General features: G+C 39.1%; 4 protein-coding genes across 10 annotated transcripts; 2 read left to right on the top strand and 2 right to left on the bottom strand.

Moving 5' to 3' along the window:
• Nucleotides 1-550: 550 nt before the first annotated feature.
• Nucleotides 551-4,363, top strand: klhl40b (kelch-like family member 40b). Its single transcript, XM_040127265.1, has 6 exons — nucleotides 551-1,675; nucleotides 2,328-2,488; nucleotides 2,622-2,729; nucleotides 2,906-3,091; nucleotides 3,629-3,778; nucleotides 4,252-4,363. The coding sequence occupies exons 1-6, from the start codon at nucleotides 551-553 to the stop codon at nucleotides 4,361-4,363; spliced, it is 1,842 nt and encodes a 613-aa protein (XP_039983199.1).
• Nucleotides 4,364-4,920: 557 nt separating this feature from the next.
• On the bottom strand, nucleotides 4,921-33,436 carry zbtb47b (zinc finger and BTB domain containing 47b). The gene is made up of 6 exons (XM_040127225.1): nucleotides 33,253-33,436; nucleotides 16,724-18,097; nucleotides 15,075-15,222; nucleotides 14,363-14,478; nucleotides 13,133-13,277; nucleotides 4,921-12,426 (listed from the first exon to the last, which is right to left on the bottom strand). Exons 1-6 carry the CDS (start codon nucleotides 33,253-33,255, stop codon nucleotides 11,981-11,983), a joined length of 2,232 nt encoding a protein of 743 aa, XP_039983159.1. The 5' UTR covers nucleotides 33,256-33,436; the 3' UTR covers nucleotides 4,921-11,980.
• Nucleotides 33,437-36,133: 2,697 nt separating this feature from the next.
• nktr (natural killer cell triggering receptor) lies at nucleotides 36,134-52,493 on the bottom strand. 6 transcript variants are annotated; one of them, XM_040126365.1, is made up of 17 exons: nucleotides 52,382-52,493; nucleotides 49,978-50,056; nucleotides 49,352-49,426; nucleotides 47,915-48,022; nucleotides 47,215-47,259; nucleotides 45,500-45,587; nucleotides 44,634-44,663; nucleotides 43,985-44,130; nucleotides 43,169-43,391; nucleotides 42,863-43,030; nucleotides 42,653-42,740; nucleotides 41,892-42,040; nucleotides 39,066-41,810; nucleotides 38,757-38,840; nucleotides 38,363-38,422; nucleotides 37,162-37,263; nucleotides 36,134-36,895 (listed from the first exon to the last, which is right to left on the bottom strand). In XM_040126365.1, exons 2-17 carry the CDS (start codon nucleotides 50,033-50,035, stop codon nucleotides 36,826-36,828), a joined length of 4,239 nt encoding a protein of 1,412 aa, XP_039982299.1. In that variant the 5' UTR covers nucleotides 50,036-50,056; nucleotides 52,382-52,493; the 3' UTR covers nucleotides 36,134-36,825. The 6 variants fall into 6 exon arrangements, with proteins under 6 accessions (XP_039982299.1, XP_039982301.1, XP_039982302.1 ...); XM_040126367.1 differs by having other exon boundaries at nucleotides 39,066-41,789; XM_040126368.1 differs by having other exon boundaries at nucleotides 39,066-41,786.
• On the top strand, nucleotides 52,063-58,187 carry sec22c (SEC22 homolog C, vesicle trafficking protein). 2 transcript variants are annotated; one of them, XM_040126373.1, is made up of 7 exons: nucleotides 52,063-52,355; nucleotides 53,770-53,981; nucleotides 54,171-54,334; nucleotides 54,479-54,658; nucleotides 54,848-54,966; nucleotides 55,327-55,392; nucleotides 55,498-58,187. In XM_040126373.1, exons 2-7 carry the CDS (start codon nucleotides 53,800-53,802, stop codon nucleotides 55,696-55,698), a joined length of 912 nt encoding a protein of 303 aa, XP_039982307.1. In that variant the 5' UTR covers nucleotides 52,063-52,355; nucleotides 53,770-53,799; the 3' UTR covers nucleotides 55,699-58,187. The 2 variants fall into 2 exon arrangements, with proteins under 2 accessions (XP_039982307.1, XP_039982306.1); XM_040126372.1 differs by lacking the exon at nucleotides 52,063-52,355 and adding an exon at nucleotides 52,694-52,805.
• Nucleotides 58,188-60,948: the final 2,761 nt, after the last annotated feature.

Below are 60,948 nucleotides of genomic sequence, written 5' to 3'. Positions count from 1 at the left end.
TATCCTACAAAAAAAGAATAATACCTGTATCAGTCCTTAAGGCGTTTGTGTAAATGTCATGTAAATGAAGTAATATAACAGAATGACAAGGTGACTCTATGGCTATGATGAGCCACAGAGACCCAATGGGACAGCTTCTAACACAGAGCCCCCCATGCCTCAGGTCGGACAAATTCCCCATTAAGCAATGCGTCAGCTGTCTAAGTTTGGGAGGATGTTCCTGGGGAGTGGGAAGGGGTAGGACTGGAGGTTGGAAAGGGGGATTGAAGCATGGATATTGCATTTCATGTTCTAGAATGAAGCCCATAGCTCAAACCAGGCACCCAGTCTATAAATAACCTACCAGCTGGAGCTCGATTGAAGGGTCAGGACAGCTGAGGAAGTGGGCCGCCCCTGGGTTCAGCTGGTGTGGGCTAATAGCGGACTGACTGCCGCTCTGAATCCTCTTTCTAGGCTAGAAACTAGAACTACTCTGCTAAAAAGAAGATCCACTTTTTTTTTTCAAATTTGTAGCCCCTGAGAGGCTCTTCAAACTCACCTGCCACTAAAAATGGCTCTTCCTATAAACCCCATGGACGAGCCCAGAATGTACCAGCAGACGCTACTCCAGGATGGCCTGTTCGACTTGCTGGAGAATGACAAGCTGGTTGACTGTGTGCTGAAGATCAAAGACAAGGAGTTCCCCTGCCACCGGCTGGTCCTGTGTGCCTGCAGCTCTTACTTCCGCACCATCTTTTTGTCTGACCTAGAGGAGAGTAAAAAGAGGGAGATTGAACTGGAGGATGTCGAGCCTGGTGTCATGGGGCTGATCCTCAAGTACCTGTACACTTCCAAAATCAATGTGACAGAGCAGAACGTCCAAGACATCTTCGCTGTGGCTAATATGTACCAGATCCCCTCAATTTTCACTGTATGTGTCTCTTTCCTCCAAAAGCGCCTGAGCCTCAGCAACTGTCTGGCTATCTTCAGGCTCGGCCTGATGCTAGACTGTCCCAGATTGGCTGTCTCTGCCCGAAATTACGCCTGCGAGCGCTTCCAGCTCATCTCCAGAGATGAGGACTTCCTCCAGCTGCTCCCCAGTGAGCTGGCAGCAATTTTAGCAAACGACAACCTGAACGTAGAGACAGAAGAGGCAGTGTTTGAGGCTTTGATGAAGTGGGTATCCCGGGACACAGTGAGCAGAGAGAAAGAGCTGCCAGGTTTGCTGGATTGCGTTCGTTTGCGTCTGGTCAACGAGGATTACCTGATAGAAAAAGTGGAGAAACACAAACTGATCTCTTTAAATCCTGAGTTACAGCAGAAACTCCAGCTGGTAAGGGATGCACGTGCTGGGAAAATGCCAGAGGTTAAAAAAATCAAGAAGGAGAATGGTGGAGAAGCAAAAGATGGAGAGGGGGAGGATAAAGAGGAGGAAGAAGGAGGTCTTCTTCCAGGCATCCTAAATGATAACCTGAGATTTGGCATGTTTGTCAGGGACTTGATACTGATGGTGAATGACACAGGTGCAGTGGCCTACGATCCGTCAGGGAATGACTGCTTTGCGGCATCACTCTCCACGCAGATTCCCAAGAACCACGCCAGCCTGGTCACCCGGGAGAACCAGGTCTTTGTGGCAGGAGGACTATTCTTTGATGAACAGAACAAGGAAGATCCGCTGTGCTCCTACTTCCTGCAGGTAGGAGAGGCTCTAACTAAAGGTTTGATAGAAGAGAAGTTGATGAGATTTGCAATAACAGAAACTGGTCTCATGTCAGCCTGTTCTTTTGATATTCTAATAATAATTTAGGTCCAGCAGCAGCTCTGCCCAGGATTAAGAAAGTAATAAGCTTTTAAGTTTTACTTTCATTGCTAAAAATTGCAGTATGATGCAGCAAAAATACCGTTGAATTTGTGCTTAAAATTGCATTAAAAACCTCTTAAAGCCCACGGTCCATTTGGTGAGTCAGTTAGCACAAACTTGTGCTATGCAGCCAGAATTAGTTCAAACCCAGAAAACTTTATTTTAAATTCGAGTGAGACTCAAAGATATCAAGATTGTGGGCTGAATTTTGGGGAAAAATCATCAAATTTCCATTTGATGAAATTGTGTAGCCATAGAAATGGTGGAGTTTTTTTTTCCCAACCTTAGATCTATTTTAGGGAACATAAAAGGGGAAAACTGTCAAAGGGATTTAATCTGAGTATATGTTGTGTTTGCACATACAGAACATCTAAATGCATCTGTTCATGTCTATCTGCATGCATTATGGTATATTTGCTGTATTACAGTATACTTCAGGTGGTGTAAATGTAATCCATACACAAATTTTTGACTCCTGTGACCTCAGTATGACCCGGTCAGTGCTGATTGGCTGGGGATGCCTCCTCTCCCGTCTCCCCGCTTCCTGTTTGGGCTGGCCGAGGCAGAGAACTCCATCTTTGTGTTGGGAGGGAGGGAGCTGAAGGAGCAGGAGCACACGCTGGACTCAGTTTTGGTCTATGACAGACAGTGAGTACAAGTTTGAGTTCATGTATCAGATCCTGGAATGGATTGTGAATTTAGTGAAATTATTTAATGCACTGCTGTTCTCAGAGCTTAATCCTGATTAATGTAGAAATTTCCTATGGTTTCGCATTTACAGATCTTTTAAATGGGGTGAATCCGAGCCAATTCCTTACCCAGTCTATGGACATGCAACTTTATCCCACAATGATGTTGTCTATGTGATTGGAGGAAAGGGGGACAACAAGTGAGCTTAAAGTTTGATCAAATATTAATATCCATCTGTGGCAATTGTAGCGATTCTGACCTTATTTATTTTCAGCAACACATTTTTCACTTTTTTTCACTTAATAAAAGTCTTATAAATGAGACAACTATGGCGAGCCTCAGATGCACTATTTTCTCTGTCTCTTTTATGAAAAGGAACTGTCTAAAGAAGATGTGTTCATATGACGCCAAGAGATTTGAATGGAAGGAGCTTGCGCCCATGAAGATTGCTCGCTCCTTGTTTGGAGCCACCGTCCATATGGACAAAATATATGTGGCAGCAGGAGTCACCGACAATGGCCTGACAGACTCTGTGGAGGTGTATGACATCGCTACCAACAAGTGAGTTCATCATTAAGGGAATATGGCTGGTGAAGGTGAATGTCGCATATAGTAGCTGGTGCAAGGCTTATACCCCTAAAGTCACCAGCGGTACACTCTTAAAAGTGCGACATCCTCTGACCCTTTTTTTTCATCATATTTTAAGATTTATCTTTTATTTTAAAACTTCTCTAAATTTGAATTGTATTTGCAATTTGCAAAAATGGTAAGTTACATTAAAGATATAAAATAAATTAGCAAACCAAATAGTATAATTTATTTTTTCAAATTCTTTCAGTTAATTTAAGTTGCACTTTATTTATTATTTTGAAGATTTGCACTTTACTAAGTTAATCCTAAATGTGATATTTTATTGGGGGGGGGGGGACGTTAAACTGACTACCTTGCTTAAAGGCTCAAGATTTACTTATACAGTCCAAAAATGGTTTTGGCTGGCCTTGAGGTGCCCAAAATCTGAATATTATTATGAGCTACTTGACTCATCTTTAAGTGTATTGTACTAAACAGTACCTCAATATGTGTGTTTACATTTTTCAGGTGGTCAGACTTTGTAGTGTTTCCCCAGGAGCGTAGCTCCCTGAATCTGGTGTCTTTGGCCAGCTCGCTGTATGCTGTAGGAGGTTTTGCCATGATGCCTTTGGAGGACGGCGATGAGATTGTTCCCAAAGAGATGAATGATATCTGGAGGTGGGTCACAGTAGTAGACGCAGTTCTTTTAATCCAGACATTCATTTATTCACTATATTGCGACGAACATCACATAAAGGCAATTTAGCAGGGGATTTTCTTTTGAATTATATTTCTACTTTGTCCAGCCAAAATCAAAGCTAAAAAGAAAATCAGCAGCTAAACTGTCTTTGTGTGCTTGTCACATAGAACTGCATGTTAAATAGAAATCAAACTGGAGTGCCATTTTCAGCTGGTATTCTAAGGTAGCACATCCTCTGCAGTGTTCATTTTGCCAAGACCACTGTATATTGTTACACATGATAGTAAGGAAATCCCAGGGCATGTTTGAAATGAAAGTAAACACTAAATATTGATGTACTTCGAAGCCATACCCTAAATCAAATATACAGTATATATTGACTTTTAGTCAACATCAGTGGATGTCCCAATTTTGCATTTAATGACAAATTGATGTCTGTCAACCTCCTCAGGTATAATGAGTCAGAGAGGAAGTGGAATGGGATCCTCAGAGAGATCCAGTATGCTTCAGGGTCCACTATTTTGGGGGTCCGCCTCAACACCCTGCGTCTCCCCAAGATGTAAAACCGCGTCCGGTTTCTATTTGTCAACAGAACTCAATGCTCGAGTCCACAGTAGTTTTACAGCAGCCCAAGGAAAGGTACAGCCATGCTCAAGGTCACAATGGCATCTAACATGAGCACATTTGTCAAGAATCAGCTTGTGTGTTTGGGATTCTGTTTGTTTCATTTTACGTAATGCTGCAGCAGTTCTAAGTGTACAACTACTTGTGATTCTGACCTAATATCATGGACAGTCTTTAGTTTTAATTAATAAGATTTTTATGTGTGTTTCAGCCATTGATTCAGTTTCTAAAATTGTAAACAATATGTAGTCTGCTGACATTTTTTACACTGAATGGAATAAAATTTAATTATTTAACACCAACCAAAAGCTGTCTTGATAACCATGGAAAATGTGCTGACAAGAAGTTGTGCATTTCCCAACAGATGGCAGCATACTCATAATGTAAGTGCCTTCAGAGAGCCTAACTGAAACATGATACACTTCAAAAACAATTTCAGTTTCTTTGTTTGCAGAAACAAAAAACACAGCACACATCTCCATTGGCAATAATATATCTATACTGTTTAATATTGAAATGATTTCATTACGCTCTGCTGTGTTACAGACGGTAGACACTAGTCAATAATACAATAAAAGACAGAAAATACAGTCTAATGTTATTAGCACCTCTAGACACTAATGTCCTTGTACTGTTTTTAGTATTTTAATAAGCTGAACTTGACAACTACTGCCTACACATGGTCTTTGTACACCCGAGCTAACTGAGACATAGTGTTTACGTTATAAAGTAGAGAATCGGCAAATTACAGTACACATTATGATTTCTTTAACAGAGCTGCAAAATTAGTAAGTATGGGAAATGTAGAGGGTATGTGGATGATACATCTTTGAATTGACTATGGCATTTGTGCCTATGATTATCATCACTTATACCTTTCCCCAAAAAGGGGAATTTATTAGAACAGGTAACCAAACTTTCACATGCAAAATAACCAACAACACTTGTTTTCCAATTTCATGTTCGTGTTCTTTTGTCAGCCCAGCAACTGACAAAATATAGTAAAATATTTTCAGATGAGTAATAATACAAACGAACACATAAATTACTTATTCAGCCAGTAAAATATTTAAATCGAGTATAATAAGAAATATAAAGCTTTGTACTTTCACTTTAACTTCCCCAATCAGTTGATAAAATAAATTTAAACATAATTATTTTACTCTTGTAGTTGTAACACTAGCATGTAGTTTTTTTAAGCTCCTTAGTTTCCTTTTTTTTAAATTAATTTTTTTTTTTTTAAAGAAACATGTCCCACTTTCCTCACCACATTTCCAATTTTTCTAATGCATATATGGTGAGATGGGCATGTTCATTTATGTCCAAAGCAGTGACATTCAGGGTTTGTGTTTTTGTTTTAACATTAGGGGAGCAAATGAGAGGACTGTGCGGCTAGCTAGCTTAACTGAAAACACTAGTGGCTAAACACAATGAACACCAGCCTTGTCACCTAGCTACCAAGCTGAAGCTAAGTTTCCTCATAAAACTATACCAGCTGTGGCACGTTAATCATCCGTATATCCTACTGCATACTGCAGTAATATCACTGTATAAACACATCTAGCAGTAGCTAAAGCATTTTAGTATTTAAGGTTAGCTAGCTAAAGCTAATTAGAAAGTCACACTGCTTTTATCTTCATAACATTTCACCTTCAAGTAATTGTCTAATTTTCATCAACAACAATGAAAGTAAGTGTCAGACTTCATCATTGTGATATCCTTTACATTTTTTGTGTGTGTGTTTAATGTCTTTTTAAAACAAACTAAACCAAAAACTTGTAAGTAGCTCTTAGCTTTTTAACCAACTGATTTAAGTTAAAGGAAAATTATAAACCTTTATATTTCTTTTTAGTGGGGCTGCAACTAACAATTGCTCTCATAGCTGATTCATTTGCTTATTATTTTCTTGATTAATAGATAACGTTGTCCATAAAGTTTCAGAAAAGAGTTTAGAAAAATGTCCATCACAAATTCCCAGCACCCAAAGTGATGTCTTTAAATGTCTTGTGTTGTCTAGCCAACAGTCCAAAACCCAAAGATACAGTTTACTTTCACAGAAGACTAAAGAAGACTGGCATTCTTTCTTTAAGAAAAAAAAAAGGGACTCAAAGCCATTAATTACTTATCAAAATAGTTGCAGATTATTGTTCTGTTAATCGACTAATTGGCTAATCTTTGCAGCTCTACTTTTCACACTCCATTTTAATCATTTAACTAACAATATCATTTATCAATGCATTTAGTTATACTTTTGACTTTACTGATAACCTTTTGTCAGTTTTTGGGCTTCATAAGTTTACCCTAAATATGGGAAAATTTGAAAAAAAAAATTCTTCCTCCATTTTTTCGAAAAAGGAAACTTTTTCCCCTCTTCAAAAGATTAACACATCAAATCCTTACATACATACAATGCTTTCTCTCTACCATCTTCTTGAAACCTTAGTAACTGCTATGAAATTCAGATATTTTCATATTACCATATTCTTGGAAGCTGAAGGCCACAGAATCAAATCCTTTTGGATACACGCTTCTGCTCTGGCAGCTAAACCCAAAATTCCATGTCCCAGAGGAGACTCAACTTGGCAATCCCATGAGCACTCTGCTTTGAAACAACTACCTTTCTCATTGTTTCATTATGTGACAAACATTTGCCTTGGGTGCAATGCAGAATGCACAGTCAGTATGTTGCTGTCTAGCCACCCACTTATTCAATGACAAACCCTCATTTCAGGACAAGAGCAGGTCAACCTTTGCCTAATCTAATACAAGCCTTTGGCTGCTAGCTTTAGTAAAGGAGAATCTGGCTAATTTAAAGACATAAGCCTACATGCCTAGAATAAAGGACTCCTAAACACTGTGCAAAATTTCCCTTCTTGCTTACTAGAATCTCAGCTTTACTGCCATTTAACTTTAAAACACGGAATTGAAAAATACACTTAAAAGAAAAAATGATTTGTTGTGTTCTTTTTCAGGATTTCGGTGCTGTATGGGTCCACAAATGTGTCTCTATAAAGCGACGCTTTGATGATGTCACAGATTACTTTTGTCCTTTTTGGATTTAGGGAAGACTTCAATAAATCCAAGACAAAGGATTTAAATGCAAATTTTGCTTTATAGGGTGGATTTAGACTTTCCAGTCTCTAAAATTTCTCTGGACACTGTATACAGTACTATATATGTAATATAGTGTGTGAAGTGAGATAAAACAAATAGTTTTGTTTTTTTTAACCTGTTTACCAATTTAATATGTAAACCTTGGCCTGTAAAAAAAACAAAAAAAAAAAAAACAGATCATCTGCTCAATGTATCATTCACCTCTGAAGTGATGAAGTGATGCTGTTTGTTTGATTTTATCATAACAGCAACTGATTAATACTTCACTGGTTGGAAAGCCCCTAACTTGAATAGGTTCTAGTATAACATTATTTTGATCTGACTCCAAGCAGATACATACAATAGGAATTATATTTGCAGGATCTGAACAAATAGTTTTGTTGTCCCTTTGGAGGGGGTTTGAGGGGCCCGAACACCTGCCAAGAACAAAATCTGGCAGAAACTGCATTCTTGTAATTTCCTATAATCTTCTGCCATGAAAATATTAAGAAAACAAAACAAAAAAAAACAAAAAAAACACACACACCTACCATCAGCAGATTTTGATTCAAATAACTGCTACTGTATCAGCCTTCAAACCCTACTTGCTGAACTGGAGTATAAAGTGCTAACAATAATTATTGTGTCTTTCATCAATCAATTTGGCAACTGACGCCTACCTTTGCACTTTCTCATAGCTTGAAATATAACAGTCACATATTAAGCTTCTTCAATAGGAGCAAACTGGTAACACCTAAAATTTCTCCTGATTATGGTAGCGATCAGGGAACGACCATAGCTGTAATGAATGCACCCTCAGGGAGGAGTCACAAATACTTGTTAAAGAGCAGCACAGTGCAAAGCAGGTACACTGAAACACAGAAACACCACCTAACTGCAGGGTGAAATATAACTGACTGCTCACAGCTGACTTGTCCTCAGTGTGCAGGATGCCATACCACAGCAAATGATCCACTCAGTTATTCTAGGAAGCAAAGCACCGGTCCAGGTCCAGGTCTGCAACTTCTGCAACTTACTAACCACAGCTTCTGATCAATGTCAAACAAATAACACAGAGAACGTGTTAGTAGTTGTTAGTAATTTATGAGCATCCAAATCCCCCTGGTACATTTAAATTCAAAATGTATGCCTTTGGATTTAGATTGTTCCACCATTACAAATCTCTGCTTTCTATTTTTCATCTTTTATCTGCATACATGTCCCCATTATGGGCTAGTGTGGCAATCAAAGTGCATAATTCAGTAGTATTAACTACTATCCTTCCTCCTTTAATGTCAGTTACTATCACTATCCATAACACAAAAACATTCAAATCCCTCCAAGTATAAGGTAAACACACAAGCTATAACCACAGTATTTCAGTATTTTCTCTTGGGCTAGTGCTTTTCAAAACAGTGAAGTAGGAAAATACTTGAAAAGTGGATTTTTAGACTTTTCTTATGATCCCAAAAATACTATGGGCTTCTCTGATGATAACTATGAATGATAATGGACTCTGACGAAGGCTTTTCTCTTTCTTTAGTGTAGGATTGCTAACAGAGTGCAGTTTATTGAGTTGCCACAAGAGAGCAACAGTCCTTATGTTTGTGTGACATTGACAGGTTGCCTTTATCCCTGTCTGTGTCAACAATCTGTTGTCCCCATCTACCAATGACAAGATCAAGATCTTAGATGGGTATAAAATGTGACAGTTCCCTCCTCAAACTCCTCCAAATATCTAAATTGTAGCTAATTTCTGACCCTGGAGCTCACCTTCCAGTAAGGCTAAAAATTGGATTTATCACAGCCAACAATTCAACAGCTCTAGACTTTTCCTTTAAAGGGCAGTCACAAACTGGACCCTGTACAAAAGCAGCAAATCAAAACACAAAACGTGTTTGACACATGAAGAAAATAATTAAAACGTACCATTGTCAAATAACATCTGATGTGGCCCTAACCATTTCACCATGGCAGTTTAAGAAATACATTTAACTGGGGTGAGCTAAGACATAAGACTACACTAAGGTGCTTAAATCTGTCTTTTAAATAAAACAATTAACAGCTTATTACATTTACAAAAGCTTAATCCACAAATTCCAACTTCCGCTAGAACCAGCCAAGACACATGTGGGGACACATTCAACTGACTCTCCGAATGTAAACATGAGGAATTAATCACAAGGAAGAAACACATCTTAACAATATTTACAGGTTAATGCTACACTACAAGGAGGCTAGCTATAGATAAAGTGAGTGGGAGTGCATCAATAGTGCACAGAGACTCTTCTTGGATAAGAAACTGATGAAATGTCCGATTTCTTGTTGAGAGTTGTATGAGCGGATTGATACCTCTCTCATGCCTGTCTTTTTAATATTCAGATACAGCTAGCAACTGGTTAGCTTAGTTTAGCTTAAAGACTGGAAACAGGACAAAACAGCTAGCTTGGCTCAGCTCTAATGTAACGAAATCAGCCAAATCAGCCTCTTAAGGTCACTAAGTAACATTAACATAAATTTTGTGTGTTTTTGTCACAGCACCACAATCAAAAGTCAAAAAGGGTAATTTTCAAACTTTGGTTTTTGTATAGATTAAACAAACAAGATATAAACAGTTAATTTTGGAGCTTTAGAGCTCAAAAAAACTGACTCTAGCTCCATTTCACGGTAGAACCACAAATTATTGTCTTACACTATTTGTAAGGATTTAACACACAAGATGCAACATGTTAATTAGAAAGCTTTAGAAGTGCTAGTAGGTGGATGTTTGTCACCTTTGGAAAGAGCCAGGCCTGCTGCTGCCACTCTTTATGATAGGCTAAGCTAATATGTAGCTACATATTTGATGGACAGGTATGAGGATGGCCTTGACCTTCTAATCTCTCAGCAACAAATCAAATAAGCACATTTCAGAAAATGGTGAACTACTCCCATTAGACATTTTTAATGACAAGGATTTGATTACAATTTCTTTAGTTCTGCTCCAGTAGATTTATGACAAACACTTGTCAAAAGTGCACAAAGAGCCAAATTTTTTTGAGGGGTATTACACCACATTATATTGCATGTCCCTAACTTTGTTTAGCTTCTACAGGTCACTGTTAACTAGTTTGTACAGTAACAGTAATGTAACAGTTAGGAGCCCTTTTAGTGATAAGCTCTGTAGTGGCAAAAGTAATCACTGTCAGTGTTCTTTAAGAGATTTAGGCATTGGAATATAATGTTCATCATTTCACACTATATATATTGATGAAATGTACACACTTAATGAGCTACATTAACGGGTTTTTGTGAATATTATTATCCCTACACTGTTGACATTTTTCAAACACAGATTGGGTTTAGTTGGGAAATGAGCTGTAAGTTAACATTAAAATTATAATTAAACCTACAAATATACTGTAGGTCCGAGTACATTAGGTTTTACTAACAAGTCACAGAAAAGTGCCATATTGTCTCAAAGCCAGTTCTACAGGAGAGGAGCTTGCTCGCTTAATGTAAGCAAAAGATTAGGGTCAACAAATTTCTCCATCTCCTGATTTGGGGAAGCTCAAGCGTTAATTAGCTGAATGCACACGTAGATCTGAGTATTTTCACCTCCCACCTCTGCTACACATCTCACACACACATACAAACACACACGCGCACGCACACACATATACACACTGTCACAAACAACACACACTGCATTGCATGGTTGAATCTCCACATGCCACAACTTCTCTTATGGCCTTACAAATTGACGTTAACGTGCCACAAATTACACACTATCACAATTATAAAAATGAAGACCATTAGGAGTACATTTTAAATATTACTAGAGTTAAATGGTAAATAAGGTGCAGGATCGATTATAAATGCTGTATAACATTACCTAACTATAGCAGGTGAGCTAACAGGATTTGGTTAATGGCAATGCCGTATACATGTATATGCTCAAAGACAAATCAACATTTGGTTATTGCTGGGTCAGAACCAGAACCACTCGCTACATCTTGGCAGAGAATGGAAAATAAAACATTTTTTCTCATCATAGTGTGGTTTTCACTCGACAGATGAATTCCGTGAAGTGAAGATTTAGGAAACTCTTCCTCCCACTTTGTAAAAGATGCTACAATCAATGCATTGTGCAAGGCTCTGGAGAGATGTGTGTGGTGTCGGAAAATCCCAAATGGAACCAGGACAATGTTGTGAAATTCACGAGGAGAAGAGTGATGAAGACACGTCCTACTGGACACTGAGGTTATCTATTGTATTCAACAGAGTAAAAAATAACTCTTTCTAATTGTATTAGGTGTACGAGTGATTTTATGAGGCCTCCATGTAGCCTTGTATCAGTTTTTCTGCTCTGTGTAAATGTCACTGAGGTGCATCACCCTTTTGCTGCACAAGTCTTCTTAAAAGCTCAAAGAAAAATAGTAAAACTAAAAGTAACAAAGTGCTTTCAATGCTACAGAGATTTGTTAGTTGTTGGAGTTCATCCTACCGGCAGAGAACAGGGGAGGCGGTGGGGGTAAATGAGGGGTGGGAGGCAGCCCCCCCATGGGGTGCAGCAGGGGGAGAGCCAGATGTGTGCCATGGAGGGGGTGGGGGCTAGAGGCAACAGCGGTTGTGGTCACAGACGTGGCGGGAAGCGTCGTCCCCAGCTGGACCTGACCGGAGGAGTCCACAGCAGGCAAGGCCAGGGGCTGGTCGAGGCCGAGGGGGTCGTTGCCATCTGTAACCATGGGGTTGCTGACACGGAAGCATTTCTCCCTGTGGGCCTTGAGCATGTTGGAGAAGCGAAAGCGTTGGCCACACACCTCGCAGGGGTACGGCTTTTCTCCAGTGTGGGTACGGCGGTGGCGCTTCATGTTGGGCCGGCTCGTGAAGCTTTTCCCACAGATCTCACAGATGTACGGCTTCTCTCCTGCAGAAAGAGGGACACAAAGAACTATATATCTGTGAAGATTCTCAGTTATCCAGGTCATGGTATTTCAAAGTGCTATACGAAGGCAACTGGACTTGCTTGAGGTTCTTGAAGATGTTTCACCTCTTATCCAACGGGTGGGAGTGTTTTAGTGTCTTTCGGCTCATTGTTTTGGTTTTAGGGTCTGCAGTTTTACTGTTCTGATTTTATTTCACCACCCTTTGTCATTTCCAGCTGCAGCGGGCAGCTGTTTTCAGCAAAAAAAGAACTAAAAACCACAGTACACTACCTGTCCAGCACCTAACGGCAGACAGATGAAGTTACCGACTAGCTGGTGAAAAGTGGAGCTTTTAGCACGTAAAGAGCCAGAAGTTTCCCTCAGGAGTTGCTACAGACCAAAAAAAGAGCTAAAAGGAAAGTGAATGTTGGACTTACATTCATTGGGTGGCCAAAAACATAACATCAAATACTAATACTAATACTAACACTCATACTAATGTTGCTCTATATCTGCTGGATGTGTAAATTAGCAACTGTTGCTAAAAAGCTCACCATGTCAGCTTTATAAGGGGAAGATATTTCAGTGTTGTGTTTATAACTTGTTTCCACTGACTTAACAATCAGTTCAAGACATATGTTGCTGTTTTGCGATTCAGCATCAATACACCCTTAAAAATCAACAAAGATACTACAAGAAGTGACTCACCAGTGTGTGTCTTCATGTGTTCATCAAAATACTGTTTCATGTTGAAATCCTTTCCGCACCACTGGCACATGAACTGCTTGTGTCCAATGTGGATGCTCATGTGGGAACGCAGCTGGTATTTATACTGGAAGCGCTCACTGCAGTTCTGAAATGGCAACATTTTTAGAACTGGTTGTCAAAATAGTACTTGATGGATGGTATTACAGTTGCAGTGCTAAATTAAAAAAAAAAAAATCAATGCACAAATGTTGGAAAAAAGAGATGACATTCAGAGCTGTGAGAATCTATTTATGTAATACACATTGTGACAGATTTCAGTAATAAAATTAAATGTATTACAAGGTCACAGCTGCTTATTTTTTGGCTTTGCCGCGAAATTTAAACCGTATTATCAGTATTAAACACGTTGAGTTATATAACTATAAAATGTGAGAATTATTCCAATTTCAGCATTCAAACTGTTCAGAAAACGTTATGTTGCGGAGTTTCAAAACTTCAAATGGCTCAAAACACAAAGTAAAAATTCCAAAGTCTTTGCTTCAAAGAAATACTTTGACATTTTTGGAAAATACACTTACCAGTATTCACTTTCTTGCTGAGAGTTAGATGAGAAGATTGATACCACTCTCGTGTCTGTACAGTAAATATGAACTTATAGCTAGGTGCTGGTTAGCACTTTTTCCACTGTTGGACAGAGCCAGGGTAGCTGTTTCCCTGTTTCCAGCCTTTATGCAAAGCTAGGCTGACCATACAATGTCAAACTATTCTTTTAAGCACTTAGGTCATTCTATCAAATATTCCCAATTCACATGAATCCAGCAAAAGCTACAGCCACATTCAGAAGGTAGGGGGACTAATCATTTAAAGGCTGGTGTGGAGTGTGAACAATGCCAGAAACAAAACACTAATAGACCAATCAATATTCAGAGTTAAACTGCCTAATGAAGTCCCCTGCATATAAAGAGAGCTAATATGATTTGTTAATGGTAATATTTTTTTCTTTGATTTGTTTGTTATTTCATCACATTTGGATCCCTTCCAGATCCCTTAACCTTAACAGTAGTATTTTACAAGCAATGGCCATAGAGACTCATATAATGCAAATAACATCCCAGACACCAATAATTTAACAAAAAACAGTTTTTTAAAACTGGTGGATATATCAGTTTGGAACGAAACTCTTTATGTGAGTGAAGTGGAGAGCAGCAGCATATAAAAAAGAGCTCAAACCTCACACTTGAAGGGTTTCTCTCCTGAGTGCTGCAGAGAGTGAACCTTCAGGGACATGCTGCGCTTGAATGACTTCCCGCACGTCTCACAGGTGAACGGCATGTCCTTCGTATGGGCTACACACACACACACACACACACACACACACACACACACACACACACACACACACACACACACACACACACACACACACACACACACACACACACACACACACACACACACACAGTACAAGACACATGAATGGTATTTATTATTGAGCCACTAAATATCAAATAGCAGCAGGAGGAAAAATAAGCAAACTGCTTCCCTAAAATACCAAATAAAAAAACAACAGTGAGATGCATTGTCATTGGCTAATTTGTCATTGGCTTAGGACTATGGATGTGTATCCTCTAGTAAATAAGGTATATCCTCTGAAGTTTCCACATTGAACTCTCAAGTTGCTCCCTTAGTAGGAACAAATGGGACTCAGTGCCATACAGTGATTTATACTAACCCTAATTTAGCTGTAGAAACATGGATGGACACAAGGAATGTGGTAAGCCTGCCTGGGAAATAAGATCCTTATCTTCCCAAAAAGTGGAAGAGGAAAGCAACACCCAAAACAAATCCTGCACAACAATCAGTGGGATGTAGAAAAGGAAGCCTAAATTAACACACAGGCACAAAGTGACCAACCAGAATCGTTGATTTTACTGCCACTCACCGACCATATGCTTCCTGACATGAGCCATGGTGTAAAACTTCTTCTCACAGATCTCACAGGAGAACTTCTTCTCAGCGTAGCCATGGACAATCTTGTTATGCTCATGTAATGACCACAGCTTCTTGAAGGACTTGCCACATGTTACACACTTAAAAAAAACAAAAAACGAAAAACAAAATATAGTTATCTGGAACAGACACTCTGGAGTCGTTATTTGGAAGTCTTTAGGAGTACCATCCAGGTGTGTGTACTTACAAAGATACTTGAATGTGCTCTGTACCCAAAAAAGGAATTAGAGTCAGTAGATTAAAATTCAAAACCACAGCAAGAGTTCTGCTGCTCACTGTTGAAGTGTAATGGTGGAGGTACTGAGATACTATTTATTATTACTGACTGCCAGTTGACTGAGTAACTGACTCTGATCAGTTTTAAAATATTTACATAATGGCAACTGTGCATATACTAATTAGTGACTGAATAATACTGAAACTGAAACTACTTGTACAACAAAGAGAATAAGTTTGTGTCAGAAGTGAGGGTGGCATAATGAAGACAGGGGCTAAAGCTGGTCACTGTACCTCCCATAATATTGATGGTATAGCAAAACAATAAGAAAAGCTGTGCTATTAATCCAATAACCCCACTTAAATCATGTTTTTTTTCCACTGATATTGACTCTTGTTGGATTTGTATCTTTAACCAAATATCAATTCTTGGATCAAAACACTGCTTAACTTGGATTGATGTTTAATTTAAAATGTGCTATATGTGAGTTTCTGCTTTGCTACATAGTTAACATTAGTATTAACAGCTGTTTACTTGCCACTCTACAAGAAATGTTGCGAGAACAGCATCAAATTTCATTCCTTTACATCCTACTAATTTATCTTCTCATGTTGGACATTTAGGGGAGACTGGACACTCAAGTGACTCACTATCACAAAGTGGTATTATGAGACAGGATGGGCCAGGGCCAGATGGTTAGCACACTAACTTCAGTGGAAGAGAAGAAGTCATCCAGTCACATTACCTCCCTGAGCTTCTACCCATTTTCTCTTTACTTGGCTCTTTACCCCCTAGCATTTTGTTCTCAGGACTGTACATCATTATAGTCAATAAGGTGTTTTATTGGAAAAAAGCATTCAGAGTTAACAAGCTTGCTAACTGGCTAATTACCTCACTTGCTATTATTTAGCAAAAAGTTCACAGTTTTGTTTTGTTTTTTCAAAAAAGATGTATTGAATTCTGTCTTATAACTATCCAAAACATGTCTCTTCTGTGGAACAGTTTATACTCTGAAAGAGAGTTAAATAGAGAAGTGAATGGTAGAACACAACTAGTAAGCTACAATAGCATTCTATATTTTGCACTCTCCAGCTTTCCGTTCCCTCAAAGGTCAGCACTGTTGTGTAAGTTCACCAAAGTTGAACTTGATGCAAAAAAATTGCATTGATTTACTTAATCTCGCAATTGAAACAACAAATTATAGTGATTACATTGAAATAAGCTAATTTTGCTGCTAAATTTTGCTGTTTTGAATGCTTTAGTGAAACTGTAAACGTTGAGGAAACAAAGCTAGGATTTTAAAATGTGTGTGTGTGTGTGTGGGGGGGGGGGGGGTGCTTTTCATCATCATGGCTGAATTGTACCTGGATGCTCTTCTCGCAGTCAGTCTGTTGGTGCAACAGCAGCTCGCTCTCCAGCAAGAAGCGTTTCCCGCAGTTATTACAGATCTGCATACGGTTGTGAGTGACGTTCATGTGTTTTTCCAGATACCAGCGGTTGTTGAAGACGCGAGGGCATTTCTTACATGGGAAATGTTGCTTCTCCTCCAGCCTCACTTTCTGCCCCGGGCCCTCTGCATCCAGAGTCCTCTTCCCACCCGTCCGTTGGTTGGTTAGTGTGGCCTCTGCCAGTGTCTGCCGCATGGAGGCTGTTCCTGCCATGGCTAAGGCTCTGGTGCCCCGTCGAGGTCGATCCATCATGGCTGTCTGCTCCAAGCCTGGAATGTTTAGGGTATTCTCCTCCTCTTCTTCATCCTCCTCATCATCATCTTCCTCCTCACTGCTCTGCCCCAGTATGTCTCCCCTCTTCAGTTCATCCTCATCTTCTTCAACTGCATCATCATTCTCCGCTTCATTGTCCTCATCATCCTCTGAATCTCTCTCGTTGTTACGGCAACGACCAAACATGGTGGCTGTCTCTGTGGCAGTTGCTGATTTGCCCTCTGATCCCTTTGACACATTAAGGGTCTGGTTGTTTAGGTTGACTTCAACGATGATCTGATCTCTGTTGAAGGAGGAGTGGCTTTCTGTGGTCTTTGACTCTTCTCCATTGCCTTCTACTTTGCACAAAGCACCTGTGCCAGCCCCGCCCCCTGTCCCCTCCTCTTTCTGGTAGTACTGCTTCTGCTGGGAGGGTGTCTTTCCTGCCTCCTCCACTCTAACAGAAAATGGGCTGCTGCCCTCCCTCGTGTACACCCTGCCTAGCTCTGACTCTTGTTTGATCTCCCGGTAGAGCTGGCTTGGGGGAATTGCTACAACAGATGAGTCACCGCTGCCAAGCCCTTCCTGATTGGCCATATCTGCACAGGTGGTTCTCAGCGAGTGGCTGCTGATGAGGTCGCGACAGGAGGCTGCGATGTCGCTCATCTGAAGCAGGGTAGCTGCGTTCAGCACGTCGCGGACAGTGCGGCTGCTCACCAGCAGTTTAGAGGTGTAAATGAAGTTGAGGATTTGCTGCAAGCCCTGTGAGGTCAGGGCATCCAACGACAGGTCCACCCGCCGCAGCTGTTTGCTTTGGGCAAAAAGGGAGTGGAAGAAAGGGCTGTATGCTGCCAGCACACCCTTGTGGGCTGGAAAGGTGCTGTGCTGACGCACCAGAACAATGTCAACGTCACACAGGTCAGGTTGGAAGAGGCGCTGCTCGTTCAGCCTGTCCATCAAACAGGTGAAGTGCAGAGCCACATCCTCCACGAGAGAGAACTCAGCAGAGGGGAAGTCTGTTGTCTTCTCCACTATGAGCTGAAAGAGAAAGTGATGGAGGGAGAGGGACAGAGAAAAAGGTTAAAATAGAGAGGACTTCATTATCATATTGAAATAAATATAGTAACTCAAATTTTGGATTAGAAGCTTATCAGATCGCATCACTGCCATGTTGTCAAGAAAATAAATATGGTAACTCTGAGATTCAGCACTTGAGAAAGCATTCTTACTACAAGGTCCATTTAATAGTTGTTCTGGAGCTTTCAATCATATCAAAAAATCTTCCTCAGCGGAAGGATTTTACCCTCTTGTCATGGAATTGTAGATTTAAGCCAACATGGATGAATAGCCCCTATAGTGTTCAGAAAAAAATGGTAATTAGCACATCTACAATTCCACACCAAGCGGGCAAAGAGATTTTGTCATGCTTTACTAAACTTAATATTCTAGGGCTTGGTTATTTCACATTAAACTTATCCATAACTACCTATATAATCGGGCTCTTAAGGTGCTTGGTGACATGATAAAACTCCACGGGGTCTAAGTAACTCGGGGTGCATCAATGCAGAATTGAGAAGTATCATTTTGTAAAATGTCCTTTTGACAGACGTCTTCTCTCTTCAGAAGATCAATATGTGTAATATCTTACCCACAGAGCTCAAAATCGCTAATGAATGGGATCATTTAAAAATCAAGGTGAAACAATTTTTGAAGAGGGATCAGGAACACAGCCATAGGTCATGAACTGTGTGTATTTGCATAAAAAGCCATCAAAGGAGGTTTGCTGCAAATGATCTTAGGATATAAATGCTGTGGTATTTGCAAATAGTCAATGCTATGTATAACTGTGTTACTTATAAACACTAAAGTACATAAAATATGCACACACTTTCTGATCTATTTTTGGTGAAATGGTCATGCTCAAAATTAATTATATTAAAGTAATTTAAGCAATTTATAATAGCTGAATTCAATCACATAACTTTGTCAATATTCTGTGACACTAAAAATTAAAAGTTTAGGCATAAATTATTGTTGAAATAAATTCTAAGATCCTAGAGCAGTTATTATATTGCGCTCATTGTGATTTTCAGTCTACGTGCACTGCACAAAGTCATAGTCTGCATGCATGCTGCACGACACAAGTCAGTGAAAAATCATAAGGTGTAACACTCAGCTCTCTGTGCAAGGTCCACAACTTCCCAAGGTGGGTTTATTTTAGCACAGGAAGGGCAGGGTTTCGATCCAGGCGGGATGTGAGAGGGGACAGAGCAACAAACAGAGCAAACACACACACACACACACACACACACACACACACACACACACACACACACACACACACACACACACACACACACACACACACACACACACACACACACACACACACACACACACACACTAAACACACTGGTCTGGTCTTTGCAAGGACTAACTGGTTTGAGCATTGGTATTCATTGCCATCTCCCTCCCATTAGCCAGCTCTCACAGCACACCCACTTGCTACACTGTCCCTGAGGAACGGCGAATTATGCACAAGACAAAACACGTCCAGAGAAATAATTAGGGAAACCATGCCGAATAAATACTAACTAACCCTCCAAACAATTAATGGAATTTATCATTCTAGGCTTCTCACAAAGGCAGAATAGGACTAGTATTGATATGAGCCTCGTTCTGGCTAATATGTTGCTGGTAGGTGATGTAGCTGTGAATTATCATTAAATCTCTACTGCTCTTATTTTACAGTATTTATCATACATACAACAAAGAAAAAAGAAAAAGGGGCAAGTGATTAAAATAATAATTTACTTTTGGACAATAACCATTACGGCACTTATATAGTACAGTGTAAACTCTAAATGAATAAGAATCACACTACAAAGACTGCTAATTATCCTGTAAATTAAAAAAAGATCTTTCCTTTCCCTGCTGCCTAACATATTTTCTCTTTAAGATCAATGAAAATGACTTTTCATTGTTCAGGCTCGAAAATGGATTTGCATTTGGGCCTAACCTTGAAAATCTGGCCTGTTTGAAGAATTCAATTATGGAGTGTTAGATTTATTCATAGTTTTGAGCTGCCAAATTGGACTCTGAGCTATAGATGAGTGGAGATCAGGTTATCTTGTCTCCATGCAAGGCTACAGACATCGCCCAAGGGCAAAATGCTGCAGACTTAATCAGATCAAATATAAGTTGCAAACTGGGAGTTATGCTCCTTTATTGATAGCAATCGTCTTCTCTTTCTGGGATTCAAATAGGACAACACAGTCAAAGATTAATTTCAACAGAATGAGTATAAACACATTCAAAACATCAACAGTTTAGGGTCAAAATAAAGAAAATACTATTCTAAATATTATTCTAAAGGTTTAAAGGTTTTACTGTGGGGTGCATTTCAATTACAAGTTTCCTTAAGGTGGTGTAGATTTAGTTCATATTGTTTTGAACAAGACTTTATGATCACCTTCATCCCTTGACACTTATTCTTCTACCTCTTCGGCATTGCATTGTCTGGGCCGTCTTGGAACAAAAACATCTTAGTAACATTTTTTTAAGTGATACTGCCATGCAATACAAGACCAATGCTGCTCCTTATTTCGACGTCTTCTCCATGGATCATCAACTGTGAGGATATCGACTTTTTTCTGGAACATGTAGCTTTGTGTCTTTGTGACATCATGTATGTAGCCATTTTTAAGGCATGTATATTAAGGCATAAATGTAATTGCATGATGCTGAGGTTGCTGCTCTTTAAACAACGAGGCAAAAACATTCAAATGCTGATGCTCTTAAAGTTTACCTGTATACCCTTGAATGATAAGAGGGGTTTTCTTTCAGTGGATGAGAAACAGACGCTTTAAAACAATTTAATCCAATAGCAAACAGTTGTAGTTACCATGCAGCTGCTGTGTCTGTCACAATGTGCAATAAAAATGAAGCCATCTTGTAACATTTCATCAAATTCAGTAGGCCAAACAAATTGAGTGAGAAAGACCACGTCCAACTCCCTCCATCTCTGTCATTATCACTCTCTCTATCTCCCTCTCCCCCCTTTTCTCTCTTCCTCCCACTTTCCTTGGAAATGTCAGGGAGAGAGCTTGTTTGCTGTCATTAGAGGGAGCGACACCTTTAACCAGCCTCTCAGTCAGCTGTCTCCTGATACATTATTCATATCTGGCCTGACCCGTGACAAACATGCAACGGGGGGATTACTGACGCACCGTACGAGAGATATAATTTCAATAGGCTTCAATCAAAGCTCTGTACACCCTTTCCACGCAGATCATTTTATCATCTGCCAAACACAACAATGGAGGGACCTCTTGCATTGTAGAGGCCTCTGGGGGCCTGTTTCACAAGACAACTTTCAAAGTTGTCTTAATCCAATAAAAATGCTATTTATGTTACTGTGGAAATTTTTTATGCCCTTTACATGATTTAGAAAAGTAGAGTTATCCTTGTAGCTGCTGCAATTTTTAGTATGGGACTTTCATCCTTATGAGCAAATCATGACCATACAATCGTCTTTGCACTGCAGTCTTTAAAAACTCTACTGTTTGTCTAAATGCAACACTTCTGTTAGAAGTCAAATATTTAATGTAAAAGGTGAAAATTGCTTAATCACTGATATCTTAACCGATAAATTCAGAGGGAGGAAGCCAAACCAGCGTTGAATTAAAGTATTCCTTTATCCAGTACTTTATCCTCTTCTGGATGGCCCAACATTCTGTCCAGAAATTCGTGGTTTCTAGACAATTTATCCTAACGAGATTAGTGATCCCCTGACTTTCCCCCTAATGCCATCATCAGGATGAAATTTTGCTTTGTTCAATGCTTAGGTTCATGAGCAAATACCTGCAAAACTAATGACATTTCCCTCAGCCTCAGTTGTACTTAATGCCTATTACAAAATATGCTAACTACTGTACAAACTAAGGATGTATGGAACATGGTAAACATTATACCTGCTAGCCTCAGCATGTTAACATTGCCATTGAGAGCATGCTGATGTTAGCATTTAGCTCAGTACAGCCTAAAAGAGCCTTTTTTAACTCTGTTTTCCATTCAAAAATTATACCAGTTGGGCTGATGGATGGTCTGTAATTAAATGTTAAACACTCAATCACTGAAAGGCAACAACTCATATAAAAACAAATCCAGCCATCAATTATTTAACTAGTCTAATGTGTCAAATTTGCCCAAATTTGGAAGGATGATGCATTTTGGGTATTTTGGGATAATCAGGCATTTAAAAACCCCTGATTACCCTGATCAGCCAAAAGGCAATTCTTTAATTAAAATTCAAAGTTTCAAATTCTGAAACTACTTCACCACTAATCCAGTTTTGATGACGCTGTGATGGATGATGTACAGGATTACCGCTTGGCCCAGGAGAAGCCTACATCAATCATGAGAGAAAAAAGTTTGACTAATTATTGCTGTTGAATGGCAGTTTCTTTAGTTTTATTCAATGATGGTCAGTCTCTGAGGTGCAAGTCAAGCTCACGGTCAATGTGTCAATCAAAGCTAGTGATAAAAAAGTGGGTTTTGTGAGTAAGTGTTGAATCCTCACCCAGCTCAGCCATGTTAGGGCCACTGGTATGCACTTGGCAGTGGCCCGACTCCTGGACCTGAGCCAGACTGTGTCTGAGGATGAAATCCCTCTTTCTAATTTGACTTTCACTGGTGAGAATGCCTTTTTCTCCCACACCTTTGCACTGGACGATCCATGTAGATTTAGTACACTGTAAAGTCTGCATCTCCATCATTGTGCAGCTTGGCTATAGACTGTGGATGTGCCATGACCTCCACTGAGCTGCCATTTTAAATGTTCCCCTCTCTGTTCACTGTAATGAGGTGGACACTTATCTGTAAAAACGAGGCCTCCTACAAGGGCAGCACATGTAAATATTACACAGAAGCCTGAGTAAAACTGAACAATGTCGTAAAGGTTGATCCTTTTCAGTGTTTTCCTAGTATTAAAATAAGGCTGACTATATGCTATCCTCCTGAACTCAAATTTTTTTACTATTTTGCACACAACTTTGTGTGACAGATTTATGAGAAGGAGACTAAACAAAATCTACCTTGACTGTCTTGTTTGCTTGCTGACCAGAGAACAGACTGAGCCATTAATGGGGGCCAATGTCAGAGCACAGCACACAGTCATGGACACATCAATAGTGCGAGGGAGGGCAGGTTGTATTCTGGCAGGAGAGAGTCCCAGGGGGAAAACACTGCGGGGGGTTAAAGCTTTTTATCTGTCTGCCTACAGACTTCTCAGAATGAACTCACTGTCCTCTTACATCACCTTCTTTATCGTTTCAAACTGACATATGTGTAACTACAGCTGAATATGGACAAACTTAATACGACTATACATAATTACTTACTATTGTGATTATATACCTTCCCAATTAATTCAGTGGTTTGAATTGTACCTCCAAGTCTGAGTGCAGTGTCTCACATTAATTCTGATATCTAAGTATGCATGAGTAGACATGCAAAATCATTTATAGTTTGGAATGAACAACAGTGTGACAAATAAAGTATGAATAAATGTACATCTCTATTATTGCTGTGTGATAAAGCAATTTTATTGATCAAGTGACTTTCAGTGGAATTATGTCAGTGCTTGAGAAATTTCAGTTTTCCAAAATAATGATTTTGAATACATTTGCCCCATTATGAAATAAATTGATGTTGGAATATATTTGTATTAATATTGTCATAATGATGTCCACCATTTTGTCCAGCTCTAATCTCTATTTGTGTTTGACGATAAAATCCTATGACATGATCTACTTGTGGTTTTTCTGGAGACCAGAATTTTTTGTCAAACTGCTGTTTCCAAGTTAAAACAATGAACCTTCAAGCTCATCTATTAATATTGCCTAATTAATTTCATCTCATTCTGTTGCAACTAATGAATATTTTCGTTATTGATGAATCTGTTTATTAATGGTTTTGACCATCAAATGTCAAACATTTGTGAAACACAGCAATCACAGTTTCCTAGAGCATGCTTTTTGTTTTGTGCAACCAACAAACCCAAACCCTGGAATAAGCAAATGTTTTGCATTTGCGCTTGATAAAAAATTTTAAACTTTTATGTGATTATCATAATATTTGTTAACTTATTTTCTAATAATCAAGCGTTTAAGCACTAAATTCAAAAATGAATTGTTGCTTTTTTCATACATTCAGACTACAACTCAAATAGTTAATTGATTAGACAATCAACAGAACATTAATCTGCAATTACATAATTGATTAATTATTGATTAATTGATAGATTCATTTAATTGATTAAAAGGCATTTTATAAGCAAAAGCCAAATATTCAATGGTCCAAGCATTTCAAATGTGATGTTTGCTTATCTTTCCTTGGTTTACATTATGGTAAACTGAATTTGGGTTTTGGACTGTTGGTCAAACCGAAAAAAAACAATTAAAAAACACAATTAGAAGACTTCGGGCTGTGAGAAACTATGATGCGAATTTTTTAATATTTTTTGACATTTTATAGACCAAACAATTAGGTGATAAATGGAGTAAAGGAATGGCAGATTGATCCATAATGAAAATAATCATTAGTTGCAGTGTTAATTCAGACAACAGAGATGAATTACAATTTAGCTGTCCCTCAAAGTACTACAGTGTATTGCAAAGCAATTCTCTCAGCTCAATCTGACTTCTACAAATCTCATTGAAGCCACAAAATGCTCATTAAACATATTTACAAACAAGTGGAACTTGCTACCAGCCAAATGACAAACTGTCCATATGCATAGTGAAGTCTCTCCACTTGGACATGACCATCAGGAAACAAAAACAGATCACCCAACCATCCACTGTCATGAAGACAGCAATCCCATGAGCTCATGCCCCGGCCCTCTTGTCACCCAGCAGGGAGGTGTAGGGTAAAAGTAAAGAGCACACTCAGCAGCCCCCTTCACAGCGAGGCCTCCTGCTGAGGGGCCCAACACAGGGCTCGACATGACTGACACCCGGAGGAAGGCGAGTGGGCACCGTGTCAGGCTTCATCTCACTCAGTAGTATGGAGATTGTAGGAGAGCAGCGCCCACCCCTACACACACATGCACACACATATCCCTGAGTCATCGTCAGTGCAGACAAGAGCGGAGCATGACAGGCCCGAATACAAACACTCCACAAAGAGATCACCCAGTTACAACAGGCCTCACATTAACGTCAGATTGTTTTTAAGTAGTGAGAAATGGATCAGCTCACGTGTAAACCCAAGCAAACGGAACAGGACAAGGGCATGTCATTTCTGGCGGAGTCCAATCAGACAGCCATTAAAAAGTCATCAGGGTAATGACTGACACTGTGTCCTCTGTGTGCTCACCAGACCTTCCCCACTGCTGATGCCAAACAACAGACAGGTCTAGTCCCAGAGATGCTGAGCCATAGAAGTGAATTCTAATTCTCTGGGTGAAGAGTGTTGCATGACTGAATACTCAGGGTGTTATCTTATCTAGGATACAGACTGGCATGGATGAGAAGCAGTCTGCCAAGTTGTCTCCCTGCTTTCAGTGTTTGTGTCTAGTCATGGATGGATTACTGAATGGGCCTACCAGGCACCTTGGGTCCCTGGTTCAGAGCCTCTGTTTACTGTAGAGTCTCTGTCAACATTTTTTGTTGGAAAGGGAAAATCAAACGACTACAAAGACATGCAAAACAACATCAAAGAAATGTCAAGCCACTACAAAGAGACATAAATAGACAACAAAGAGAAGAAAAATGACCACAGACACAGAACAACTTTAAAAAGGAATGAAAAAACAACCACAGTGGTAATCAACCACAGAGATGCAAAATGACCACAAAGAGATGCAAAACCACAGAGACAGAATGACCACAAAGACACAAATGAAGTACATAGATGCAATATAATGACAAAAAGACACACACACACCCACAAAGAGGCGCAAAACAACCACAAAGAGACACAAATTGACCACAAATCAACCACAGAGATACAAAATAATCACAAATGTCTCTACGCAACCACAATGCAACCACAACGCAAACACAATGTGGCAATATCATCCGTAATTATTTTATATCTGTTTCAGACTGGCTGTCTTTCGCCAATGTACGCGGGGTAGGGGACCTTTTACATGTCTGTGCCCAGTGGCCTCGTGTCTCATAAGCCGTCCATGTGTCTAGTGGAAGATTTCTCCCCTCTGTCTGCAGTCTGCACTGCCTGCTATTCCCTCTAAATCCAATCAGCACAAAGACCCAGCACTGACCTTGAGGTAGGAGTAGCATGCACAGTAGCAGATGCATGAGCACATCCCCACTGCAACCCTGAACTGAACGCCCTTGCATGCATACCTGCATCATAATCATGCACTTGTGCCCACATCAGTAAACATGAAATAGAGAAATTTGGTTTGCTTGATGACGCTGCAGATATAAATGAAATATACAATGAGAAAGAGAAATCGAATGTGACTGGACTCATATTATCCTGTTATCAAACATGTTGCTCTTGCACAGACGAGCCAGATTGGTAATGGCACAAGTGACAAGGTCTCGCTTTTAACAAGCCCCGCAGTGATCATTAGAGCACTATGATAAAAAAATGCTAATAAAAATCAATGTTCAATGACTAAAGGGGGAGCTACAGCGACGGATGGCAGCACACTCACTGCCGAGGTCACACACGGCACGGTCACATGCATAGCCACATTATAATGAAGTTTAATTCTCACCGGGATGGCAGTTTATGGGATAATAATGGTATTAAGGCTGAAAGTTACACCTTGTGATATTACGATTATGGGATTATATAATCCAGTAAACAAGTGGTGAATGTGATGCAGATTGATGGAAAATCATAAATCATAAATAAGTCATCAAACAGCTGTACTGTGAAAGACTCTTGAAAATATGAACTTAAAACAAAACCCTTGACTAGTTTGTGGTATATACCAAACGTACCTATTCAAGCGTGGTTATAAAAGCAATAATTCAGTTGTATTTCCTTTAATGTTTAACGAAAACTGAGAATGTCCTGATTAACTGACAGAAGAAGAATCAGAAACAATTTTGATTTTTTTAGTTGTTTTTTTTTTTAATTAAAAAAAAGAAAAACTGTCCAAACAGAGATTGAAAAGATTAGAGTGCTCAAGTGTTTACCAATTAGGGATGGTCTAACTAAAGATGCTATTGACCTGCATTATGGGAAGTGGTTGACCCATAAGTCAGACAACCCTATCACCAGACAAGAATGTCAGTATTGGATGATTATGCACATCACTGGATTATGTTCAATGCTTGCTTTCTACAAAATCTGTACATGGAATCTATGGTAGGGCAAAGGATACGGAAAGATCATTAACTATGGCTAAGGTATGGTTAAGGTTAGGCAACTAAAACACTTGGTTAAACCTACAATGACTGATTTTTTGGGTACTTGGGGGCATGTGAAACAGGCTAAAAACACAACACAGATATATTATCACCTTCTAATTTGACAAACATATTAGCAGAGAGTTGTTTATTTAACTATCCAGCAGTCATGGAGCAAGGTTAGCATTCATTTGGCGTTGAGTTTGTATCCACTTGATGAAGGTAGGTTCAGTCTATCTTTTGGTTCTGTTTTTGCTCTCCACCAATTCCTGAGGGATACACCTGGCTCTTTAGCTGCTAAATGCTCCACTACGTTCACCAGCTAGTCACTAAAACTGCAAAGTCAGGTGATAATTGTCTGTGGAAGATTTTGATTACAGATTATAAAAGGGTGAATGTTAATTACAGTTCTGTGATGTAAATGTAATTCCTACGATTCTGGGCTGAGTCAGGATATCTTGGCCTCTGCTATGTGAATTTTTCTCCATTGTTTTCGAAATCTGTCACCATTAAAACCAACTTCCATAAAGGCCCCCAAACTTTATAGAAGTGCAATACTAAATCACATTAGCACCATTTTAAGAAACACCATTGGAGAAAATAATCTGCTGATCAATAATTGAAATACACGTTAGGTGTAAACCTGGTCCTGATTAATATTTATAAATGCAAAGGACAAGTCAAATAAACTCTATACGACTCAGCTCAACAACCTTAATCACCTAAACACATGAAAACTGAATTAGATTTCAGGTAAAACGTACAGCCAAATAATTTTAGTTAAAGCATAAGGCAAATTCTAAATTACTCTAAAATATGCTGCTGGTTATTCAATTTTTTCTTTCCACCACTGTAGCTTATTATTTTATTCCCCTCAGCCTACTAAAACATTTAACTTTCTTAACCACAGCATTCACTGCTGGCTGCAATTAATATTGACAATATTATCAGCGTTAGTGCTGCTCTAATCCTAGACATTCAATCTCCCCTCAGCACAGTAGACTTTTCCCTCTCCTAATCTACCAGTTTGGACTTGCCTCAGCCTTGCCCTGGTGGAGCTCCACCAGCTTTCACCAATAGATTCAAATACATTTCCATCTATATGTTAATGCAACCACAGGTGACAAGCCAATCTAGAACTGATACGCATTTACCCAAGCATGAAATTGGGATGCACAAACAAAAATAAGGATGAGAACACAGCATGAGCAGCACCTTGCCGACGTACAGTATATTAAAATTTGACAGCATGAGCAGGATTGCCTCAGCTGCATGATCTCCAAACTCCTTTCTAGTGGCTTGTCCTTTGAACAAACTGGATGAATGTGTTTTATCAGTTTTGTAAAGCTGAGGACAGTCTGTGTTAGTGTGTGTTGGACAATCAGGAGTGATGTTGAAAGAAGACATCAACCGCTAGTCGTCTGGAGTTGAGATGATGAGCGTTTGGATAATTAAAGGAGCTGCCTGGAGGCGGGTGTGGGGGTGGGTGCAGCAACGAGGTTACAGCGTCCGCACTGAAGCTCTGCCAGGAAGTTTGTGTCTGGGCCAACGAGCTGGGGGAGGAAGCGCTGAGTCAGGAAGCCTGGCCAAGAGAGGGGCCCATAGTGCTGGCATCTCCTCCTCACACACACGTTACAACGCTTCACACACCACCGATCTGCTGGAGTCATAACACACTGTTCCCAAGCCAGCGCCGTACACGCATATGCGCAATGCGGACGCACACACTCACCTGCTGTGCATGGATTCATCAGTAAACACAGGGATGAGACGCCAAATACCTGTGGCACAATAGAGTGTGGAGGGTTGTACAAACAGAGATATTTCTATTCGTAAAATGCAAACAACAGTGTCAAGATTTTTTTTTAAAGCCAGTGGAGTGAAAAAATCTCATAAATACATGAAACATAGGGTGAAAGATGCACCTTTGAAGGGATCTATTAGAGACACAAGATCATTCTGATGCGCAGCAGCGAGCAGGTGCAGACATACCCGAGGGCTATTACACTGTGATATCTTCATTATCCCTTTCATGGCATGAAACAAAGAGAGAAGAGGCTAACACAAGACTCTAGAGAGCTCCTTATCAGAGGAATCTCTCGTGTGGCAATACTCTTTCTGTGTGTGTGTGTGTGTGTGTGTGTGTGTGTGGAGGCAGTTGATATGTGTGATGAGAAGGTCAGAAAGGACGGAGATGAAAAGATGTAGAGGGGGAGCATTGGCTTTCTATAGTCGCAACCAATCAATGGACGGCAAAGAAATATTGAATATGAGCTTAAAGGAGTAGTTCGGTTTTAGGGAATATGTTTATTGGTTTACGGTTGGAGAGTTAGATGAGAAGATGAATATCACTCCAATGTCTCTACAGTAAATATGAAGCCACGGCCAGCAGTTGGTTAGCCTGGTTAGCAGCAACACTGTAAACGGGGAAACAGCTAGCCTGGTTTTGTCAAATGGTAACAAAATCCCTTTCCAGTATGTCATTTTGTAGTTTTATGGGGTGTTAAGTGTCAGACTATTTCTTGGCTGGGAGCAGTAACTTCCTGGAGTCTCCACTGGTTGCTTGGCAACTGCTCAGAGCCAAGAAATAGTCCAACACATAAACCCCGCAAAATGGCAAATTGTCATTTTTTCACTTTGATTTTTGTGAAAATTAAACAAACTAAATATAAAGTGCTTTACTAGTGAGCTAAAGAGGTGCTGGTAGGTGGATTTTGTTACCTTCAGCACCCCTGTTTCCAGTCTTTATGCTAAACTAAGCTAAGTGGATGCTAGCTTTAGCTTCATGTTTAGCATGCAGTTGTATCAATCTTCTTATCTAGCTCTTGGCAAGAAATCAAATATGTGTATTTCCCAAAATGTCTAACAATTCCTTTAAAAGTAGAAATTATAAAATGAATAAAATAAGTGATTAGTTTGAGGTGAAAGAATGTGGTGGATGAGGAGTGTATTTTTCAAATGGATCTGTGCAACTCTAAAACACAGATAGGAGCTAATAAGCCTGGACGGATATTTAGATAGATGGATAACCATGTTATTTTAGTACAAAACCAAAACATTAATCTGTGTGTATGACTAAACGTCAAACAAATATTTGTGGTAACTATCAGATCAAGGATCTCTACTTTTGTGCTTGGCTGTTCTCTGGAAACCACATGAAAACTCATTCCCATCTGCTTCAAAGCTCCTCCTAAGTCTCCCTCTCTCTGGCCTGAATTCATCTGAAAGCTATAAGAACACTTTAGATGGATCTTTTTTTTAAAACTCTCTTAGTATCCTCAAATGACTGACAACGAAAGGCTAACAGAAATCTGCATATCAAGCTGTACAAAAAGAAAACGCTGTTTGGCCTCTTTGATAATGGAGTTCAAAGTCATTTTTTTAAACAAGTGCCATAGGGGTTAAATCAGAGTAACTGTTTTCCCCAGATGAAAAGACAGCACTACTGGCTGGCACTGCTAAGAAACAATGAAATTGTGGATTTATTTAAAGAGTAAAAACAATCCGACTTACTTCAAACAAACTTGTGCCATTTGAACCAACAAGAACAAAAGAAACCTTACATAAGCCCAGTGAGTTTGACCTTGCTGTCTGGAGCCTTGTCCACTATTCTTAATCTCAGGGACGTAAATTAGCAGCACCTAAAGTGTGGTCTTGAGTTTCCAAGGAGAATGACCTCCTACCAGGGGCCGAAGATGTCTGCTGGAGTTTGTTGCCGGGGCTCTGGAATGGCTGCACTTGTCACAAGGACTAAAGACAGTTTCCTCGCTTAGCACCCAGAGACAGTGAAGCCTCAAAGTCAAGGGTGGGCAGGAATGCCCTGAATAGGCAGTTACGTAAAACTCACAGTACCCTGTGAGGATAGAGAAGGAGCTAGTCAGGACCTCACAATGCTGACTGAAATTAAACTGTTTCAAGCAGCCCACATTGTACAGTATAAACATCTTTGGTGGGCATGGAACTGAGACAGATTTACCTTTTCAAAAGCCACCAAATTAAGAGAAAAACAAATACCATTTCTTCATTCAAATAAGGGCATGGGTGGAATATGAGACGAAGGGCCCCTGGGCACAGACATGCAAAAGGCCCCATCCAACATAACAGCAAGAGACATTTAGCATCTCTTTTTGGTCATTCTGCAACTCTTTGTGGTCATTTTACAGCCGTTCTTACTGTTTTGTGTCTCTTTTTGGTTGTGTGTCATTTTGCACATATTTTTTTGCCGTTTTGTGTCTCTTTATGGTCGTTTTCCTCATTTTTGAGTGATTTTTTGTCATGTCATACTCATTTCGTGGTGCTTTGTGGTCATTTTACGTCTCCTTGTACTTATTTGATCTGTTTGTAGTTGTACTGCATCTCTTTTTAGTCATTTTGCGTCTCTTTGAGGTTGTTTTGCATCTCTTTGTAGTCATTCGATTGACTTTTCAAACACAGTCCCTTCATACAGAGGAACTGGTCCAGGTGCCTCCTGACCCCGTGAGGCATCTGGGCCTGTGCCCAGTAGGCCCATTCATTAATCCATCCATGAATAAGGGAATTTATGAGTTGAGGCTATTGATAAAACCAAAATTAGCTGAGACTAATCCGCTTTTGATGTCAATAAAGTAATTGTGGAAATTATATGGGGAATGTTTACAAAAACAGTCACAATATACACTATCTCTGATCACCGGCACATTGCATTACTCTCATGTGCTCCCAAAAAAAAGCAAATAGAAAAAAGGGAAGGAAAACATAGCAATAACCAAACCCTGTCACTCCCTCTTTGCTCCCACCAGAAGCCACCAAGCGAGCACCAGGGCTAACCCCGCTGACCTGACCCAGATATTAACCCAAGCCTCCAGATGTGAACGCGCAGTGGGATTACTCCACCACTGCATCAAGCTCCACATGCTTTCCTAATGAGGCATCCTAACATGACCCTGGAGACAGAGCTGTCTGTCTGCCTCACTATCTGCCTTGATTCCCATAGCTCCGTCTGTCTGTACAGAATTGTCTTCACATCTGTTGATGGAGGAATTAAAACATCATGGAAAATGCAAGTTATCCATGGTGACAAGGGATATTAGTCTGTAAAAGTGAATGAGACATCTGCCAAAAGAAACTGACCTCATGCAACAGACAAATAGACTGTAAAATTAAACATTATCCAATAAAATATTACTGTTAAGCATTTTCTGCTTTGACTATCAAACACTAAAATTACATTTGCATTTATTTGTACTATGCAGCTTCAGCCAAACCCGTTTTATGTCGCTAGGACAATTTCACCTCCACAGACACCTCTACCTGTGTGTCACCTGCATTCAAGTGAAGTTAGTGAGACAAGAAAAGTGACATTACTCCTCTATTAAACTACACTGAGCAGAATTTGTAATTTATGCATGAATTTCAAAGCCTGACAAACTTGTCCTGCACTGGCTTAGAGGAAGAAAAAAAAAAAAAATAGGTGGGGGGGTGGCAGTTTAGTTTCACTCATCCTGTCTACATATGCACCAGTCACGACCTGAGGCTTTTGCAGAAGCGCCCTGAAAGAATTTAACTCCTTCTCTGCATCAATGTAGCTATTGTAGCCGTTGCATTCTTTCAGCAGCTTCAATTTAACTTGTGCCATGTCGGCAAGTTCCAAACTTCACCGCAAAGGATACAAAGCACAAAACACAGCCGTGACAGCCACTGGTACAAACACATAATGAGGCAGAAGTGGGGCAAGTTTGATCGGCCTGCTGAGTGGCTCAAATTTGCAAGAGATCAAGACGGGACAAAAAATAAACAAAAATGCAGCGCTCCTCTGTAGCCTACCATTTTGATCCAGCGTTTCGAGGCTCAAAGGAGTCCAAGAATAACTCCTTTCGCACCAGTTTTCCCTTCGCCATGAAAATGACCGTTGAATTGTCACATTTCTCCAGTTTTTGCCTTATCCACAATCTTTTTCCCCCCGTGCTGCTGTAGCATTCAGACAGACAAAAATGCAGAGGCTGCTTTTGCAGAAGGAATTGGTGATTGGAGCTCGGGGATCATATGGGCTTTTTGTCAGACGTTTTTAAAGGGACACGGTACAGTTTAACGCGGAGTTGCGAGACAGGCGACTTTCTTTGTACCGTTCTTGGGCTATTTTGCCGTGAGGAGGAGGAGGACTGGGAAGGACACACGGCCATATGGCGCAAACCTGGGTGCGCTTCCTCTCACTGTGCGCTCCTGCAACAGCGTGACGTCAGTCGGGCAGACAGATGCGGAGGCTTGGGAGTTCACCCCTGTCCCAAGTCGCGCAACTCAGCGTAACTTAATTTACACAGTGGGAATGGAAATAACTGGGACACAAATATTTTTGTATCTGCACATTGTGTAATTTGTTAATTAGGAATATGAACGCAAAAGAGCGCAAAATGTGAAAAGAACCCCCCCCCCCCTTTGCAGCAGTGCCGGATTAACTGTCTATGCGGCCTCAGGGCCATATTGAGACGTGTCCCCTGCAAAACAGGGTCTAGGTAATAATAAAGGTGAAACCATTATTCACTTTCTTGCCCAAAGTTAGATGACAAGAACAATACCTCTCTGGCATCTGTATAGTAAATACAAGGCTACAGCCTACAACCAATTATCTTAGCTTAGCATAAAGCCTGGAAAAGAGGGGGGGCAGCTAGCCAGGTTCTGTCCAAAGCTAACAGAATCTGTCTGCCAGCACCTCTAAAGCTCAGTATTTTACATGTCGTGTCTCTGTTCACTGTGCATGGCCAAAATATAGTCTGGCACATAATCTCCCAATAAACCACAACTTGCTGTTTCTAAACCATGGTTTTTGTATGACATCCACTAACTACTACTTCAAGGCCTCTATGATATCGGTCCATATTGTATTTAAGTAGGGCGGGCAGTCGACTGCAACCAACAATTCTTTACAGTATTTATTAATCTGCCAATTGCTTTGTCATTTAATTGGCTGTTGGGTGACACCTTCAAATGTCTTTTTATGTCCGACAAGAGTTTACAATTATATAAAAGTGAGAAAAGCAGCAAATACTCACATTGGATGAGCTGGAACCAGCAAATGTTAGGCATCTCTGATTGAAAAAATGACTATTAATTAATCAATTATCAAAATAATGATAGTGAGGTCTTGTTGATTTTCTATGTAACAGTTTCAGCTCTAATTGCCATACAGAAAACCTGGAGCATCTGGACCCCCAGTGGACTATGGACCCTGGGGCAGCTCCCTACTATTCTCGTTCGGTAATTCAGCTGAGGGCCTCTGGATCCCAATGCAATCGCTCACTACTGAGCAGACTGTATGGAGAAGAAGTCGATACACTCATAACACGGTGGGGGAAAAAAATTGATCACAACCTGGAGGAGGTTTCATTTATCACTTTATGTCCAGAACTCCGCTGAGCCCATAACATCAGTGTGGATACAATCACTCAGGAAAACTGCCAAACCAGCCCCCAGGACTGATAAAAATCTTGAAACACATTTAGAGTTTGGTGGGTTTTAAGATACAGTATATGGAAGTTTAAACAAAGTAATCATGTGGTTTGGATTGCCCTAAAAGCTGAAAAAAAACTCCTTCAGTGCTACTAGTGCTTCAGACAAGGAGAACTTGAAGAGGAAAAAAGCAAATCAACGATTTCCCCAAAACGGTACAACAGGCTGATGATTTTTCATATTAATCCTCAGTCTGGTTATATTCCTTTTTATGCATATTAAAAATACACTTGCATCCTCGTATATATATATACACAAATTAAAAATAGTCCAAAGGAGAAGTAGGAAGCAGAACGCTTATACAAGGATCCCTCCTAAAAACTCAATGCAAGATAAGCAAGTTTATTTATTTTTTAAAATGGAAAACATCCCTTGCTTTTCAATTAAAAAGGGACTTCTTCTTATCAGACTGTTTTATTTGAGAGCTTTTTTAAACCTGAAAAGATGAAAGTGTCTGAATCAATAAACAGGGAGAGGTTCAATGAAATTTGATCATAAATTGAAATATATACTTTTCTTTCTTATGCCTTGTATTATCTTTTGACCCATCAGATTCATTTCTCCTGGCACACAATGTAATTTGATGTGAACATGCATGCATGTTGCTGATTTTCCCCTCTTGTGTGTTTCTATGATGGAGTGTTGTAAATCCAGATTTGATTTGTATTGAGAGACATCCATACAAAACAGGCTTGAAAAGTACAAATATTCACTGCCTGCTTCCCTGCACTTGCAGATAAAAATGAGCCCGGCACCGTAGCAGTTCAATAGGATCTGTATCTGACGGACAATTCTTGGTTTCTATTATGCAGCTCACAAAAGTTCCCCCAAGAGAGAGACAGGAGCTCAGACACCAGCACAGTGTTCCTAAATATTAACAAGGGAACCAAATCTTCAATTGGTTTTGACTATGATTAATATAATAAACGCGCACACACACACACGCGCGCACACACACACACACACACACACACACACACACACACACACACACACACACACACACACACACACACACACACACACACACACACACACACACACACACAGCTGCAGTTCTGAATTGGAGTGTAGATGGTGCCATTGTACAGTTATATATACTCAAAGTACATTTGAGGACATAAACTGACATCTATACACTACTATCTACTGTACATTTTGAGATTTGAAACAAAACAAAAACCGAGTCACACAATGCATTGGAATTTAATTAGTGTAAACGTTCATAACTGTTCAAATAAAACCAAAATCAGATATACTCTACTTTGAGTAAAGTTTTTACATACATGATACTGTTAAAAAAAAAAAAAAAAAAAAAATTAGTAAGTAAGTTAGTTTTCAGAGAAAAAACAATCCTGTCCTGCTGACCCTGAAGCTAAGGCATAACCTCAACCCATAACCACCAACCCCTCGGGCACATCTGAGCTGAGAGGATTACAGACTTAGAATTTATTTGTACACTTCAGTTTATAAAAATCAGAAGTAGAAAAGGAATACACAAATATACAATAATATAAAATATTTACACCTTAATTCCCACATTATTTGTAACAAGCCATACCATATATTTCATGATTAAATTTTCAGTTTGAGTGGCCATTTTGACAATTTTTAACCCAGTTGTTCTCAACTGTGACAGTCCCTAAAGACAAGTATCTGCCTTTGTGTGAGCTTGTGAAGTGGTTTATTTATTTACATTCAATTACGTTCACCTCCTCAAAGACCAGCATATCAGCTTACGTAGGGAGGATGTACAACACATTATTAATCTAGTAATTCTTCCTCTTGGAGCTTTAGTTGCTGGTCTGCCATTGCTTTTTCATTCTCACATCGTCCAGACCTTGTGGTTCTGTTCCCCCTCAACAGAAGTGAATAAAACAAACTGCCTGAGGCTCAGCTGTACCGACTGCTGCGACTGTGGCTTCTGCGCCTGTAAGAACTGCGACTGGAGGAGCGGTATGACCTGTGTAGGACAACATCATGATTAAATATTTTCACGTTTGAGCATGACGGGGATACACTGACTGTAGAGTTAATCGATAAATATAAAAAAATAAAACACAAACTGGTCCAACACTCTAGCAGAAAAGCTGCGATTTGTGTAAAAGAATTATTAAACTGCTAACATTCAGTTGCAGGAAAGAAAAAAAGAGGGTGTAAAATGGCTGAACTGAGACCAGCCACCTTATTGATGTCTGTCAGGGTTCACCAGGGAGCAGAGTGTCTTACCGGGATCGGCGGTCTGAGCTCCGGTAGCTGTCACTTCGTCTGTGCCCTCGTCTCTTGCTCACACTCCGACTCCGGCTGGAATAGCTGTCATAGGATTCTGACCTGATATAAGATACGGCCGCATAACAAGAGTGATATTATTTTGGGAGTACCTACATAATGGTGGTTTATTCACACAGATATGCTTAGAAGAGGCATATTATACAAGGAAAAGTAAAAGTCTGTAATATTGATCATTAAGACCCACTGCTGACCTAATTACAAAAACGAATATACCAGCCAAAATATAGAAATATGATGGAAAACCAGTAGGGACGATGTGGCCTGGAATCTTTTATTATCATCATACATTTTTTTCATTGTATTCCAGGAGTATACAACAATAATTCCAAATTATATACAGCAATTGATTAAATTAATACAACCTGGACCTGAATAAGTGGCATAAAATGGATAGATGGATTAAACAATGAAAAATTATGAAAGCATTTCACAGATAACATTACTGTCTACGGCAGGCTAAAGAAAATGTTTAAGACTTTTTTAAAAGTAAATTAAAGACTAAAGCCTTTTTTGAGGAAAACGAATTCAATGCTTTTTAGGACTATTCAAGACATGTAAATAACCCTGCTATTTGACCTGTTCTGATAATCAGAGTAATCTTATCAATCTGTCTGCACTTACAGTGAAAAAAACTGAATGGTTATTGCTTCTACATGCAACTGCAGATACTTGTAATAATTACAACTGATGATAGGTATAATCTCTTCTGGGGCTTCAATTCTCTAATCAGTTAATCTTTTGGTCTATACAATGTCAGAAAATGGTGAACAAGGCCCAAGGTTAAAGTTTTGAATTGTTTATTTTGTCTGACCAGCCTGAAGAATTTCAATTTTGTCAATAACTGAATATAACTATTTTTTAGCTCTAATCTCTTCAAAGAAAATCCCTTTTTTCTTGCTATGTTACGCATTATCAGTTGTTCCTCTGCTATGATTTAACCTAAGCTATAACTTCATATCCCACTTCATGAAAACTGACAGGCTTGACTGACAGGTGTATAAATATTCTTTCAATGCTCTCTGCACTGTGTGTTTTCATCTCCTACAGTATGCATAATTGTGTTTAAATCTGTGCCGAAGTGTATCCAATAACAGAACATTTCTAATTCTCAGTTAGTACATTGAAGCAGCTCACAGACCTGGATCTTCGATGGCGATTGTATGAGCGACTTCTGGAATGACTTCTACTGTACGACTGACTGATGGAAAGAGAGAGAGAAAAAAAAAAAGTTTGAAACATACTTAAAGACCAATCATACATTAGTGATGATGAAATACACAATGAAAGAATACAATGGAAAGTCTTGGAAAGGTTGTGTATACAATTAACACATTTTTTAACATAACAGAGGTTTTTGACTGTTCTTAACAAATTGACATGGCTAAAATTTAAAATGTAGATCAAGATACTTAAACCCCAGGGGCTCCAATTTTTCTTCTCTACATTGATGGCCCTCCCTTTTAGCTGAAAACACTTTCCCACTGGGATCCATTAGATGCCACAAAAAGTTATTAAATCAGTGTTTCAGGTACCTGTGACTCCTGTAACTTCGGTATATGCTGCTGTGGGAGCGTGACCGTCCTCGTCCATGTCTCCTGCGACTCCTGCTACGACTCCTAAAAGAATCCCATTGTGTTATAAATTACATTTTCCCCAAGCTAAAAAGAAGGGTCTGTATCATAGAAATAGATTTAGCTTCTGGATTATATGCTTCACATCTATCAAGTTTATCACTTCACAACAATCTTGATCTACATCCCAGAAACTGCTCCAGCATTTACAAAGATTTGCTGATGGTGCCCTCATGCTCTTCATTTAATCAAAGTGCTTTTTTGTCTGACCTGGATGAGTAGCTGGAGCTGCAGGATCTACTCCTGGACCTGCTGTAGGAGTGGGACCACCCTCTTGAGTGAGACCGGTGACTGGAAACGGAGCGAGACTTCCTGGACGCAGACCTGGACTTCTTCGGGGACCGTTTGCGAGACATTCCCCTGGTCTTTCCCACCGAAGGGGATCTTTCCTCACTGGAGCTCTCCTGGTTCCTCGGCCTTTGGTTGAGCCGTGCGGTCTTACGAACCTCATCAAACAGAGATCCTGGTCTGACCCGGCTTTTACTTTTTATCTCCATTCTTACTCCTTGTGTGTTGGGGTTCCGGTTCTCTTGAATTTGCATGTTTTTTGCAGCAGCAGGTGGCATATTCACATTTTGTACAGCTGACGTTCCTTTCAAAGGCCTCCATTTAAAATTAATTACAGTGCCTGTAGGTTTGCCAGTGACTGTGTCATCTTGGTGTCCACCAGCTGTTGTCGTGGAGGTAACAGCAGACTCTTCTTTGCTGTGAGGTAAAGCACTATTTTTACTTGCCATTTGCGAAGACTTTGAGGTAGACTTTAGGGTTAATTCAGGCGTGTTATTAAAAGAATCATGTGTGACTGGAAGTTCTAAAATTTCAACGTCATGCTCCGGTGTACAAATGTCCATATCATCTAATGACCCTTGCTCTTTGATACTGGTTAAATTAGCATTATTAGCATTTTTAGAGACATTCCTGTTGAATGACTGAGGAGGTTCAGCTTGTTTTGGGTTTTTATTAATGCATTCTTTTGCCCTCTGTTGCCCCCTGTCTTCTTCTCTACTAGGGTTTTTCTTTAAAGAGGCAACATTTTGGTCCCTATCATTCATACTGTCTACACTGCGCCTTTCTTTGCCAACTCTTCTAGGACTGTGTTTCTCCTTTTTGGATTCATCTTCATCTTCCTCCTCCCCAAACTCTAAAGGTGGTTGCCAGTGAAAAGTTTCTTTCAGCTTTTGATGTTTCCTCTTAGACCTCTTTCCTTTCTCCTTACTATGATGGGAGCCAGTTTTGTTCTCACTTCTCCTCTTATGTTTATGTTTGCGTTTGGCTTTCTTCTTGCTCTTGTGCTTCTCTGGCTCGTTGGCCTTCTCAGGACTTTCCTCTGATGAACGAGATGCAGCAGCTACAGAGATCTTGTGTGCTAAAGCAATCATCGCCTCTGACATCTTTCTGGAAGTATCACAGTCTGATTCTGAACTAGCCTCCCCTTCCTCTTTTTCAGATACGGCTAATGTCCTGGCTGTCATATTTTCAGAATCACTTTCTGAATTCCATCCCGTAAGAGCCGACAACTTCTTGTCAAGAAACTCACTGGACGGATCTGTCTGTTTCTGTTTTTTTGATGGGACATTGCTGTTGCCTTGGCTCACTTTGTCACTGTCGCTATCCCATTCAGACCTGCTATTTAAGCTGTCCACTGGCAATGAGCTGTACTGTTTTGGCTCTTTATCCTGTGAGCTGCCTCTCTCTTTTATTTTCTCCAAAGAGACACTTCTCTTTGAGACACTGATATCAGGACTATGCTCACTGCCTGTCCTATTGTCTGATCCTGTATGAGCATCCTGACTACTGGTGAGTGAAATGTACTTATCTAAATTCTTTATCCTCTTCAGAGAGATATAATACTCTTTCCATTCCTTGGCTAGTGAATTCTTCTTGTTGCTGTTTGTTTTCTGGGAGTGTTCAGAATCTGGTCTGCTGTAGGACGACGACCTGCTGTGATACTGATGAGGGGATCTGGACCTGGACCTACTGTAACTAATACTCCGTGAGCGACTGTTTGATCGACTGAATGATATGCTCCTGGAGGACCTGCTGCGTGAGTGCTCTGCAGGTTTGTTTGCTTTATTGCTTTCAGATTCACCTGGCAGAGATTTTGGCGTATTTGAAGTCTGGGCTTTGTGTGCTACACTATCAACTGCTTGTCCTGTGGAGGAGAGGGAACTGGGAGCTACTTTAGCTTTGATTTCCTGAATATGGATGTAGGAGGGCTTCCAGGGTTTTTGTCCCGGCTTCCAACGTGAGGGAGGAGGACTGTCACTCAGTGGGATCACAGGGACACTTTCAGGAGCCGGGACAGTAGGGAGTCTGGGGACAGATGTGACCTTGCTCTCAGCAAGCTTGTCAGTCACATGGATCATTGTGTCTGATTTGGTCTTGCAGGCTTTCCTCCTTCTTGGGGATCTAGATGAACTCCTCTTTCTGGATGGAGACACAGACCTGGATCTGTACCTCGATCTTGATCTTGATCTTGATCTGGATCTGGAGTAAGATGAAGATCTGGACAGGGACCGACTTTTACATCTAGTCAGGCTTCTCGATCTTGAATAAGACCTCCCCCGAGATCTGGATCGACTGGATGTGTAAGATCTAGAGTAGGATCGTGAGTCTCTGAAAGACAGCGAGGATCGCCACCTCCTCCGAGCTGAAGAATGGCGCTGACTTGAAGAGGAATGAGACGGAGAATGGGATCTTCTTGACTTTCTTCCTGATGACAGAGACCTTTCACCCTCTGACAGGTAAATCGCTAGAGGTTTGTTCTTGGAGCGCTTCTTCTTGCCGTGTTTCCGTTTTTTCTTCTTGTGTTTCGGTTTCTTCTTCTCTTTCTTCTGCTGGCGGCGTAGGCTGGACTTCTCGGAGCTGCGGTCTGAAGAGTGTTCTGCAGATGCCGATCGGGACCATGCGGAGTCACTTCTATCATCCCATCTGCTTGAGGAATGGTCATTCAATCTGTTAAGTCAAAAGATTCATGAAAAAAAATAAAGAAAAAAATGATATTTAAAGTTACTAAGTAAAATTAAAAAGTCATACTTGTCTCCTTTGCTCCATCTCTCGATGCTTGGCGGTTGATAAATTTTGGTTCTCTTCATCTCTTCTTTCCAGTGTGGTGGAGTTTCACTGCTACCATGTTCTTCCACAGATGCCGAACGGGATTTAGATCTTGTGGGAGTGTGATATCTCTGCAGAAAAGGTAAAAATAAATCATATTAATCCTTTTCAATGCTCTTCACACAGTTTGTTGAGGCTGTGCTTAAAGATCTTTGCCTGGAGTGATTCAGGTGTGATTATCTTGAAAATAATTTCAGAGTGCAGATCTGCAAAGGTTATTGACGCAGAGATGAGCATGGAGAAAACAAAAAATAAATAGTCTTGTCTCTTTGGTCAATGAAATAGATATGTAGATAACGTCTTTCTAGAAGTGATTCCCAAACTTTTTGACTTTACTTTATCTGAATAATTTTTGTACAGTCCCAGAAAAGTACAATTATCCAGCAACTCAGAAGAAAAATAGCAAAGATTAGATTAGCGTAACCTTGCGCTACAGAAATATTTTTTTCTGCTTTCCTTTCTAGTTAATCCTTCCCGACCCCTCAGATTTATCTTGTGACCACTTGAGGGAAATTGACCCCAAATTGGGAACCAATGCTTTACTTTATTCGCTTCTGTCACCAGCATGTAAAAAAACTTTGTCAAAATTGATCAGGTACAGTTACAAGATGATACCTATACAACAATTAATAAAAGCCATATGCGAACAGACAAATCTCAGGTTTCAGTTGAGGTGAGGTTACCATTGTTCCTCGGCCCTTGATCTTCCGTCCAGACTTAGTCACTGCTGGTTTCTGGGAAGTTGAAAGAGACGATTCTTCTTTCTCAACTCTACAAAGATAAAATTTCAAAGTAAACACCTACTGTAAATACTTATGTGGGAACTATTCAATGTGTAAGACAACAGATACTTCTAAAAACACTGCATAAATGAAGCCCAACTTAAAACTGACATCTCTACTTTATCCTCCTGGGATGGCATGTCCCGTCGTAGCAGGAAGCGGTTCTCTGGCACCGGTGGGATTTCCTCTGGTCGGACAACAGGCTTCTCTCTCTTCCCACCATGCTCCCTCTCCCCTTCCATTTCATTTTCTCCCTCCAGCATCTGTCTTTCTACAGAACTTCGAGAGCAACAACAACACGACACGATGCAAAACAATATTTTGTTATGCAAAGAACCAGAAAGTCTCTCAAGTCAGTACTTGAATTTATACTTGGATATACAGCTCAAAGCTGTGGTGATGTAAGATAAAAAATACCTCTGCTTGAAGGACAGATCATCAGTGTTCTTCTCCTTCCTTGATTCCCGCCTTTTCTTTTTTGACCGTTTACTCTTTGTATGTCTCTTGTGCTTGTGATGTTTGTGCTTTTCATTAGATTCAGTTTCAGATTCCACTGAAGAAGAGAACTGAGAGGACGAGTCACGGGAGTTGAGGGATGAGTTGGCAGAATTGGAGGTTCTTTTCCTCTTGCCTTCAAGTACTACAGTAAAAAATATAACATTGTGCATGTATTTCATCAAAAATATGCATTTTCTTAAGAATACACCGGTACAAGTAAAGGATGAAGGACAGTCAGGGTGGCATTACTCTGCTACAACAAAGGCTTTGTTTGATTCTTCTCAGTATGTCGGAAGCAATGAAAGCAGGTCTGGCAGAGTCAGGTGGGCAGATGCCAACTGAACTCCACAGAGATCACCTCGCTGATCCTCATTAAAAAGATCATGTTACACGCCCGTACCAATGCCAGTGGGGGAAAACGCTGTCATCCAAATGCCAACCTCTCACAGAATAATCACAAAATATGACCCATTTACTATCACAGGCAACACAGAAGACAAAAACACAAGAGAAAATGACAAGGGCGTAAGCTTTTTTTATATATCACTGGACACTGGATAAAATCTATTTAAGCTTTTACATAACAACTATCATAAGATGTTATATACATTATTTCCATTGTTTCCCAAAAACTACAAAACCCATAAATGTGACCCACCGTTTTAATCAGTGGCTCAGTGGTGTAATCAGCTTAACCTCATAAGAAAAAGATCAGTAACTGAAGAGAGAACTTACCATCATTTGCAGACTTGGTGATCAGCTGACCACAGTCAACCACTCTTACATCAGCGTAGGGTCTGCTGGCTGAATCAGTCTTCAGCCCCTCGATCTTCTTTATCACCTCGAAGCCGGAGATGACAAGACCAAAGACGACATGGACTCTGCACAGAGGCAAAAAAAGATTCATGCCTGTCACAACTATACAGTGCCCTGACTATTATTACGTTATTTCAGTATCTTCAAAGGCCCTGAAATGCATTTTTCTCAATCGGCTTCTTACTATGAGCGACGGGTTCCTATATGATTGCACTATTTTCTGCAAAAGTTAGAACAGTTTGGGGGGGGGGGGCTAAGGTACTACCGTGCACTAATCTGACTTTCACAACATTTAAATCAGAATCTGATGACAGCTGCTGGACTGTTTGGTTAGTGTCAATGAAATCTGATCAAACCACACTGATGAAATCTGATCAAACCACACTGATGAAGCAGAATGGCTGAGTTTTTGAATGTTTAACCCTTTTTGTTTTAAATTCTCATTTTTTTTCAACAAGTTTTCAATTTTCAGGGTCTTTCAGAATTCTGAAAATCAAGTCAGAAATGAAGGTTCACTATGAACTGTGAACACCATTTTAGTTCCTTCCAAAGTGACAAATGAGTTTACCCATCAAGATGTGGCGCCATCTTGGTTGTGCTTTTTGTTGAAAATCCAGCGATCCGAAGATCAACCAATAGCAGAGGTGGGGCCATGAAAAAATGAGAAAAAGGAGGAAAAGAATGAGAATAAACAAGTAACTTCAACAAAGTGTAGGTACTACTGTACCATCTCAAAAGCGGACAGAATTTGTGAGAACAGCCTTTGTTTAACCCTTTGATATTTGATTGCACATCAATTTAGGAAATACTTTTAATTAAGAACAGCCACAAAAACGCAGGTATACAATCAACAACAGAGTGTGGGCAATTACTTAATAATATCTGCATCATACAAAGACAGACTGTATACTTTTCCTCCTTTATGTTTCATGAGTTTTTATTCATGGAGGAAATTTCGAACTTATTGCAACAACCTGCTTTAGTGATAAAGGAAGTCTACAAAGCCAAATAACATGAGTTAACTTAAACCACGTGAGAATACTGTTTCAACATGTCCAAAATAAACACTGTACTCTGTAAATACAAGCTACTGAATGATAAATACAGTCAGGAGATAGAGAAACACAGCCTTGGAGTCACATTACCTTGGAAGAGCAGGATGCTAGAGTTTCTGTAAATTTTACACAAAAACGGCAAGAGAAAAAATGTAACACATTTGTAGGTAAAAAAGAATGAATCCATGTTTCTCTGCACTTTGAATTCTAACTGTACACAGAGAGGGGATTGTTGACGGTCACACTCAATAACAAATTCTACTCTACAGTTTCAAAACAGAAGGGACAGAAAGCAAAAACAAAACCTTATTAGGAATGACACTCAAATGGTATGGTTATTTAAGTTGCAAAGATAATTTTTTTACTTAATGTTACTCACATGAAAAACTGTGAACCGTTTGTGTCCTTCCCACGATTGGCCATCGACAACAGGAAGGCTCTGTCGTGTTTGAGAGTGAAGTTCTCATCTGTTGGGAGCAGAGAAAGAGGGATCGAAGTCTCACAGTGCGTCCTCTGATTAATGTTAACAGAAATATTTAGGGACGTACAGGGGAAAAAAAAAAAAAATCTGCATTTGAATCCATCAAACCTAATCATTGCCTCACCAGCCAGTCCTTCCATAAAATCAACTGTTTTTTTTAAAGGTTTTTGTTGGGCTAAATTTTACTTCTAGTCCTTTTTTCTGAAGCACCACACAAATGCTTCTGTATGATTTAGACCATCAACTACAACTCACCTACATTTTACATCATTCTGACCATGTTCCAAAGAATGCCCTATAACGGCAAACCGTTCAGACTGGAAGCCTGCTTGAGATATATTATCCATTAACTGCCTCTCCTCTTATCAAGGTCAAATTATCAAGCGGCTTTACATTTTTGAGTATTTAAAAAAAAAAAACAAATCTCCATGAGGATTCGAGGGTCGGTCAGGCAATTTTATAGCTGTCAAAAAATTAAAAGGCAGGAGAGAAGACAATTATTAAGAAAACATCGTAAAAACAAAACTGTATACAGAAGTTTCTGACAGTAATGTAAATTACACACAAAAAGGCAACTAAACGCTCGCTGTGATGAATCCACCTATCTAAAGCAAGTTTCATGTCTCCTGCAGATGCTTTCCACAGTGTACTAAATAAATGTAAACCAAACATATTAAATGCTTTGGAAAATTGTACCACAGTGATGTAGAGTAATTTAATGGACTAAAATATGAACTAAATGTATATTAATATTCGATGGACTACATATGGTCTTAAAGTCAGGCTGAAGTGATTTCAATCAAGCACTGATATAAAATCAATATCATCACTAAGCTATTTGCATACAGGAAAGTTATTCTAATTTGTAAAACATGGACAATAAAATGCTTCCCAATGCATAAATCTTTACTTTACTGTATCAAGATACATATATCATAATGCATACTACTATATACATATTGCAAGGCTTTTTTCTTATAAGCATTGTGGCACTCCCAAGTAGTCACTCTGTACCTGATTACATGTCATGGCAACCATGTTGATGGTACTGTAGCTATAAATACCACATATGTAACATAAAAAAGTAATCTGAGCAACCAAAGGCTTTGAGCGTCGAACAGGGTAGCTGTGTGAATGGAAAATCCTTCAGTACAAATTTGCATCTGCGTCTTTGCAAGCATTTGCACCGTTTTTCTTTTTTGTTTTTTTGTTGTTTTTTTTACTGACTGAGCAAGGTGGCGGGGACAATGTTGACATGGTGTTACTGAGCTGTGTACATCTCTTACCTTCTCATTTTGCAAAAGACCACTCTATAAATAAAAGAATATGTTGAAAATTTTAGGCAGGAAGATTGTAGCTTTCAATAAAGAGAATTCCTACTCTCCATGCTTATTTGATACAGCCCACTACTGTAACTAAATAGAAGACAGCACTATACAATAAAAAAAGTGAGGGTCAACGGAGTCATACATGAGAAAATTCGCAAGAAACCTGTTTACACCAATAGGCACATGCAATGTTATGCTCATGCGAAGTATTTAAGTGTTTAGATATACATTTATGAGGTGTCACCAATGTAGACTGCTCTTTAGATAGGTTCATATTCTCATTACCTTCAAAGTAGCCACCATATATGGACTCTCCTCCTCTTCCATTTCCTGCAAGATTAAAATAGTAAAATAATCAAACTCTAACCTGGTTATATTTAAGTTAGGCTAAATGTATTCACATTGTACCACATTACATAATTTGAGAAGTGGTTCTTGCGCTTTGTTTCTAGGAAGAATTTTATCAGTTGCCACCACTTACAGGGAAACAGTATTTCAAGTGCATCTCTTACATATCCCTTGTACTCACTTTATTTTCGACATTTCAGTCTCAGACATCAGACCGATCTCACTCAAGAATTTTTGGTCCAACACCCATGTTTATAAGACTTTCTGGTGTGTAAAAACTTTGTAGTAGTTGTTATCTACTGGATTTTTCTGCCATGAACCCCTACAACAAAGCCAGTGTGTCTGTGTACTAGCACTTTGATGAGATTAATGAGCTTCTATCAACTTTTTTCTATTTCATGATTTGTTAATTGCTACCTGCCCACATGGTGAAAAAAACCCATACAAAGCAGTACACTTCTTGAAAAACATTGTCTACAAAATCTTTAAAAAAAAAGAAAAGAAAAAAAAAAAAAGTATATATACAGCATCTTTTCCAAAGCACCACCTCTTTGAAAAAATATCAACTAACTAACTTAATCCGTCAAATTGATTACACACATTTTTAAAGCATATGAGATCATATGTTAGACATTACCTTCGGTGAAGTCGCCTCCCTGGATCATGAAGTTCTTAACAACTCTGTGAAATGTGGAGCCTTTGTAGCACAGCTTTTTCCCTGTGATCTTGCCGGTTCCCTTTTCACCTGCAATACGATGTATGTTAACTGAGCTCTCAAAAAACTTGAAACATACAGTACAACAGGCCCGCTACTGTACAAACTCCTTTGTGTATACGAGACGCCTTGAGGTGTTAGGAAATGTTGGTCTTGAATGTTGCCGCATAGGGTTCATTCTAAACAAGGGAATGAAACTACCGTTTGGGAAAGGGGGTATTCAATAAATGGTATGCCTTTGCTCAGCCATCTTGCTGTTAATACTCCAGAACAGGACTGCAGGATTCATTAGGAAATCTTCCACTGGAGTAATATTGACTGGGGACAGAATAGCACCCCAAAGCTATTACCCAATGGATTTCCCTTTCCTCTGGGCTGAAAGGAGACATGAAGGTAGAGATTTTATTAGATATGTTCATGTGGTTAAGGTTGGTTTCAGCAGACAGAGGACTGGCTGTTCAAATGGGCAGCTTGGGTTGCTAATCTTCTAGTATATTGCTTCACTGGCTTCAGCATTGTTCAAAAGGTTTGGTTTCTTATGAAGTTAGGTGATCCCCTCCTAAAAAGGATACATTAGCGACTTTGAGAAAGCCAGAGCAATCTGCCCCACTAACTCATGTATATTATTGTGTTACGTTGTCTGTGTGTTTATATGTACGTTCAGGTATCAGCCATCTCCCATGTCCACCCTTGCCAACATGACATTCCAGTCGGCCATGTGGGGTGAAAAATGAGAGGAGAGGATCGATCTGCTGTCTGTGTCTGATTTATGGCTATCTCTAGGCAGACCACCACTACTACAATACACTGTGTTCTGCTCAGTGGGATGAAATATCTAGGAGAAAGACCAGGGTCACTCTATCCATCCGGTGACTCCATCTGTCACTGGACCATTTACACTACAGCCATACCTCCTTTCCTCGTAGTATTAAATGACCAAAGAGGAGTGTGGAACGTGGTAGTGTGGTTCTTTTTTTCACCCCATTTCATTTTACTTCTACTCAGGGTGATCATTTTATGGAACATACAGGAAGGATTACTCAAAAAGAGAAGTGAAATGCAACAGAGGACAGATCAGATTCATACCAAGAAAATTATTGTTGTATAGTATGAACACTGGCCAACTGAGTCATCATTAAATCCCCCCCAGAGTCTTTGCTTTTATAAATCAAACAGTATGCAACACTTTTGAAATTGTGGAAAAATAATTGAGTACTAAATTGCTATGGGTTACAGTTGAAGGTTGTAGTTGTGAGACAGCAACTTTCTGAAACAAAATTATTTGGTTATACAATGCACATAAATGTTGCAAAAGCATGATATTTAAGTAAAACATGTCCTTGTCTGAACATTACTCACCAGTACACAAACAGAGAAAGTTTTTGCTTGTCTTGGGACAAATATCCGAAAAAAGTTGAAAGACTATGCGGCCAACTACAAGACACAAAAGAAAAAAAGTTAGCAAAGAAGAATTCAGCCACAGAAAATTACAAAAGTTTAAAAATCAAATAAGGCATCTTCAGTATTAACTCTGTTACAAAAAAACAATTCACAAAAAAAAAAAAAAAAAAGAACAATGGAGGAAATCTTTAATAGGCCTAGGATACAATTAAGACTTACAATTAAGTTGGCTTCCGACACATAATTACAGGGATCCTGTGGTGAAGCTCAGACATTATAGAAACCTTTCCATAGCTAAAGGCAAATCTAGACTTTAATACAACCATTCAGCAAAGACATTGTTAGTCACACCAAGCCAGTCAACCAAGTCAATGTACTAGTGTTCCACTTTTATTTTGTACACCCACATGAATATCAATCAAAAGCTCTACGACTATGAAAAAAACCAAAACAACAACATACATTAAGTTTAAACATTTTTACTGATGGTGTCGGGTCAAAGTAATCATCTACCAAAGAGAAGTGAGCCTGTTTACATGAATAACTAATCCTAACGCCTGTACACTGATTTTAAATTCTCTTACCTGGCTCCCGGTTGAGCTCCACATCAAAATAACACTGAGGGCGGTCTTTCAACCCCATTGTGATCAAACTCTGGGTGACCTAAAATGTAGAAAGAGTATTAAAAAACTAAGCTGGAAAAGTAATAAAGCAGTCTTTCCTTAAAGAAGCAGTAAGCACCCCATTCAGGTTTGCTTTTTATGTGTTAGTTTTAGCCTGGAAAGTACAGCACAATGAGAAGAGTGCGTTCGAAAACAATGTAGAGAGACTAAAAGACAGCGGGTGGGGATAGAAACAGAAATGGGAGGAGAGAGAATGATGGGAGGTGGGAGAGAGAGGTCTATGAGGAAATGTACTGGCAATGCAAATCCGAGCAGAGTACAGCACAACCTCCTCAAAGTACACTTTTAACTCTGTTTCCCCTATCCACCTGGATATCCCCATGTGCCAGCTTACAGATTCTGAAACGTCCCTAACTAGTGCTATTTCTTAGCTATTTCTGTGGCTGTTTGAAACTGGAAATGGAAATAATTGCAAAGATCTAAACAAGGTGATTGTTTTCCTTAATCAAGACAATGCACCACGAGTCACGTATATGATCAGGTGGAGCTTGCGAATCACACATCCAAATCAGCATATTGTGTATTTTTGTCAGTGAGGCCCAGGCAATTTTATAAGTCGTTGTAACTTTTCTGAATATTCGTTTTAGTCTAGATATTTGCTTTAAATTTAGTGCAAGAATAGAAGAATTTAAAATAAAGTAATTATAAATAGTAATGTTTGTTTTAAAAGTTTTCTATGGACCATGGAGTTGTTCCTACATACAGTTTATATCCAAGGTGTGTCAGGAGCCTTTTGGTTTGAACATATTTGATTTTCATTATGTGGACAAGTAGCCGCTACAACAATATAAGCAACTGATAATACCATACCTAAAAATGTTTACCATTGTCAAATGATTAGGAAATCCTGGCACCAATCTAAATCATGCTCCCGAAACCCTTCGCTCAACTTGTTCAGTGTCTGTGTTCTTCTACTGTTGAGTAGAGAAGCTGAATAGCACAATGTTTTCAGTTTCTGCACAAAAAATGTTATTACCATCCTTAATTCTAACTACAGGGGAAGTGTTTTGAATACGCACTACTCTTACAAATGGAATATGGAGAAGGCATTACTTGACTTGACTTCATTTCTGGCCACTGGGAGCAGTAAACCAAAAGGGAAGTAAGGCAGATCTAGCTTGAGCAAAACATTTATCCAACACTAGAAATGTAACATGAAAGAGCTGGCTCTCAGGTAGTATCAGAAGGGTATAAGGAAGTTACTTCTGCAACTGGGCAACAGCTGCCTATGTTAATCTGCTATACCACCTTTTCTAGAAAAATTATACAGATCAACTTCTGTGAATTTCTGTTTGTACAACAGATGGCCTTTGGAGTAATGCAAGGACAACAGCCTGTAGCTACTGCTGAAAATATAGCTAGGATTTATATTTTTTTTAATATTATGATATGGAGTATGATTTAAGATTAGTTAGCCTCATTTACTGAGTACCCAGTCAACTTATACCATATACATTTGAATTCCAAATAAATGAGTGAACAATAACTGAAGCCGTAGTGTAGGCCTTACCATATTACTGCACATTTAATGATAGAAGAACAAGCTGTGACAGTGTAGCTGAACTACACCACAGTCACGAATCTGGCCATTAAAAATTGGATGTGCTGTTACTAGGTCTGTACCGTAGGCTATAGGTCACATCACTTTGGCTACCACTCCTTAACTCGCAGAGAGGAATGCATTGTATTTATAGCCAAACTCATATCATGTTACAAACCTTGACTGTGTTTGATGTGCAGGGACTGGCAGTATCAGTTTGCAAAACTTTCCCTCTAACAATAAACGCCTTCACCTTTAGTTGAACTCATAAAGAACTGTACAAAGTAACGTGAGCCAAATGTCATACAAGTCATGCCAACCAGACTTGCTAAAAAGCCTGATAAATTAATTTAAAGCAATCAAAATAAAAATTTAATTAACCAGAAATATTGTCAATTCACACCAGAAAATGCTCGACATCTTTAGCCCAAGAATGTCCACATTCACGACTTGCGTAACGTTAGCTAACTATCAGTGCGACACACATTTTACCCATGGCTTGGTTTCATTTTGTTTAAAATGAACAAACGTTACATCGAGTTCAAGCGATGCTAAGAGCATGAAAAAAAGACTACGGGAAACATCAACTGGCTACATAGCGAAGTTATGTTAACTCAAACGCTTACAAAAGGGTTGAGCTAACAGCTAGTAGCTAGCTAACGTTAGCTGGCTTCCGTTACATTTCTTTCTGCTGCAATGACTATCCACATTTAACGTAACAATTAGAATTAGACTACAGGTAATCCAAAATTGGAAATGACTAACCTCTGTACAGTAGCTAGCCGGGCAATTAGCTAGTCACTGATGGTCGGCAAGTAGCATCAGCAAAACTTCTCTCTTTAGGGAAGAAGGTTAGTGCGCTGGGAGATTACTCAGACTGGTTGCTGGTAGTTTTATCCCTCCCGAGGTCCCGTAGAAGATTTGTTGTGGTTTTGCTATATCAGGAAGCAGGTTTTAAGTTAGCTAGTTGGCTATTTTTAATGTTATTTGTTACGTAAATGTTATAACAGGTTATTCAGGTTCTCCATATAATCGCTGGTAATAGAAAGTATGCGATTGCACTCGCAATGAGTACCTGTAGCTGAGGCTGGCTACCTGCTGGTGGTGTATTTGTTTGATATGATGCTATAATCAGCTAACCTAGTAGCTAGTAGTGACAAAGGTGCAGCATGAAACCCATGATAATAAGGTAAGGTGTAACAAAGTGTTTCTACGCATATATTATTTACCACTAGCTGATATCTGACAGAATTCCAAATGGACTTTGAACCTCAGATCGTACAATTTTAAAATCTACGCAGTTAAAATTACACACTTTAATGTACCGCAGCTAAAACTTGTGCAGTCTATTAATAATACAACAGTCCTGCAATAAATCATTCCTTCATGAATTTAGAGAGGTGTTAATTTACTTTTTACGCCACTTTGGATGCTGTAGTAAGTGGTGCTGCTGAATCGTAATTACACTGGTAGTATGTATAAAGGTGAGTAATAAGTAGTCCGCCTTCACTGGGCTGAACAACCTGTTAGAAACGCATCTCAAAATAATGTAGCACACTTAAACAACACCACACATCTCTAAAATGACCATAAAGTTCAATCAACACCAGTCTGAAACAGTTTCTGTTTTTTCATTTATATTCTCCATGAAGGCAGGGTGTATTTCAGGGCTGATGTATTAGACTGTAATAGGTTTAGCTCAGTTTACCTAATAAATTGGCAGTTGAGTGTATTTTAATTTAATATAGAGCTGAAATGATTTGTTGTTTAATTGATACAGTGAGTCAATAGACAGTAAATTAATCTGCAACAATTTTATAATGACTTAATCCTTTAAATTGTTTTTGAGAAAAAAAAAGCAAAAATATTAAATCTTTAGCTGTAAAAGTTTGTTGCTCTTCTTTTCTGTCTGAAATGATAGTAAACTGAATCTCTTTGCGTTGCTTAGACAAAACAAGATATTTAAAGATGTTGGTTTAGGCTTTAGGGACTTGTGATTAACACATTTCAGCATATTTCACTATTTTATAGACATTTTGTACCAAAATTAATCAATTATTTGAGAAAATGATTGTTGAAAACCAAAAATTATTTTAGTTACAACCCTAAAATAGAAATCCTGATGATCTGATCTTACTCTTTTCCCCATGCAGGCAGTATGTTCTTCATGGACCCTGTGGATCATGTCTCTGATCCTGTTTGCCTTTGTGGTCCGGGTCAGGGATGGACTCCCCCTGTCAGCCTCAACAGACTTTGAACACAACCGAGAGCTACAGGAGAGGAAGCGGCAGCTCAGGACCATCAGCAAGGCACTGCCCCACTTCCCTGACAGAGGGACCGTCAAGGGCCAGGAGCTCAATATATAGTAAGGATTCAGGAATGAAAGCTCCAGCAGACTGTTTCAGTGGTGCTCTCTGTGGCTGCACAAAGACACAGTACTCATCCTAAAGCGGAAGACAGACAGAATGTTGACCATTTGATCACAGGGGCATCCACGTCATGTTGTGTCAGGCTGTTTGTTTACTAAACACCTTTTCTCCTCTCACCCGTTCAGCTTCATCTCTACAGAGGGAGTATCCTACATGACCGTGTGCCACTGCAGCCTCCCTGTTGCTAAGGCCTTCTGCTTCTTGGAAGATCTGCGCTGGGAGTTCACAGCATGCTTCAATAGCACTGTTGTTGCGTTGGCAGCCAGGCCATATCCATTTTTGGAATTTGGTGAGTAGGAAGAGTACTGTCACCCAGATTTACTGTTTTTTTTCGATTGCAAGGGATTTTGCGTTGAGTTTAAATATGCCGTGTCTCCTTTAAATTACAATTAAATAAGATGATTAACCTGTTGCCCTTGCTGCCAATTGATAGACAGCACCATTCAGAAGCTGAAGCAGCAGTACAACCAGAGCGGTGGTCCGGCCCTAGAGGTAACATTTGCAGAGGTCCAGGAGGATCTGAGGATCCATCCACTGCAACTAATTAACTTGGACGAGTTGGAGCTAACCAATGGCACCGCAAATGGACATATGGAGCAAGGTCCTGGATCTGGTAAGACTTATACGGTATAAAATTAGCAGTTTCTGTAAAATTCTTACTGGCTATAACAGCACTGTAAAATGTATTGGTTGTTTTTTTTTTCATCCTCAGGTAATCCACAAATGATGAGCAGTCTACATAGTTCTGAATATGTTTGATTATTTTACACTATTCATAGGGTCACTTTCTTTTGTTTAATAGGACAGAATGTAAGACTTGAGCCCGTGACAGCGTCGGGCATCCTCTCTCTGGTCCTAAATATCATGTGTGCGTCTTTGAACGTAATTCGTGGTGTGCACCTCATGGAGTACACATTCCAGGTATGGCGATGCTTGGATGCGTATGACAAATACTTCAAATAAATTACTGTTGAATGACTTTGCAGCCTGTTGATGTGTTATAACTTGCAAGCATATACAAGAAAATGTGTACAAAAGAAATAATACATTATGGCTTTCTCACTCACATAAACTAACTGAACTTTATTCATGCATAAGCTGATGTGCAGTAGCATTTTGCTGTGGAAGCAAAAGGTGATTACATATAAATAATAAAATATGGTTTGCACAAAACTGCACAGATTATCACTTGTGTGAATTTGTTTATAAATTGTAATAACTTTCACATACATTTTATGTTAAGTGGACTTTCATCTGATTTTTTTTTTTCCCTTTATACAGGATGACTATGAAGGTAAATGGAATGTTGTGGCATTTCTTCTGGCGTTTGTCTGCTGTGTGGTCCAGGTAAATGTAGTTCACATTTTCAACACACAGTTTTTTAAACAGTTTTTCCTAGCCAGCATCGCACATTTTCCTTGCAATCTTTAAATGAACTCCCTGTGTCCACAGTGCCACCTCTACCTGTTCCATTCATCTCTTAAGAAACTGAAGTCCTTCACTCTCTTGAGCGCGATCGTTCTATGCAACATGTACCTGCTCGGCTTGAGGAACGTTTGTCAGCTGATCTTCCATATTTCAGTTGCCTCCCTCTCCACCGTCCTCATACTCACTCGCAAACTCCAAGACAGAACCAATGACTGTGGGGTCTGAGGAGCTCAGGACACTTAATTGTGCTGCATCTCTCCCAGCTATTTGTGTCTCCAGTTTTCAGTGCAGGTGAGAAAAACAGGGTGGCAAATAAATTGATCCACATGAGTTATTGAGATGCTCTCTGGATTTTTAACAAAAACATATTCATGAACACTGTTTCATCATAGAAGATTACTTGTGTACTTGCACTTTGTGTACATCCTTTCCAAGAGTGTACTGAGTATACAGTAAAATGCAGTTCTTTCTGGTTCTTTAAAAATATCATTAAAAAAAAAAAACCAACACTGCAAAAGGATAAGAAGGATAGGTCTATTTAAGGAAAGAAAATATTGATCAATCTCTCTCAGACCCGTCCTGTCCAAAAAGTTTTTAAAGACATTTTTTCTCTGTCAGAGTTGCTGACCAAAGTTTTTTACATAGAAGGAACAATGTTGTTGAAGTTGGTTGTTCTTGGGATTTTGTAATTAAGATGCTTTTCTGCCAAGATTCAGCTAGGTATTATATCTGCACAGGCCATGGGTGATCTCTGCATAATCAGTTTACAACTCTAGGTGATGGTTTGTGATTCTAACAGACAATAGATGTAAGTGTACTTTTAAAATAGGCACACATGGCTGATTAGGAGATAATTAGATAGACCATCTTGAATTGGTAGCCGTGTGTTACTTAAACTGTGTAGTGTAGTTTGATTTAAGACCAGTGTCAGTTAAGTGAAGTGGGCAAGACAGCTGTTTTTATTTTTTTTCAATATTTTGCTCATCAGGCTACAAGAAGAAAACCTAATTCAAAGGTGTAAATGTTAAGCTATGGGTTGTTTCATGCCTTACAGATGCGTGACAATGCAAATATAGTTGATTGTTTTTGTGTATTTAATTGTTTCATATATACAAATTCACCGGCAAGTGCTCAGAAAGTTTAAATGTAAGGGCTCTGTTAATGACTTCACAGAAATTACATTCTACGTTACATTACGGAGGCATATTATCTTTTAAACGCAAACCATTTTCAGCAGTTTTTGAGTATCACATAATCTCCAATTTCAATCGTTTTTTGTACGATCAAAGCAAATTTAGGTATTTTTGTTCCTTCTTTTTCTACTGATCTCGGCATTGTTAAAATGTATATTGCGGGTAAGAATATGAAAGCACTGATTTGATGAGTAAAATAGCATTGAAAATTGTTGGAATAAATTTTTTAACTGCACTGTTAGGTTTAAAACATTTTTTTCTTGCAGTTTTTGTGGAATGTGTTGCATATCGGGTTTAGCTAAAATTATATTTATATCCTGATTTCAGTTTACTTGGTTATTTTTTTCTCAGTTTCTGTGGGGTATATAACACAGCTCCCTATGTGTAATTGTCAGATTGTGAAAACAAAGAAATCATGCGCTTATAATTTATGTTTGAATATAATACACATCACTGTAGTGCTGCTAAATAAATAGGCTAAGTATAAGTCTCCTTTAGGTTAATTTTTTAAACAGTTTTTGTATTAAGCTTCTTAAATATTCAGTTTTTAATAGCTGAAAAATGCACTTGGCGTCCATTAAGCGAGGGAAATGTTTTATTAATTTATAGTGTTTGTCAAACAAGTAGCATTGTGTGGAACTTTAACATCTGTCTTTTCCATTGAACTGTTCCCTTATTTTATCAAGGAAGTTAGAAGGAATTTTTTAAGGAAAACAAATATTTTATATCTCTTGCGACAATCCAAATATCCTTCACTATAAAGTACAAATAGTTTAAAAAGCCACTCGTAGCTTGTAGTTTACAAAGTTTATAAAGAGGTAGAGAACTCAAATGTTTTCAGTGGAAGTATAAATGTAGTGCAGCTGCAGATTACACAGGTGAGCATGCTATCAGTAAATTTACATTTTTTTCTCAATTAGGTTGTTCTATCCATAACCTGGTGCTGTGCTGAGAATTAGACTGGCTCAGTGAACAGCCTTTTGAGGCTACGTTTAACGATATGAAAGAGGAGTAAACTCTTTTTAAATCAATTTAAATCAAGTTTAAATCAAGTTTAAATCAATCAAGTTTTTAGTTGACAGGATTGACATAAATTTTGTGATTGGTGATTATGAAGTGTTCAAAAACAGTGAATAAGTGAAACTTTGTTATTAATTGTTATGCTGCATGGTATTTTCTGTGCTGTAATATTTTTGATACAAAGGTTTTACTCACTTACCCTTTCCACTCCAGACAACAAGAAGTGTGTAATTACACTGTTGACTAAATTTAATGTAAAAATAAATAAATAAATGTAGCCTTCAATGTTTTAAAGATATAGAACCAATTAAGGTTGAGGATATTTTAATACTCAAAATAAAAATTAAGGATAAGGCTGCAGCCTGTTTATAATGATGGGATGTAATGGAATATTGTCATTCATTGTACATTAACTGCCAAATACAGTGGTGATTACAGGGCTTTTATTTTTTCCTGCCGTGGTAAGACTGACATTTCATCAATAAACAATGTCTTTTTTTCCATCTGTTGAGCTTTTTTTTGTGGGTGCACAAAATCAACTAAAATCAACTAAATCAACTAAATCACTAAATTGCTACAGCAAACCTGACTGTCTGGCTGTATTTTTTCAATATTACACCAGATGGAGCACTTTCTCCACTTAGAAATCCTGATGTTCTTTTTTTGTTCATGTTGCTGTCAACAGATATTGTTGCTTGTCTGGTTAGTTAAATATGATTACGGTTTATAACATTTATCAAAGTAAGCTTTATGACTAATTCCCAGCATACTTATATTAGGCCAAACACATCTTATGGATGAAACCTAAGTCCTGTGTAGCCTCAGAGAAAGCAGCATGGCAAGTCCAAGAACAAGATTGTGATTATTCACTTTTGAGATAAAATCAAGCCTGATGGGAAAGGTCACAAAAGGTGGAGATAAAGTGCACAGAGTACTAAATTATTTTATTATGGGACACATTTTAGCATTTGAGAAAATAGACCAATCGTACCTCCAGAACTGCTGACACTGTTTTACATAGGTCACATTGAAGTTTGAACAACTAGAACAGTAACTTCAAGTCAAATTTTTATACCTCATCCACAGTCTAGATCAGCTGTAAGGTTAATGTGTCCATTTACAGTAAAGAAAGATATCTGTGGTCCTATTTGACTCCTCACATACGTGTCTTGCTTTTCATGGTGCCTACTCATAGAACCTGGAACCTTGGATAGAGCAGCCTTGGGCGATTGAGCGCAAACTTTCTTAAGAATCTGCTCGCACTGAAATGAGAGAGATTTTTTCATAGGCCTTATCTGTCAAAAGGGGATATTAAAAGGGAACGTGTATTTCATGTGGGTCTCTTTCGTTAAATGACTTGTACATCAAAAGATTGACTTGGGCAGCGCTCCATGTTGGGTTCATCCTACAGAGCCATTCATATGTGTTTAGTAGATTCTCAGGGATTTAATTAAATATTTATTCTGTAATAACAAATAAAGGATAAAGGACAAAACTTGAGGGCAATGGATAACATCACAGTTTCAATAAAAGTGAAAATAAAGCACTGTAAGGTTGCTCAACCCTTAACATTTGTTCCAGTCCTCATTCAGGCTCCTATATACATTGGGGTTCATGATCTTTGACCCGAACCTGCAGTTTTCACTAATGTCACAAATAAGCTTCTGTTTAATATCTGGAAACACCCATAAAACCCTCTTATAAATATCTGACTCACTGCCTTGTTGCTACTTTTTTTGTCAATAATTTACAGACAATTACATTGTTAGGTCATTATGTTTAGCATTTTCAAGTATATTAAAGATGGAAATTTAAGGTTGCAACCTAGAGAAAAATGAAACATGTCCCTCAGAGCTCACAGGGGGAGTTATAAATCCAAGTGCCTCCTCTGCTCATACACATGCACAGAACAGCAGCACTGCTGTTTTTCCTAAATATTTGCCTTATCAGCTCTGGTTAATAATAGAATACACAGCAAACGACTTTCACAGATGATTTAATCCCAAATTTGCTACCATTTCCATCGCCATTGTATCGTAGCAGTGATATAATCTAATGCTTCTTAATCACCATCAAATATGGTGGTTATTACACACACATTTCCTGTCTCTGTGCCATTTGTTGTCATTGACTGACAGTTGTCAACTGGCGTTAAATCTGCATCAACGTCAGTCAAACATTGGAAAATAGCAGACCTGTGTTTGCTGTAAGCATTGCAGATCAAGAAAATTAAGCTGTACAGGTTATTGTATAATAATATGTTACACAACTGGCCGCAGTGCAGATCATTAATTCCCAACCAGAGGTACTTGTTCTCCAAGGTAACTTTCTCACGTGGAAAGATTCTCGTATGTGTAGTTCACCTAATTAAAAAAATCGATATAATTTACAGTTTGATTTTTAAAAAAATTTAAATCATCTAAGACCTGAACCTGAGTGCCTGAAAACTAGTTAGCAAGCAAGCAGAGTGGTCTAAACAGATAGCTAAAAGTAACAGATAAAAGGTTGAAATATAGAGCTAAATGCAGGTGATGAATAAACAGTTTAAGTGATTAGTTAAAAGTTATGATAATGTTAAATGGATAGATAGATAGAAGTAGCCTAATGGTCAAAGGGTTGAAATAGTAATGGAATGGTGAAACAGCTAAACTTAATGGTTAGTCAATGGTTTGCTAGCTGAAAGTATTGACTGAAATAGATAGCTAAATTAATGGATAATCTGTTGAAATAGTTAGCTAAAACGAATGGATGAATCAACTATTCATCCATTCGTTTTAGCTAACTATTTCAACTAGCTAAACATAATTCATGGTTTAAATAGTTGAAATAGACAGCTATAGTAATGGAAAATGGTTGAAACATCCAGCTTCTGCCAGAGCTTTACCAAACTGACCTTAGAATTGACAGTTCAAATGAAAACATTATTGTACTCTCCACTTTTATATAATTAACAACATCCAGTTTAAAATCAATTCAAAAGAATATCTGGAACATGATGGGGCTGAAGGGTTTCTTGAATTCATCTACAGGCTGTTGGGACATGTTTGACAAAAAAGTTGGAACCACTGCTCTATGGTTGACCTGGCTGTGGCGGCAGCAAAAACCCACCAAAACAACTTTATTCCTAAGGTCAAACCTCTTCTCTGATATTTTAATGTAATGGCAGAAAGTCTTCTGGAGTACGCTCCAAGACTGAAATTACTCTGAGCTGTGGTAGATTTAATCAAGGTGAGTCATTCTGGCACCCATTCTTATCTATTCA

The sequence above is a fragment of the Xiphias gladius genome, chromosome 5 (genome assembly GCF_016859285.1).
Source record: "Xiphias gladius isolate SHS-SW01 ecotype Sanya breed wild chromosome 5, ASM1685928v1, whole genome shotgun sequence".
Taxonomy (NCBI): Eukaryota; Metazoa; Chordata; class Actinopteri; order Istiophoriformes; family Xiphiidae; genus Xiphias; species Xiphias gladius.
This window is presented reverse-complemented; position numbering and strand designations above follow the sequence as displayed.

Coding starts and splice junctions, on each gene's coding strand:
- klhl40b (XM_040127265.1), top strand. CDS start 551: ATGGCTCTTCCTATAAACCCCATGGACGAGCCCAGAATGTACCAGCAG. Junction 2,730..2,905: donor GGAGGAAAGGGGGACAACAA/GTGAGCTTAAAG, acceptor TTTTATGAAAAG/GAACTGTCTAAAGAAGATGT. Junction 3,779..4,251: donor GAGATGAATGATATCTGGAG/GTGGGTCACAGT, acceptor CAACCTCCTCAG/GTATAATGAGTCAGAGAGGA.
- zbtb47b (XM_040127225.1), bottom strand. Junction 14,479..15,074: donor TGTCAGGAAGCATATGGTCG/GTGAGTGGCAGT, acceptor GTGTGTGTGTAG/CCCATACGAAGGACATGCCG. Junction 13,278..14,362: donor AGAAACCCTTCAAGTGTGAG/GTTTGAGCTCTT, acceptor TTGCCATTTCAG/AACTGCAGTGAGCGCTTCCA.
- nktr (XM_040126365.1), bottom strand. CDS start 50,035: ATGGGGTTGAAAGACCGCCCTCAGTGTTATTTTGATGTGGAGCTCAAC. Junction 49,427..49,977: donor GGAGCTCAACCGGGAGCCAG/GTAAGAGAATTT, acceptor TGTGTCTTGTAG/TTGGCCGCATAGTCTTTCAA. Junction 42,041..42,652: donor TCAAGGGCCGAGGAACAATG/GTAACCTCACCT, acceptor CCTTTTCTGCAG/AGATATCACACTCCCACAAG.
- sec22c (XM_040126373.1), top strand. CDS start 53,800: ATGTCTCTGATCCTGTTTGCCTTTGTGGTCCGGGTCAGGGATGGACTC. Junction 54,659..54,847: donor GGAGCAAGGTCCTGGATCTG/GTAAGACTTATA, acceptor TTTGTTTAATAG/GACAGAATGTAAGACTTGAG. Junction 55,393..55,497: donor TTGTCTGCTGTGTGGTCCAG/GTAAATGTAGTT, acceptor CTGTGTCCACAG/TGCCACCTCTACCTGTTCCA.